The 72,089-nt window shown below is 43.4% G+C and overlaps 2 protein-coding genes, 1 long non-coding RNA gene and 1 pseudogene across 5 annotated transcripts; 3 read left to right on the top strand and 1 right to left on the bottom strand.

Moving 5' to 3' along the window:
• Positions 1–10,121: 10,121 nt before the first annotated feature.
• Positions 10,122–12,357, top strand: LOC114774163 (uncharacterized). The gene is made up of 3 exons (XR_003744745.1): positions 10,122–10,260; positions 10,395–10,452; positions 12,011–12,357. It is a non-coding gene; the product is annotated as an uncharacterized LOC114774163 (long non-coding RNA).
• A 27,448-nt stretch (positions 12,358–39,805) lies between these two features.
• Positions 39,806–42,773, top strand: LOC114774162 (plasminogen activator inhibitor 1-like). The gene is made up of 9 exons (XM_028966067.1): positions 39,806–39,865; positions 40,345–40,583; positions 40,692–40,916; positions 41,005–41,199; positions 41,328–41,526; positions 41,639–41,739; positions 41,855–41,941; positions 42,053–42,136; positions 42,229–42,773. The coding sequence occupies exons 2-9, from the start codon at positions 40,346–40,348 to the stop codon at positions 42,273–42,275; spliced, it is 1,176 nt and encodes a 391-aa protein (XP_028821900.1). The 5' UTR covers positions 39,806–39,865; position 40,345; the 3' UTR covers positions 42,276–42,773.
• A 394-nt stretch (positions 42,774–43,167) lies between these two features.
• Positions 43,168–50,129, top strand: LOC114774160 (AP-1 complex subunit sigma-1A). Of its 3 annotated transcripts, XM_028966065.1 has the most exons (6): positions 43,168–43,532; positions 44,387–44,418; positions 45,209–45,387; positions 47,939–48,047; positions 48,349–48,486; positions 49,993–50,129. In XM_028966065.1, the coding sequence occupies exons 3-6, from the start codon at positions 45,209–45,211 to the stop codon at positions 50,038–50,040; spliced, it is 474 nt and encodes a 157-aa protein (XP_028821898.1). In that variant the 5' UTR covers positions 43,168–43,532; positions 44,387–44,418; the 3' UTR covers positions 50,041–50,129. The 3 variants fall into 3 exon arrangements, with proteins under 3 accessions (XP_028821898.1, XP_028821896.1, XP_028821899.1); XM_028966063.1 differs by lacking the exon at positions 44,387–44,418 and having other exon boundaries at positions 43,172–43,532; XM_028966066.1 differs by lacking the exons at positions 43,168–43,532; positions 44,387–44,418 and adding an exon at positions 44,835–44,899.
• Positions 50,130–58,821: 8,692 nt separating this feature from the next.
• LOC114774161 (neurosecretory protein VGF-like) lies at positions 58,822–64,672 on the bottom strand (annotated as a pseudogene).
• Positions 64,673–72,089: the final 7,417 nt, after the last annotated feature.

The raw sequence follows: 72,089 nt of genomic DNA, 5'->3' as shown, positions 1-72,089 counted from the left end.
TCTTCCCTCTTCATCCTTTTATCCTATCGTCTTTTAACCTTTCACTGCTTTCCAAGCCAAAATTGAGTTATAATTAGTTTAAATTGGCTGCTAAATTTAGTCAAACTTCTGGTTGTTCTGTGAACCAGTATGAATTGGCAAAACCAAAAACCTGGTGGTGTATTGGGTAACACATTCACCTTCATGGTGGAAAACCGGGTTCGAATCCTGGCCTGGGTTGAATAATTGGTTTGCCCTAAACATTGTTGTTTGTCATTTTTATCTATCTGTTTGTCTGTTCTTATTTTATAATAAATCATATAATATGACATAAAATATCTTACTGTAATAATATGATACATGTATATAAAATGCTCTTCATTATAAAAATTAATTTGTGATTTGTCTTTTACAGAGCAAACACTGGATAATTTATGACCCCCCATTGTGACGTACCGGGGCCATGGGGCGTCACAGCTGTTTATGGAGTCCTGATCCATCCCATCTGACAAAAATTGGTCTTAATGTATCGGGACTCCATAAACCTGTGAAGCAGCATGCAGACATCGTCGCAATGTGGACATTGGTTACTTTGTTTGTGTATGTCCTGGCCTAGTGCCTCATGCCTGTGTGTTCATTTCCATTGGTATCCTGTTTTCTTGTTTTGGCTCTCCTGGAAGTGGTACGATCTGCAGGTGAGTTGACAGAGCGACGAGGAGGCCAATGACGTGGCGAGGAAGCGGTGTGGGCATGGAGGACGGGCCCCCATATGAGAGATGTCAGACAAGGACCGCTGCTGTGAAGCCTCCCCGTTGATGCGGATGACACAGACAGCGACGAGAGTGAAGACATGGCGAGCTGGTGTCTGGACAGTTCAGGGTCTGTACCTCCCACAGTGCCCTTCCTGGATCCTCGCCAGTGTGTGTGGGCCCACATGACTTCCTGGTGCACGAAGATGACAAGAGCAAGGAGAGTTTTTGCGGTCCAGTGGAGTGCTGGACAAAGCATGCGATGGATGTTGCCAGCCAGGTTCTGCTTTGAGGTCTACTGCGTTAATCATAAACTCATTCTCCTTCTGCCTGATCCCCTGCAGGCAACAGTGCTGTATCAGCACTCCAGCCCACAGCAGACAACATCACCCCTCCTGGCAACCACCCGTCCATGCTCCCTGCTCACGCCTACCACCACCACTCGAGAGGAGTCCATAGGGGTCACCTACTGCACGCCCACGCCACCGTCAGCAGCGCTGCATTCTGCCCTCTGCCTGGTCACTGCAGTCGTGCCTTGCCATCTGCACATCCTATGCCTGCTCCCTGTACTGCAACCACTCTAAGCAGGTTGGTAGAGCTGTTTCCGGGTGTCCACCACACTCACGCCACAGCCTGCAGTGACTGATCAGCCAGTACCCTGCAGGAGAACTCAGACTCACCAGACAGATGTCAGCACAGTCCAGCACTAAGAAAGCCGCCCACCGGCGAAGCCATTGAGAGGGGTGACAGCGCTGGATGGGTGTGTGTAGATGTCCCTGGGTGGCACTTCAGTTCCCACCTCTGGAGAAGGTCAGAGAGAGACTAGATGGAGTGCCAGAAGACCAGATTTCTGTCTGGTCTCTCTGTGTTTGTGTGTGTATGTGTGTGTGATATCCGTATGTCGCATCTGTCAACCCTCGTCTCATCCCCAAGTGGCATTGCCAATCAGAACCCAAGGAGGAGGTCCCTGACTTGCAGACGCCAGGGCATGGTGGCGTGGCACTGCAGGTTGGAGTCTCCTCCTCAGGGGGGATGGGCAAGGAAGCAATGGGCCTGCAACCTCAGGTAGCCGGTGAGGGAGGCGGGGTCCCGCTCAAGGGGGGCTCGGCCATTAAGAGTACCCAGGTAGGCAAGAGGTTTCAGCTGGGACGAAGGAGGGGCTGAGCCAGGAGGGGTCTGACAAACCTGATGACGCTGAATAAACGAAAGCAGAAATATGAGAAGGTAGGATGGATGTAATGGACACTAGTTGTGGTCAGTAGGACATTTCACAAACCGAAATACACTTTATTTTATTTTTAGATATTATATATTTAGATTTTTTTATTTTTAATTACTTTAAGGTAAAACAAACTTCCAATTAAGAGAAAGCAATTTATTTATATATTTTGCGTTGACTTTCTTGTTGACCAGTTGGTCATTTTGTTAAGTCCAAAATGAAAAACATTTTGATCATTCATAGTAGTAGTTTAAGCACGCTTGTATATAATACTGGCACAAGGAGGTTATTCAAAAATGGCAAATAGCAATTATGTTAAAGTAGTGTCCTGGAACATTAATGGTTGTGGCAGCCCTACGAAAAGGAAAGAGGTGCTTTTTTATCTTAAACACAGGCAGGCTGACATTGCATTCATTCAAGAAACACACCTAAAGGATGCAGAGGCACAAAAATCAAAAGAGACTGAGTAGGGCAAGTCTTTCATAGCTCCTTGTCCAGTAGAATAATGGTGTTCTCATTTTGGTACGTAAAAAACAGAATTGTCAGTGATAAAGGAAACCAAAGGTACTAGATGGCATACTTGATAAAAATAGACACACTGGAGGTTGGATGAAACACCCAAAGGTAGGTTCGCCATTAATATGATTATGTAAGGACAATGGTTTGATCGACGTATGGCGACTGTTCAACCCACAGAAAAGAGAATATACATTTTACTCTCACTGCCACAAATCATACTTACAAACAGACTTCATTTTGATTTCTCAAAATCTGATTAATGCAGTTGTGGACAGCAGTATAAATCCAATGGTCTTGTGAGACACTCAGAAAGATCTAGGAGAGGAAGATGGAGGATGAATGCTAAAAGACAAAATATTTAAAAATGAATTGGCACAGAATCTATCATCATACTTTGAGATTAATTTGTAGCACAGATAATCTGGAGTGGTCTGGGAGGAATCAAAGTCATAGATTAGAGCCAAAATGATTGCACATTCTTCGAGAAAGAAAAGAGAACAAGCCCATGTATAAGAAAATTGAAAGCAGAACTTAAACAAAATGCAAATAGAGCTGGCTAAATATTATTCTGATGACTTATTCAATAATATTTGCAATTGTAAAAATTAGAGAAATCTGAATATGCTCTGTTTAGAACTTAAAAACATCATTTTATGAGTCAGGGGGAGAAAACACTAGACTCTTGGCCAGGCAGTTAAAAGAATAATGTTTGCTCATGTAATTCCTGCAATAAGAACAGGAAGCTCATTGGAAACATCCTGCGAGGGAATAATGATGCCTTCAAAGATTCTTATGAGAATTTGTACAGATCAATGGTGTGTAACAAACAAATATTTAATACAGAACTTCTTTATGAATATAACTTTTCCAACTTTATCACCTGAACAGATAGCAAATGTTGATAGGTCAGTGTCTCAAGAAGAGGTGAGAAAGGCCATACAATCTATGAAACAGGAAATCGCCTGGAACAGATGGGTTTCCTGCTGGATATTATGACGATTACGTAGACATAATTACTCCAATTTTAACCAATGTATATTTTAACCAATGTAACATATTAAGTATATGCATATTAATGTATATTAAGAGCTTTTCAGACCGGTTGCAATGCCAACCTCAATGAATGAGGCACTTATTTAATTGATAACTAAAAAAGGCAGGGACCTCACAGATACTGCTAATTTCAGACCAATTATCTTAATTCATGTAGATTCTGGCCAAAGTGTTATCAAGACTTGAAACTGTCTTGCCACACATCATTCATACAGATCAAGTCGCTTTATAAAGGGCAGATCCTCTTCAGATAATTTACGTAGGCTTGCACATTTAATGTGGCTACACTCCTCTAGTATAGAACCGGTAGCTGCGGTATCCTTGATGTGGAGAAGGCATTTGACAGGGTCCAGTGGACTTTTTTTACACTCGGCTCTGTTGAGGTCTGGTGTTGGTGATGGATTTAGAAAGTGGATTGAAATAATATAGCAATCTTAGAGCAGCGGTCATGACAAACGGGGTTACTTCCAGCTTTTTTGATCTTTCGAGAGGGACGAGGCAAGGGTGCCCCCGCTCACCACTCCTATTCACAATTGGAGTGAAACCTTTGCGGTTACTATAAGAACGAACCCTCTTGTGAGAGGGGTCATTGGTGGTGATAGTGAGCATAAATTAATGCTATTGCAGACGATATTCTCTTTCTGACTATTGACCCTGAAAAATCCTTGCCTGTCTTCATGAATATTATATGTGAAATCTCAGCCTATGAAGTCAACTGGACCAAATCTGAAATGATTGCCCATATCAAAACACTGTTACCCACACATGATAACAGTACAATTTTAAATGGATCCCAAAAGGCGGATTTACTTAGGCATCCATATGTAAGTGAAGCATGAAAGCATGACAGCATTGAATTTCGATCCACTCCTTCACAAAATTAAAACAAACCTAGGAAAGTGGGGGAAGTTGAATCTGTCTCTCTGGGCACGATGTTGTCAAAGTGGTGGTGGCCTCACAATTTAATTATATATCCATGATTCTACCACTCGCATAAATATTTTCAAACAATATGACATTCTCATTAAGAACTTTCTTTGTGCTGTGAATCATGAATCATCTGTTAATCAATAAAAAAACTTAATTCTAAAAAAAAAGCAGAGGACACATTGTTGTGTCACAGTGTGCTCTGCTGTATTTCACAATGACAATAACCTGCCACCACCTTGCTTCACTCTAGGGATGGTATTGGTCTGGTGATGAGCGGTTGCCTGGTCTCCTCCAAATGATGACTGACATTCATAACAGAGAGCAGAATATTTTGTCTTTCATGGTCTGAGAGTCTTTCAGGTGCCTTTTGGCAAACTCCAGGCAGGCTGTCACATGCCTTTTACTGCAAAGATGGTTGTCCTAGAAGATTCTCCTCTGACAGAGTGACCATTGGGCTTTTGGTCACCTCCATGACTAAGGACCTTCTTCCCTGATTGCTCAGTTTAGGTGGCGGGCCAGTTCTAGTAGAGACCTGGTGGTTTAAACTTCATCCACTTAAAATGTAGAAAATTTTCTGCAACCTTTCCCAGATTTGTGCCTTCAGACAATTCCTTTGACTTTATGCTTGTTTGTTCTCTGATGTCACGACCGCGAGCTGACGGGGAGGGAAGTGCAGAGGGGGACATGCTGGGAAAAGGGTTTTATTATAAAAAAACACAAATAAACATCAGCACGATGGCTGTAAACAGGGGAGAGGGTAGTAAAACACAACTCAAAACACAAAACAGAAACTCAAGTTCGTGCACAGAGTCCACGAAAATGTCGTCGCTCCCGAAGGGGCGGAATCCCTGGCTTTTAAACGCTGTCCGGATTGGGCACAGGCAATGAGTCCAGGTGCCGTCAATCCTGACATCTGACATGAACTGTAACTTTGGGACCTTATATAGACAAGTGTGTGCCTTTAAAATCATGTCCAATCAGAGATTTCTCCTCAGGTGGACTCCAACTATGCTCAGGTGCCTCCAGGAGGCATCGGAGCTCAATTTTGAGCTTCATGGCAAAGGCTGTGAATACTTGTGTACATGTGTTCTCTTTTTTTTCTTTTAATAAATTTCCAAAACCTCAAGTAAGATTTTTTCACATTTTCATTAGGGTGTGTTGTGTGTGTAGAAATGTAAGGAAAAAATTCATTTAATACATTTGGAATAAGATTGCAAATAACAAAAAAAAGATGCAATGTGCTTTTCGACTGTGCATTCCTAATGCAGTTTTAATAATGCATAATGTAGTTTCACACATCCTAAACGTTTTTACCTTTTGCACACGGTGTCATCTTATGAAAAATAGTCCGTTTTCAATGATTAATACTATCAAAAAAATGCTTTATTGCCTTACAAGGAGCAATCCAAAAACTTGTATCGAGACAACAACTAGACCAGCAGTAAGTGTGCTGACAGGATCTAGTAAAAGTCGTTAATAAAATAAACTTGAACCACACTAGTGACCTGACATGGAGGGATAAAAATTGTGGGTTGGGTAAAATATCTTTCCTTTCGTGCCTGCGAGCCACCTGTAAGAATTTAGGGAGATCTTGCCATCTACTCCCCACATGTATCCTCTGAATCAGATTATTAATCGGATATCTAAGAATGAACACAGCATGTTTAGGTATGTGGCCAATAAAAGACACATTGTGTGCAATGAGAAAAAGAAAAAAATGCAAGTTCCACCATGACCTAGGTTTCCAACGAGCGGGGTGTTGGAGTAAATAATTAAGTAAGCGTGCTCTCACAATCTCACAAACTGGTCCACAGCCCATGCTGACTGCATCTCCCTGGACTGGTCAACATCAATGTCGTCCCACGCAGGTCTTGCAGACCCTCATGATGGCTGCAAGGCCGAAGGGTCAAAGGGGACACCTCTGAATAGACGAATCTTGATATCCACTGCAAATGCAGATACAAACACACACACCATTATGAATCTTGAAATATCTGTACACCTAAAACCTCACAGATAAAGTGTCTATTATTAAATATCAGCACTATTGCAGTGGTATTAAATATATGAAACCTGTTGGGTCATATGAGTGCGTGAGTGACCTGTAAGTCTCCTTTGCCTTTACGTGTTCCACTAAGATGTGCATTATGATAATATCAGAGATATGAAACGGGGATTTAATGGCAGAGAAAGCCCCCAGTCCACAAAGATCTTCCAGGCAAACATTACCAACCTGTTTCCCAGCAGGATACCGAACTCAATATGCAGGATTCAAACACGGACATCGTGTCTGTTCGGGCGCTGGAGAAACAGACGGTTCCCAACCGACCACAGCGCCCATGTGCGCCACCTGTGGCCGGAGCGTGTATTGCAAGTTCTCAGGACCAGCCTGCAGAAAGACCACATCCTGCAGGCCTACTGCTCCTGCAGCATCTGCTGGCGACCCGTACACCAACAATACGTTTGTATCGGATATGACTCGGATATGATTAAAAGATCTTCTTAATTTAGGAGGTACTGTCCAGGCCTTAGAGGAGAGAATGGAACGCTATGAACAAACATTCATGTATTCCAATTTTACAGCTTCAGCTTATGACAGCATCTCACCATGTTCCTTCAGCATCAATTTCTCATCACTTCTGTCAGAGTTCTCAAAGGAGGTCACACACACCATTTAATGGGCAAATGCTGGACCTCTCCGGATGAAATTGGTCGATCTCCAAGGAGATGTGGCCCTGAAAGAGCAGTTTGTAAGAACTGACCCTTCCACTTTCTTGCTTTAAATGGTTATTGTGAAACTTTCCCTGGTCTGAGCAAAGTAGCCTTGCACATATTGACCATGATTGGCTCCATACATCACTGCAATACAGCTTTTCTCCACAATTAAAATAAATAAAATAAACATTAAAATAAATAATAAAAAAAAATCCTCCCTTATTGTTTTGAAGTCGGAACTTATTTAAAATGCACAATTATATATATTATTTATTTTATTTATTTATTTTTAAATGCAGCCCTTACTCTTATTTAGTAAATTTAAAAACATGCATTTAGCAGTCATACATGTAGTTCCGTTCTGTGTAATGTGACAATAAATATTGTCACATGATTGACAATCAGGTAATTACATCTAATGACATAACATAAACAGATATAATTATATAGTCTTGTTTCAAGAAAAATCTCTTTAAATTGAGTTGAATACCCCTGATATAGAGCTTATTTTTTACTATTTATCGAGCTGAATTATGTCCCCTACAGGCATAAAACGTGTATTGCAGCAAGTGAGGTGGAACGGACGATTCGAATAATAAGAAAACTTCAGGGCGCTCAGTTTGCTGAGGCGCTCAGCAACGTGCGCACGGCATTCGGGATCTGTAGTTTGTGAAAATCAGCGTTTCATATTGCCGAGCTCTAATAATAGATCTATACAAAGTAATCCCTGGGATGTGACCCACGGGCCGCGAGTTTGAACACTGTACCTTAAGGGTTATTTTAAAGTGCGCTAATGAAATGTTTTTATTAGGCTATTTGTAAAAAAGGATCAGTGTGTGAGAGGTTTGCGTTGCTGCTATTACAAAGTTTACGACAAGGATCAAATTTTCTCTCTAAATGGGCTCGTCTTTTGGCGCTTTACGGCAGTTCTGTAAAATAGAGTCGGAAAACTCGGCAGATTCTGGCACTGATGCGGCTGAGACGTCAGGATGATGGCGACGGTGTCCGTGGTGTTCTAGACAGTTTTAACTCAGCATGTTAAAAAATGACAGTACAAGCAGTTTGTCGCCTGGCGAAACCAGACGGAGAGAAACAAAGAGCCAGAAGGGAAAGAGGTGAGTCTTTACACCAAGCTGCGCGTCGTCACCCAGACTTTGCACCTCTGAGTGAGTGATGTTGTCCCCTTCAATAATATTTCTTATAGGTAGAATTTGGGGGAGTTATTGCATGTTGAAGGTAGCGAATGCTGTTACACAGTAAAGATACATACAATGAAAAAATAGTTTTATGTGAATTACACCGTTTAAAATAAATCTAAAGTGGAGTTTACATTCTGAATGTAAATTATACAGGGGGGTCACAGATGGTCCCGTTTCGTTCCGGTGTTGCGCAAAACCACCAGTCTTTGGAAATGCATCTGATTTTTAAAAAAGAAATTGGGAGATGCTTCCATCCTCGCTGCCTGATGAGTTTATTTTAATCTGCCAGGATTTATTTATGAACTGAACAATAACTAAATTTCACCCATCATTTCCCATTTTAGGTTTTAATCTGTAAACAAGTTATGTTTTAACACCCTTGTAATTATCACATTAGTTCCCATCCCAAAACTGAGATGAACAAGTACTGAAACAGAGATGTGAGACTGTGGGGAGTTTTTACTTTTGCAAATTATTCAGTGTCAGATTACACTGTCGGCTTTTAACTGTGGAAAAGAAAAATGATGCATAGATGCAGATGGAGTTAGAACTGAGTTTGAACCATCATGTTGCTGCGATCTCCAGATCCTGCAGGTTCACTCTCTACAACATTCGCAAGATTCTGTCTTTTCTCTCACTACAGGCTACGCAGCTCCTCGTCCAGGCAATGGTCATCTCCAAACTCGACTATTGTAACTCTCTCCTGGCTGGAGCCTCTGCAGTCACCATAAAACCACTCCAGATGGTCCAAAATATGGCATCCCGTCTCATCTTCAATCAGCCAAAATACACCCATGTTACGCCACTTCTCACCTCTCTCCACTGGCTCCCGGTAGCTGCTCGCATTGAGTTCAAATCCTTGATGGTTGCCTACAGGGCTGTAAATGGAACTGCACCCTCCTACATCAATACAATACCTGGCTACACTCCGGCATGCCCTCTCATATCTGCAAATGAAATGAGACTGAAAATTCCCTCTTCACGGGGTCTCCGATTCCAATTACTCTGTTCTCCTTTGTTGTCCCTGGCTGGTGGAAAACCTGCCCTCCTCCTTCGACTAGCCGAGACTACCACCACCTTTAAGAAGCAGGTGAAAACCCGCTTATTCAAAAGTACACATGCACAAAATGCGTACACATTGCACAAATAATACAAAAAAATATATATATTGTAATTTTTTCTTCGTCTAGCACTTAACAATCTGTGCATGCTCTTTGCTGACAAGTTAGGCCTTATCAGGGCTCTTAGTTTTGTAAACCCAAATTCTATAGAAATCGAACGAGAATTGCTGGTGTCTTCCTCTTGTAAGTCGCTTTGGATAAAAGCGTTCTGCTAAATAAAGTAAAGTAAAGTAAAATTAAAGTTAACCTTCATCTTCAGTGGGGTTTAATGTAGTATTCATGTCAATAAAATGAGCTTTAATTCCACCCCCCCATCCAATAGCATGTCCTCCTGTGGCCTGGAGTGTTGAGGACGAGCGACTTGCAGCTTTTTGCCTCGTCTTACCAGCGCACCGGCCTGGCACCCCACCGCGGACGACTCAACATACAGGTAAATGTGTTCTGTTTTTTACACTACAGTTCAAACTTTGTGGGACAGACAAAGTATATTATAAATGACTGGGAGGTTATTAAATAGTTATTGACAAGTTTGAAATAATGATGTAGTCAAACCCACATCTGTTGTGTGATGAAGGCCAATTTAATTGCTTCTTCATTCAGTGCTGTACTAAGATTAATAAAAAGGATATAATCTTCAGTGAAATGAAAAGCATTTGTTTTTTGTCATTGTCGCCGTCACCGTGTGCTGTTCTAGAGTGTTTCAGAATGACCATCACTTTCACTGGTGGGTTCAGTTTCTTGTCAGCAGCCATCAGTGCCATGGACCTCCTTCTCAGGTACCACCTCACTTCACCTTTTCATGTCCGGATAGCCATTAGTATTCTGCCTGTTTCAGATTGCGCTCTGCTACACTCTGTACAGCCCCCAGTGTATGTTACAGCGATTATCCAATCCCACCCATGACCACCAGGTGGAGTAGAAGCACTAGAAGCACAGTAATGGAGGCTCCCACGCAGGCCCGTAATCAGGTAACTGAGTTTTATGTTGCCAGCATTTAGATCTTTCTTCGGTTTATGCCCAGTCGCCCCAAGAACATACTGGCGAAGTATAGAAGCGGTGTTGAGTAGAGCCTTGGGTCTGGGTAGGGCTCCTAAATGAATGAACATCTGGAAGACAGGTGTTATACAAAATACAGAATAAAACTGCAAATTGAGAAGTGATTTTATTGTCTTGGTCGTTACAAAAGTCAGACATGTATTACGAATAAATTGACAGAGAACGTTTGAACATACAAGTAGGCTATCTCCAAAGGTATTTTCCTTCACGATTTCCTTCTTACGATTTTTCTTGCCATTATAAGTGATCTCAAACTCTGAACCATGCGAGCAGACCCTCAGTAACTTTGAAGGCCAGCACTGTATGGACAGTAGATCATTAAATCATCTGCACAACGTCAGGTTATTGAATAGTTCCACCGACTACACATCCATGTACACATTAAAAAGAGATGACAGAACACTTCCTTTACTAACCACATTACAAACATTAAAAGGACAGAGACACAGTTACTCCATTTAACATACGTAGACTAATGAGTGAATCAAAAGGATAGAATCCTAATTAAGGAGTTGGGGACCCCACTGTATTGTAACGTATAAATAAAGTCTCATGAGTCACACAATCGAACTCTTTCCAGAACCTTCGGTACAGAGTCTGAATCCCAAAGGAATTTAAAACTAATGGAGAGAAAAATATAAAAATAACCATTCAGATGACAACAAGAACAATAAGTATCATAATCCACAGTAAAAAACCTACAACATATGCATTAATTTTGATGTGATCTTTGTAGAAAATCATACAGATTCTGAAATGTCCCAAAAATGAATCTACTTTGCTGACTGCAAAGAAAATGGCAAATATCTAAATGATAAGCTCTTCACGATTCTCTTTATTATTAATTTCCATTTAATTTGATCAAATTGGTCTTTATTAGTTCCTTCATTTTAATATATTAGGATTCTTTAAGGCAGGGGTGTCAAACTCGTGGCCCGCATCCTGTGAGATCACTTTATATATATTCATTATTATGGCCCAGCGATACGAAGCGCTAATAACACACAAACTTCAGATCCTCAGCAAGTGTGCACTGCATTTTGGGTTCTGTAGTTTGTACGTCATTAGCGCTTCAGAATTCAGCACTTCAGTGTCACCAGAATTTCTTTGAACTGAAAAAACAACCATTCACTACATCTGATGAGTGTTTAGTTGAACCTGCTAAAAATCTTACCTGCTTGAGCATATGTTGAATTCAAGTTAAAAGTATGGCATTTTTGGAAGACACCACTTCCACACTGTCAAGAGGGTAACTCACCATACACCATCATGGGCTAGTAAAATTCAGCTTCCAGATTTTCAACAAATGTACAGTCTGAAGTTCACCCAAAAATTACCAGAAGGTATCTACCCTCACTCAAGTCAAAATACAGATTTTTAATATCAAATTAGATATTAAATATCAAGCTGTTTTTCTTCTGATGCCTTTGTTGCAATTTTACTGACTCGAACTTTATATTTTTGAAACAGATATCAGTGATAATGAAGATGAATATGAAGATGACATAAGACGTTCCTCTCAGACACCAGGGAACACGTCACTCAGATGGCTCTCTACTGCATCCTGCATGGCTATACATCCCTCCACCAGATTGTGAAATTCAAAATGCCAGGAAGAAAGTATGAACCGGTGGTGGGATTTCTCAACAATTACAGGAGACAAGGAGGAAACAAGGGCCCACGGCTCCCATTCCAAACCAAGATGTCCACATGACCAATACTTCACACTGGCCAATAATGTAATAATAAAAAAGGGAAGGTGCAGGGTTCCTGGATTCACAGAAATACCCAAAGTTATGTGCAAAATGCAACGTACACCTTTTATTACACAGCAGAGCATAACTGTTTTTCAAGTTTCACACGAAGTAAAATCTGTTCATAACATATTATGCACTACAAGTATAATCTTGTAACAAATGGAACTGTTACATATGTTGTTTGTTCCTTTTTTACTTATTCATGATTTCAAAAAAGTATATATTTACTGATTGTACATAAAATTTGAATAATCTCATGATCTTTGAGTTGAAAATTCTCAGTGGTTTGGAAAAAAAACAAAAAAGCCTGTTGTGGTTCGTTCATACTATCAAGGCCGATCCAGGGGGCGCATTCGCTGACATTGGGCTGGAGCTGGAAGCAGACTGTGAATGTACGTGCAGCAGAGCTTCATGAAAAAAAACAGGGCAGGCGCAGAGCTGATCTGGAACACGTCTGTTTGCCATGTTGATGGTCATGCAGCACGGCAGGTATGTGAAAGAGTTCAGTAGCAGGCGGCGCCACGCAGCGGCAACAGGTGGGAAGGAGTAGCAAGCATCTGGTCACCGTGGTGATGTGCACGCTGCAGCAAGGAGACAGGGTTAAGGAGACTGGTTGTGGGGGTTCCAGAGGCATTCATCCTCCATTCATATTTAATATTACTCAAGCAATAAAACAGACACAACACAATGTTTATGTCTTATTTCATAACATGAAAAATTAACAATAGCATTGTTTAGATATGTGCAATTATGACTGGAACATCACAGGTTAATATCCATAAACCAGCAAGGTGTCCCTGCGCTCAGCTCACATTACACGTTCAGGTGACCCTCCTGCAGGGGAAGGGGGTCACATTTTGTGACAGCAGCCATCATATATTGTGACCCCCACATATAATAAGAATGAAAAAGAAACTGGGGGTCCAAAACATTTTTAGATGACCAGTCATGACTAGAAATAATAATCATGTGCAGAATGACTAACTGGAGTGTTCTGCTCCTGCTGAAGGGGGGTCACATTTTCTGACAGCAGCCATTGTTTCTCGTGACTCCACAAAAGCCGGATCCAGAGGTACTTGTAACCAGTAGTTACAGGGACAGTCCCCCTGGAGACACTAAGTGGGATATGAACCTGGCTCTTCTGGTTTATAGGCAAGCGTGTTTCCCACTTGGCTAGTACCACCCACGCCATGAAAAGGTGAAGAGAAGAGCGTCACGTAAAAAGCGCACAATGACACAGCGCCACTAGAGTCACACGTCACGGTGTAATGTCCCAAAATACACTTCTTGTCGCGGGGTTCAGCGCGACAAGTGGGCGTGGTTAACGCTGTCACTTCAGACGCGCAAACCGGAGAAAACAGCGGCTTTCAGAGCACAGCACAATGCAGGAATAAGTGAAGAGGGGGAATAAATAAGGGTTAAACACTTAGAGAGGCATGAGCAGGTAAAATAGTTCCATCGGTGAGCTTCCCTGTACAGACGGAAGTGATTGAGGTGGCCTCACATTTTTCCTGATCAAAATAAATGGCATTATGAAGGAAACACTGCGTGCACGAGTCGAAATAGCTCCTTTCTTGTCTAGCAATTACTGGGCGACCGAGTTCTTCTAACAGTAGGAAAAATGGACAAAAAAAAAGTTTATTTATTTATTACTGGTTTTAGTATTTATCTGCATGTATTACTGCTTATTACTCATTTAATGCAGTTTCATCAAATTACCAACATAAAATCCCCATTTACTTTATTTAAAATCGCCGTCGCATTTTATAAACGCCTCCGTGTTTAATGTTAGATTCGCGCGGCGCCGCACGTCGCGTCGGACGAGAACGTCGTTGTCATGGAAACGGAGTTTGTTGATCCTCAGAGCTGTAAAGCGACCGAGAGGAGCGACATCGTTTTTGGTGAGTAGCGAGTAGATTGTTATTTTTGCGGGGACCGGCTGGTTTAAGACCTCTAACTCTTCGGCGCGGGACTGGCGCCATGTTTTACTAATTAAAATAGTCTCCGTTTATCCAGCCGACATCGGTTTAGCTGCGCTTTCCACAGCAAATAGGTTCATACTCGCAGGAACAGACTCTCAGACGACTATTCACGCAGATATCCTCATTTATTTATGTATTTCTGCAAATTCGCGGTTCATTTGCATATTTGACAGCTTCACCTTCACAATTTTGAAAAACTGGGAGAAGCTACTTGGTGTAGTGAGTCACGGAATAAAATCATTTCATAGTCTAGTTGTTTGGCTGTCGTTTGCTGTGTTTGCCCGTGTACTTTTACTGCTCAGGAAGGTGAATTCAGTGTTTCTAGATGTAATCTCACTACAAATCACGTGGTGGCTAAAGAACTTTAAAAAAGCGACGCGCTCCGGTCAGTGACGTCATCGCGTTTGTGCTTTAATTTAAACAGAAATAGGAGCCGATAAAAGTTTGCAAATTGCGATATTCATCAAGATGAAGACCATGAGAGAGCAGCGAGGAGGACCAGGACATCCAGGATCTGACTGCAGCAGGACGACGGCAGTCGGCCCAGACCCAGTTCAGCGGTGCGCGGCTGCGTACCTACTGGGCGCTCGGGCCTGGACTAAACCGACTGAGGGTAAAACTTAGCATGTTTTTTTGTGTTTTCTTGATTAATGATAAAACCACTCATCCCTTAATTTAAAAAATATACATTTCTGGATGTTTTGTGATCTTCACATGACTGAGGGAGACATTTTATTCTTTACATCCCAACATGAATCATAATTAATGTGAAGATTTCAGAATCAGCACAGTTTTAAAGTAAATGACCATTTCAACAAGCAAATAATTCCCAGTTATCTGGTTAACTAAGTCTTACATGTTACTGTTGTAGAGTTTACACTAATGGTAAATCTTGTTATTGCCTCTGTTGAAGGTTTAGCCATTCTGATTGAGCCAATGCCTCAACCAGCAAAAAGGCAGAAGAAGGTGCAGCAATATCCTGCAGCCAGGAAGCCCCAGCGACACCCCAAGGCCGGTCCATCACAGGTCAACACGCTGACCAAGCTGCCCCTGATGGGTACCGTATCCAAGCCGCCTCTCCCCTACACTGCAGCCAAGAGGACCAGACCAGACACCTTGGCCGGGAGGAACCAGATGAGCTGTCCATACAGAAGACCTCAGCCTAGAACACCCACCGTGCTGCCTCTGCCTGTCACCGCTGTGACCAGTTCACCAGAGGCAGGCATGAAGGCCACCGGGACGCAGCCAGACCCGACCACCCCATGGACCAAGCTGCCCCGGGACAAGCTGGTCCATCTCTTCAGCGCTCAGATGGAAAAGCCGAATGCATCCTGTGCTGTGTGCTTTCCATCTGGGAGGAAACTGCCTTCTCGCCTCATGTCGTCCAGCACGATATCAGAGAGAGAAGACATGAAGAGAGCGGCTCAGCAGCAGCAAGACGAGGCGGCCAGGATCACGAGGGAGCAGCGAGGAGGACCGGGACATCCAGGAACCAACAGCAGCAAGAGGACAGCGGTCGGCCTAGACCCAGTTCAGCGTCCCGCTGCTGCGTATCTACTGGGTGCTCGGACCTGGACGAAACCAACTGAGGGTAAAATTTCACATTTTTTGTGGTGTTTTCTTGAACAAAACATAAAACAGCGAGCTTACAGGAGCCTGTGTGATCTTAAAGCCTGCACTAGAGCTGAATGTTTGAAAATGGGTCCTCGGGAATGTAGTTGACTTTGTAGTTGCCTGATTTTATTGCTTTTTATAAATATCTGATGGTGGTGATGATAATGTGGGTTTGAGGAGTTTGTTATCTCCTATACAAAGCCAATTGATTTTGTCGGCAGTGGCCAGCATATAATCATTTAAATTATTAAAAAATTTTGAGTAAGCCTAGAAAAGAATCCTTTCAAATGTGCAAAAAACACCCTGATTATAACCTTGAGAATTTTAATCATGAAAATGTTTTTAATTTCTAATAGAATGAGCACTTTTCTTAGTGGGACATGTTTTTGCTAAAGTTTCAAGAATCAGGGTTTTACATCCCAACATGCACTATAATTAACGTAAAGATTTCAGAATCAGCACAGTTTTAAAGTAAAAGACAATTTTAACAAGCGCATAATTTCCAGTTATCTTGTTAAGTCTTACATGTTACTGTTGAAGATTTTACACTCATGGTTAATGTTGTTACTGCCTCTACCGGTCCAGGCACCTTGTCCAGGAGGAATGAGACAAGCTGTCCGTACAGAAGACCGCAGCCTGGAACATCCACCGTGCTGCCTCTGCCTGTCACCACTGTGACCAGTTCACCAGAGGCAGGCATGAAGGCCACCGGGACGCAGCCAGGCCCAATTACCCCCTGGACCCAGCTGCCCCGGGACAAGCTTGTCCGTCTCTTCAGCACACAGATGGAAAAGACAAATCCATCCACTGCTGTGTGCTGTCCATCTGGGAGGAAACCGTCTTCTCGCCTCATGTCATCCATCATGATATCAGAGCGAGAAGACATGAAGAGAGCGGCTCAGCGGCAGCGAGAAGAGGCGGCCAGGATCACACGTAATGGGATGGACTGCAGCGTACTGGCTGACCGCTGGCACTACCCTTACGTTTGGCCAAATTAATGGGGAAGTAAGTGAGAGGTAAGTTAGGAAATGTGTAGTAAGTTAGGCCACAATAGTTATTAAGCTATATGTTGTACGTTAGATAATAATAGTAAGTAGTATGTAGTAAGTTAGGAAGTAATAGTTAGTTAGTTATATGTAGTAAGTTAGGTTACAATAGTTATTAAGTTACCCCCTGGTCTGTCTCTTCAGCACTCAGATGGAAAAGCTGATTCCGCTCAGTCCTGTGGGCTTTCCATTTGGGAGGAAACTGCCTTCTTGGCTCACATCGTCCAGCATCATAGCAGAGCGAGAAGACATGAAGAGAGAGGCTCAGCAGCGAGAAGAGGCGGCCAGGATCATGAGGGAGCAGCGAGGAGGACCAGGACATCCAGGAACCAACAGCAGCAAGAGAACCAACAGCGTTCGGCCTAGACCCAGTTCAGCGTCCTGCTGCTGCATGTCTACTGGGCGCTCGGACCTGGACGAAACCGACTGAGGGTAAAACTTCACATGTTTTTTGTGGTGTTTTCTTGAACAAATTAATGAAAAAAATCATTTGTCATTAAGCCTGATCCTGATCTGGGAGAGTTAATGGTGACCTGCGACTTTTCTTACATTATCTAGATACCTGTTGTCTACATTTCCAAGCTTTTCTCTGACTTATCTTTCGCTTTTCATTCAAGTCATTGATATTTTTTGTCTTACCTTCTTCCACTCTTTTTTTTCCATCTTGGAGGTGTTCCTCCTTTTACTCTGCCTCACTGTGTATTTTCTCTCGCCGCTTCCTTTTATATGTTTTGTTTCTTGTCTTTTTCTCCTTTACTGATTGCTGCTGCCCAGACAGAACTTCCTTCAGGGAGAAGGATGTTAGTTAGTTATATGTAGTAAGTTAGGTTACAATAGTTATTAAGTTACCCCCTGGTCTGTCTCTTCAGCACTCAGATGGAAAAGCTGATTCCACCCAGTCCTGTGTGCTTTCCATTTGGGAGGAATGATATCAGAGCAAGAAGAAATGAAGAGAGGCTCAGCAGCAGCGAGAAGAGGCGTCCAGGATCTGCAGCGTACTGGCTGACCGCTGGAACTACCCTTACATTTGGCCTAAGTAATGGGTAAGTAAGTGAGAGGTAAGTTAGGTAATATGTTGTAAGTTAGGTTTGTAATAGTTATTTATTAATATGTAGCAAGTTAGGTAATAATAGGTAGTAAGTAGTATGTAGTAAGTAAGGTTATAATAGTTATTAAGTTATATGTAGTAAATTAGGTAGTAAAAGTTAGTAAGTAGTATGTATTAAGTTAGGTAGTAATACTTATTTAGTTATATATATAGTAAATTAGGTAATAATAGTATGTGATAATACGTAATATGTAAGTTAGCCAATTAGTATAGACAGGACTTGATATTGATGTAATTGATATGATGTCTGTGTGTTTACGTGTGCTGTTCTAGTGACACGGTAGTACAGTGCTTGGAGCTGCTGCCTTATAGAAAGAAACTTGGTTCTAGTCCTGGCCCGGGTTCTTTCTGTGTGGAGTTGGCGCGCACTGCCCGTGTTCACGTGGGTTTTTCTCCGGGTACTCCGGTTTCCCACACCCAAAACATTCAAAACATTGTTTTGTTTAATATCTAATAATTATTTTGGCTTGGAAAATCAAAATCTTCTTTTTCTATTTCTTCTTCTTCTTGATATTATTATTCCAACTGCATCTAGTCCTACAGTTTTAATCGCACACGTTTATCCGGCCCATAGTGCAGAAGTTTGCTGCTACTTTTTTAAGCAATCCGTGACTCCACCTGCGTGCCACACCCATTGCTCAGAACCACATTTTTTATTGTAGACACCCAAAATTCAACATGCCACATCTCCATGAACCCCTCTTTGCCAAATAGCTAAGCCTGCACTCCTTCGCTTACATGCATTTTACAGAGCAACAATAACACTTTCAGCCTTTCAACCACCAATTCAGCAGCAGCAACTTCTCTTTTATTCTTTCCATCTCTCCCATTTATCCTCTGTAACATGCTCCAAACGTCATCATATTTTATGTGACGCATTGTGGCCAGACCCAGTTAGCATTTTTTATTTTAGCATGCTAGCATTAGCATTCCACTCTTCCTGATCTTTCCTCTACTCTTAATTTTTTGCTATTTTATCCATTCCCCAAATTAACAAATTTAACAATGATTCCACTCTTCCCTCTTCATCCTTTTATCCTATCGTCTTTTAACCTTTCACTGCTTTCCAAGCCAAAATTGAGTTATAATTAGTTTAAATTGGCTGCTAAATTTAGTCAAACTTCTGGTTGTTCTGTGAACCAGTATGAATTGGCAAACCAAACCAAAAACCCTGGTGGTGTATTGGTAACACATTCACCTTCATGGTGGAAATACCGGGTTCGAATCCTGGCCTGGGTTGAATAATTGGTTTGCCCTAAACATTGTTGTTTTTCATTTTTATCTATCTGTTTGTCTGTTCTTTATTTTATAATAACATCATATAATATGACATAAAATATCTTACTGTAAATAATATGATACATGTAATATAAAAATGCTCTTCATTATAAAAATTAATTTGTGATTTGTCTTTTACAGAGCAAACACTGGATAATTTATGACCCCCCCATTGTGACGTACCGGGGCCATGGGGCCGTCACAGCTGTTTATGGAGTCCTGATCCATCCCATCTGACAAAAATTGGTCTTAATATATCGGGACTCCATAAAACCTGTGAAGCAGCATGCAGACATCATCGCAATGTGGACATTGTGTTACTTTTGTTTGTGTATGTCCCTGGCCTAGTGTCTCATGCCTGTGTGTTCATTTCCATTTGTATCCTGTTTTCTTTGTTTTGGCTCTCCTGGAAGTGGTACGATCTGCAGGTGAGTTGGCAGAGCGACGAGGAGGCCAATGACTGTGGCGAGGAAGCGGTGTGGGCATGGAGGACGCGGCCCCCACCACGTTCGAGATGTCAGACAAGGACCGCTGCTGTGAAGCCTCCCTGTTGATGCGGATGACACAGACAGTGACGAGAGTGAAGACATGGCGAGCTGGTGTCTGGACAGTTCAGGGTCTGTACCTCCCACAGTGCCCTTCCTGGATCCTCGCCAGTGTGGTGTGGGCCCACATGACTTCCTGGTGCATGAAGATGACAAGAGCAAGGAGAGTTTTGCGGTCCAGTGGAGTGCTGGACAAAGCATGCGATGGATGTTGCCAGCCAGGTTCTGCTTTGAGGTAAACCCGCCTCTACTGCGTTAATCATAAACTCATTCTCCTTCTGCACTGATGTTCCCCTGCAGGCAACAGCACTGTATCAGCACTCCAGCCCGCAGCAGACAACATCACCCCCTCCTGGCAACCACCCGTCCCTGCTCCCTGCTCACGCCTACCACCACCACTCGAGAGGAGTCCATAGGGGTCACCTACCATTGCACGCCCACCACCGTCAGCAGCGCTGCATTCTGCCCTCTGCCTGGTCACTGCAGTAATGCCTTGCCATCTGCAACATGCTATGCCTGCTCCCTGTACTGCAACCACTCTAAGCAGGTTGGTAGAGCTGTTTCCGGGTGTCCACCACACTCACGCCACAGCCTGCAGTGACTGATCAGCCAGTACTCTGCAGGAGAACTCAGACACACCAGACAGATGTCAGCACCCAGTTCCAGCACTAAGAAGCCACCCACCGGCGAAGCCATTGAGAGGGGTGACAGCGCTGGGTGGCTGTGTAGATGTCCCTGGGTTGGCACTTCAGTTCCCACCTCTGGAAAAGGTCACAGAGAGACTAGACGGAGTGCCAGACGACCCGCAGTTCTGTCTGTCTCTCTCTGTGTTTGTGTGTGTATATGTGTGTGATATCCGTATGTCGCACCTGTCAACCCTCGTCTCATCCCCCAAGTGGCATTGCCAATCAGAACCCCAAGGAGGAGGTCCCTGACTTGCAGACACCAGGGCATGGTGGCACTGCGGGTTGGAGTCTCCTCCTCAGGGGGGATGGGCAAGGAAGCAATGGGCCTGCAACCTCAGGTAGCCGGTGAGGAGGGCAGGCCGGGGTCCCCCTCAAGAGTACCCAGGTAGGCAAGAGGTTTCAGCTGGGACGAAGGAGGGGCTGAGCCAGGAGGGGTCTGACAAACCTGATGACGCTGAATAAACGAAAGCAGAATATGAGAAAGGTATGGATGTAACGGACACTAGTTGTGGTCAGTAGGACATTTCACAAACCGAAATACACTTTATTTTATTTTTAGATATTTATATATTTAGATTTTTTTATTTTTAATTACTTTAAGGTAAACAAACTTCCAATTAAGAGAAAGCAATTTATTTATATATTTTGCGTTGACTTTCTTGTTGACCAGTTTGGTCAGTTTTGTTAAGTCCAAAATGAAAAACATTTTGATAATTCATAGTAGTAGTTTAAGCACGCTTGTATATAATACTGGCACAAGGAGGTTATTCAAAAATGGCAAATAGCAATTATGTTAAAGTAGTGTCCTGGAACATTAATGGTTGTGGCAGCCCTACGAAAAGAAAAGAGGTGCTTTTTTATCTTAAACACAGGCAGGCTGACATTGCATTCATTCAAGAAACACACCTAAAGGATGCAGAGGCACAAAAATTCAAAAGAGACTGGGTAGGGCAAGTCTTTCATAGCTCCTTGTCCAGTAAGAATAATGGTGTTCTCATTTTGGTACGCAAAAAACAGAACTTGTCAGTGATAAAGGAAACCAAAGGTACTAGATGGCATACTTGATAAAAATAGACACACTGGAGGTTGGATGATAACACCCAAAGGTAGGTTCGCCATTAATATGATTATGGAAGACAATGGTTTGATCGACGTATGGCGACCGTTCAACCCACAGAAAAGAGAATATATATTTTACTCTCACTGCCACAAATCATACAGGGAGTGCAGAATTATTAGGCAAGTTGTTTTTTAGAGGAATAATTTTATTATTGAACAACAACCATGTTCTCAATGAACCCAAAAAACTCATTAATATCAAAGCTGAATGTTGTTTTATTTTTAGCTATTTTAGGGGGATATCTGTGTGTGCAGGTGACTATTACTGTGCATAATTATTAGGCAACTTAACAAAAAACAAATATATACCCATTTCAATTATTTATTTTTACCAGTGAAACCAATATAACATCTCCACATTCACAAATATACATTTCTGACATTCAAAAACAAAACAAAAACAAATCAGCGACCAATATAGACACCTTTCTTTGCAAGGACACTCAAAAGCCTGCCATCCATGGATTCTGTCAGTGTTTTGATCTGTTCACCATCAACATTGCGTGCAGCAGCAACCACAGCCTCCCAGACACTGTTCAGAGAGGGGTACTGTTTTCCCTCCTTGTAAATCTCACATTTGATGATGGACCACAGGTTCTCAATGGGGTTCAGATCAGGTGAACAAGGAGGCCATGTCATTAGTTTTTCTTCTTTTATACCCTTTCTTGCCAGCCACGCTGTGGAGTACTTGGAGCATTGTCCTGCATGAAAATCATGTTTTTCTTGAAGGATGCAGACTTCTTCCTGTACCACTGCTTGAAGAAGGTGTCTTCCAGAAACTGGCAGTTGAGCTTGACTCCATCCTCAACCCGAAAAGGCCCCACAAGCTCATCTTTGATGGTACCAGCCCAAACCAGTACTCCACCTCCACCTTTCTGTCGTCTGAGTCGGACTGGAGCTCTCTGTCCTTTACCAATCCAGCCACGGGCCCATCCATCTGGCCCATCAAGACTCACTCTCATTTCATCAGTCCATAAAACCTTAGAAAAATCAGTCTTGAGATATTTCTTGGCCCAGTCTTGATGTTTCAGCTTGTGTGTCTTGTTCAGTGGTGGTCGTCTTTCAGCCTTTCTTACCTTGGCCATGTCTCTGAGTATTGCACATCTTGTGCTTTTGGGCACGCCAGTGATGTTGCAGCTCTGAAATATGGCCAAACTGGTGGCAAGTGGCATCTTGGCAGCTGCACGCTTGACTTTTCTCAGTTCATGGGCAGTTATTTGGCGCCTTGGTTTTTTCACACACTTCTTGCGACCCTGTTGACTATTTTGAATGAAACGCTTCATTGTTCGATGATCACGCTTCAGAAGCTTTGCAGTTTTAAGAGTGCTGCATCCCTCTGCAAGATATCTCACTATTTTTGACTTTTCAGAGCCTGTCAAGTCCTTCTTTTGACCCATTTTGCCAAAGGAAAGGAAGTTGCCTAATAATTAGGCGATGTCATTAGACCACACCCCTTCTCATTACAGAGATGCACATCACCTAATATGCTTAATTGGTAGTAGGCTTTCGAGCCTATACAGCTTGGAGTAAGACAACATGCATGAAGAGGATGATGTGGACAAAATACTCATTTGCCTAATAATTCTGCACTCCCTGTACTTACAAACAGACTTCATTTTGATTTCTCAAAATCTGATTAATGCAGTTGTGGACAGCAGTATAAATCCAATGGTCTTGTGAGACACTCAGAAAGATCTAGGAGAGGAAGATGGAGGATGAATGCTTCTCTATTAAAAGACAAAATATTTAAAAATGAATTTGCACAGAATCTATCATCATACTTTGAGATTATTATTTGTAGCACAGATAATCTGGGAGTGGTCTGGGAGGAATCAAAGTCATAGATTAGAGCCAAAATGATTGCACATTCTTCGAGAAAGAAAAGAGAACAAGCCCATGTTATAAGAAAATTGAAAGCAGAACTAAACAAAATGCAAATAGAGCTGGCTAAATATTATTCTGATGACTTATTCAATAATATTTGCAATTGTAAAATTAAAATACATGAAATATTTAATAAGAAATCTGAATATGCTCTGTTTAGACTTAAAACATCATTTTATGAGTCAGGGGGAGAAAACACTAGACTCTTGGCCAGGCAGTTAAAAGAACAATGTTCTGCTCATGTAATTCCTGCAATAAGAACAGGAAGCTCATTGGAAACATCCTGCGAGGGAATTAATGATGCCTTCAAAGATTCTTATGAGAATTTGTACAGATCAATGGGTGTAACAAACAAATATTTAATACAGAACGTCTTTATGAATATAACTTTTCCAACTTTATCACCTGAACAGATAGCAAATGTTGATAGGTCAGTGTCTCAAGAAGAGGTGAGAAAGGCCATACAATCTTTGAACACAGGAAAATCGCCTGGAACAGACGGGTTTCCTGCTGGATATTACGACGATTACGTAGACATAATTACTCCAATTTTAACCAATGTATATATTAAGTATATGCATATTAATGTATATTAAGAGGCTTTTCAGACCGGTGCAATGCCAACCTCAATGAATGAGGCACTTATTTAATTGATAACTAAAAAAGGCAGGGACCTCACAGATACTGCTAATTTCAGACCAATTAGCTTAATTCATGTAGATTCTGGCCAAAGTGTTATCAAGACTTGAAACTGTCTTGCCACACATCATTCATACAGATCAAGTCGCTTTTATAAAGGGCAGATCCTCTTCAGATAATTTACGTAGGCTTGCACATTTAATGTGGCTACACTCCTCTAGTATAGAACCGGTAGCTGCGGTATCCTTGGATGTGGAGAAGGCATTTGACAGGGTCCAGTGGACTTTTTTTTACACTCGGCTCTGTTGAGGTCTGGTGTTGGTGATGGATTTAGAAAGTGGATTGAAATAATATATAGCAATCTTAGAGCAGCGGTCATGACAAACGGGGTTACTTCCAGCTTTTTTTATCTTTCGAGAGGGACGAGGCAAGGATGCCCCCGCTCACCACTCCTATTCACAATTGGAGTGAAACCTCTTGCGGTTACTATAAGAACAAACCCTCTTGTGAGAGGGGTCATTGGTGGTGATAGTGAGCATAAATTAATGCTATATGCAGACGATATTCTCTTTCTGACTATTGACCCTGAAAAATCCTTGCCTGTCTTAATGAATATTATATGTGAAATCTCAGCCTATGAAGTCAACTGGACCAAATCTGAAATGATGCCCATATCAAAACACTGTTACCCACACATGATAACACATTACAATTTTAAATGGATCCCAAAAGGCATGATTTATTTAGGCATTAAGTTAAGTCCATATGTAAGTGAAGCATTGAAAGCATGACAGCATTGAATTTCGATCCACTCCTTCACAAAATTAAAACAAACCTAGGAAAGTGGGGGAAGTTGAATCTGTCTCTCTGGGGCAAGATAAATGTTGTCAAAGTGGTGGTGGCCTCACAATTTAATTATATATCCATGATGCTACCACTCAGCATAACTATATTGCTGTGAATCATGAATCATCTGCTAATCAATAAAAAAACGTTAATTATAACAAAAAAAAAGCAGAGGACACATTTTGTTGTGTCACCGTGTGCTCTGCTGTATTTCACAATGACAATAACTTCACATTCACTTCCAGAAGCTGAAAAACATCCCCACAGCATGATGCTGCCACCACCTTGCTTCACTGTAGGGATGGTATTGGCCTGGTGATGAGCGGTGCCTGGTTTCCTCCAAACGTGACGCCTGACATTCATAACAGAGAGCAGAATATTTGGTTTCTCATGGTCTGAGAGTCCTTCAGGTGCCTTTTGGCAAACTCCAGGCAGGCTGTCACATGCCTTTTACTAAGGCGTGGCTTCCGTCTGGCCACTCTACCATACAGGTCAGATTGGTGGATTGCTGCAGAGATGGTTGTCCTAGAAGGTTCTCCTCTGACAGAGTGACCATTGGGCTTTTGGTCACCTCCCTGACTAAGGACCTTCTTCCCTGATTGCTCAGTTTAGGTGGTGGGCCAGTTCTAGTAGAGGCCTGGTGGTTTGAACTGCATCCACTTCCCAATCCTGACATCTGACATGAACTGTCAACTTTGGGACCTTATATAGACAAGTGTGTGCCTTTAAATTTATGTCCAATCATGAAATTTCTCCAGGAGGCATAGCAGCTCAATTTTGAGCTTCATGGCAAAGGCTGTGAATACTTGTATACATGTGCTTTCTCTTTTTTTTTTCTTTTTAATACATTTTCCAAAACCTCAAGTAAGCTTTTTTCACATTTTCATTAGGGTGTGTTGTGTGTGTAGAAATGTAAGGAAAGATTGCAACATAACAAAAAAAAGATGCACTGTATATGCTTTTCGACTGTGAATTCCATAATGCAGTTTTAATAAAGCATAATGTAGTTTAACTACATCCTAAACTTATTTACTTTTGCACATGGTGTCATCTTATGAAAAATAGTCAGTTTTTCAATGATTAATACTATCAATTAAAAAAAATGCTCTATTGCCTTACATAGAGCAATCCAAAAACTTTTATTGAGAACAGCTAGACCAGCAGTAAGTTGAACCACACTAGTGACCTGACATGGAGGGATAATAAATTGTGGGTTGGGTTAAATTATCTTTCCTTCTCGTGCCTGCGAGCCACCTGTAAGAATTTAGGGAGATCTCGCCATCTACACCCAACATGTATGTGGCCATTAAAAGACAGATTGTGTGCAATGAGAAAAAGAAAAAAAATGCAACTTCCACCCTGACCTAGGTTTCCAAGGAGTGGGTGTGAGTAAATAATTAAGTAAGTGTGCTCTCACAATCTCCAGCCATAAACTGGCCCACAGCCGATAGTTTCCCGCTGGAGCTCTACGAAGAAGTGACCTCGGAGACGACGATGTTGTCCTCAAGGAACGATCCACAGCCCATGCTGACTGCATCTCCCCTGGACTGGTCAACATCAGTGTTGGTCCCACCGCAGGTCTTGCAGACCCTCATGATGGTCAAAGGGGACACCTCTGAATAGACGAATCTGGATTATCCACTGCAAATGCAGATACAAACACACACACCATTATGAATCTTGAAATATCTGTACACCCTAAAACCTCACAGATAAAGTGTCTATTATTAAATATCAGCACTATTGCAGTGGTATTAAATATATGTTGGGTCATATGAGTGCGTGAGTGACCTGTAAGTCTCCTTTGCCTTTACGTGTTCCACTAAGATGTGACATTACGATAATATCAGAGATATGTAAACGGCGGATTTAATGGCAGAGAAAGCCCCCAGTCCACAAAGATCTTCCAGGCAACATTACCAACCTGTTTCCCAGCAGGATTACCGAACTCAATATGCAGGATTCAGGAGACTCGCGTGTCTGTTCGGGCGCTGGAGAAACAGACGGCGCCCGACCGACCACAGCGCCCCATGTGCGCCACCCTGTGGCCGGAGCGTGTATTGCAAGTTCTCAGGACCAGCCTGCAGAAAGACCACATCCTGCAGGCCTACCTGCTCCTGCAGCATCTGCCGGCGACCCGTACACCAACAATACGTTTGTATCGGATATGACTCGGAAATGATTAAAAGATCTTTAAATGGCCTTAGAGGAGAGAATGGAACGCTATGAACAATCATTCATGTATTCCATTTTTACAGCTTCAGCTTACGACAGCATCTCACCATGTTCCTTCAGAATCAATTTCTCATCACTTCTGTCAGAGGGTTCTCAAAGGAAGTCACACAACACTTTTAATGGGCAAATGCTCTCCGGATGGAATTGGTCGATCTCCAAGGAGATGTGGCCCTGAAAGAGCAGTTTGTAAGAACTGACCCTTCCACTTTCTGGCTTTAAATGGTTATTGTGACAACTTTCCCTGGTCTGAGCAAAGTAGCCTTGTACATATTGACCATGATTGGCTACACACATCACTGCAATACAGCTTTCTCCACAATGAACATAATTAAAACTAAATATCGTTCCAGGCTCACGAACGAGCACCTCCACATGTGTATGAGAATGGCCCTGACTCCATTCAATCCCAGGTTTAAAATCCTGGCAGGACAAGCTAGAGCTCAATTCTCTCACTGAACATAAAAGCATAATAACAGGTGAAGAAAGTGAGCGTCTAAAACTGTTCAACTGTTAAAATTTGTTGGTTGATTTTCTATAAAAGTGGTTGAGACTGTTGAGTGAAAATGTGACACAGAAAAGGGGAAATTCCTGCGGGCCCAAGCTTGAAACATGTGCCTTAAGGGCTCATTTTAAAGTGCGCCTAGTGAAATTTACTGTTACAACAATTGAAAAAAAAAGTTTTATGTGAATTACACCGTTTAAAATCAATTCTAAAGTGGAGTTTGAGACCACTGCTCTATGGTAATTTGGTCATTTTAATTCGGAATGTTGGGGAAGTTTAGTAAATCAGTACATTAGTTCTGTTGGTATTACATGAACTATAGAATGTTGGCAGTTGTAATAATTGTTTATTATCTGCGTGTAGAATCATTCTGGATGTTAATTTATACAGGGGGTCACAGATGGTCCCGTTTCCTTCCAGTTTTGCTTTGGAAAGGAATCGAATTTTTAAATAGGAAATTGGGAGATGCTTCCATCCTTGCTGACTGATGAGTTTATTTTGATCTGACAGGATTTATGAACTGAACAATAACTTGGTGTGCAGGAACACACACACACACACACATACACTCAGTTCCCATTTTAGGTTTAAATCTGTTGAACTAGTTCTATTTGAACACCCTTGTAATTATCACATTAGTTCCCATCCCGAAACTGAGATAAACAAGTACTCAGACAGAAATGTGAGACTGTGGGGATTTTTTACTCCTGCAAATATTTCAGTGTCAGATTCAGTGTCAGGCTTTTAACTGTGGAAAAGAAAAATGAAAATGAGATGCTTTGGAGCATAGATGCAGATGGAGTTAACCTTCATCTTCAGTGGGGTTTAATGTAGTATTCATGTGAATAAAATGAGCTTTAATTACCCCCTTCCAATAGCATGTCCTCCTGTGGGCCTGGAGTCTTTGAGGGTGAACGACTCGCAGCTTTCTGCATGTTATCCAATCCCATCCATGACCACCAGGTGGAGCTCCAACTAGAAGCACAGTAATGGAGACTCCCACTCAGGCCCGTTATCAGGTACATGATACTTTTATGTTCCCAGCATGTAGATCTTCCTTCGATTCGTGCCAAGTTCCCAGTCTCCCCAAGAACATACTGGCCTTTTCCTATGGTAATTTTTTTTTTATGATCCTTTAGAGTTTGCTATGTTGAAAATGGCTCTGCATAACTTCGTCATGAATCTGAGCATTATCAATATCACATCCTACTTGATCACCTTATAACAGTAAGCAACAGTAGATGTAAACACTAGATGTTGTGATTAATAGAGCCGCCATTTGGGGACTGGATAGAGTATGGAATATTTTTAGCACAAAAATTCAAATGGCAATTCATTTGGCAATGCAATATTCAATCAGAGCATGTAATTTGATTTGACATTTTCCAAAGAATTTTGAATAAAAATTGAATTGAATTCTTTTTCCATGGGTTTTCTTTACATTTATTCAAATAGCAATTACTTTGCAAACAAAATTATTCAATGTCCAAATGCAATTCAATAAATCAGGGGTCGTGAGTTTGAACTTCGATGAAGCGTTATTTAGTTATTGTCACTTTAGATTTTGAAACCTAAGTTATGAAAACAATATCTTGAATGGGTTTAGTTTTCCAAACAAAGCTGATGGCTTTATAGCTCAGTTGCCAGAACAGTGGCCTTGAAAACCAGAGGTTGTGAGTTTGCTCCTCACTTCAGCTTTTGAAACCTCCTTGCATAATGTTCAGCTCTTGTTTTTTTTTTTTTTTTCTTTAGTTAGCAAATTGCAAATATTTGCATGGACACTGTCACAGTGGAGAAACGTATTTGGGTCTGCCCTAACCAGAAACCTGGGATGAGTAGGGAGGTCAAGCAGCTGCTAAAGGTTGCAAAGGCCCGGCGATAAGGCCATATATAATATGGCACGAAACAACCTGACGAGAAGCATCACGAAGGCCAAGAGGGCATAAAGGATTGAGCAGTACCGGGACAGCAACAACAGCAGGCAGGTTTGGCAGGGTGTCCAGCACATCACCAACTACACGACCAGTCATGGAGCTGCTGAAGGTGATGCCTCAATGGCAGAGGAGCTGAACCTCTTCTGTGCCCGCTTTGAGGTGGCGCAACAGCAGCAGCTCACATCAACTTCACCCCCACTCTTAAGGTGGAGAACCAGGAAGTGTGACACTTGCTCCTGGCTGTCAACCCCAGGAAGGAGGCAGGTCCCGACGGTGTCCCTGGACGTGTGAGGAACTGTGCAGAGCAACTGGCCGGGGTCTTCACAAAGATCTTCAGCCTGTCCCAGGCCTCTGTCCCACTCTGCCTCCATATCCTCCACCATAGTCCCCTTACCAAAAAAAATCATCCATAACCTGGCTGAATGATTATCGGCCAGCAAAGGCCAAGGAGATTGTTGTGGATTTCAGGAAAAGGAAAACGGACATCAAACCACTTTACATCAGTGGGGACTGAGAGGGTGTCGGACTTCCACTTACTGGGTGTGAACTCAACAGAGCTGGTGAAGAAGGCTCAGCAGAGACTGGACGCTCTGGACGAACTGCACGGCTCTCGCTGCCTCAAGATAGCACAAAAGGACTCCTCACATCCCGATCATGACCATGCTGCCACCAGACAAGAGATACAGAAGCATTAAAACAAGGGAGAACAGACTAAACAGCCCATCAGAGAACTTAATGATGTTTAATTTATTTTTCCACCTTCAACTATTTTCATTTCCTTTTCATGCGCAATATGGTTTCTACCTCACCCTTTAATTTTGAATTTTGTATTATATTTGCATTATATTTTGTATTACATCAGTACACATGCTAGTTGTCTTCTTTTAAGCTTGTTCTTACACACAGTATTTAAGATAGCCCTGGCTTGGGGACTGCACATAATTTCGTTGGACTTGTTACAATGACAATAAAGATATTCTGATTCCATTAATAATGTTGGTTTTGTAACATGTTACACATACAAAGCATTTCACTGCATATCATACCGAGTATGGCTATGTATGTGACAAATAAATTTTTTTATTTGAATTTACATAGTAAATTATTGTAAATTATGCGTCATTTATTTAGTCTTAGGACAAAGTTATTGTCTTTATTGCCTTTATATCATTTGAGTGCTCTATTGGTGAGAGTACTATCAATAGCATTAAGTGTAGTAGTAGTTCTAGTGATCACATTTTGATGCAAAGCTAACATTGCTGCAGTTACTGCTGCAGTGTTGTTTCTCATGCACTAGATTATTGTATGACTTTTATTACCACAAGATGGCAGGACGATCTTAGAACTCTTTAGAACCACTAGCATTTTTATTCTGATGCAGTACAGTGACAGTTTAATTTTTAAAAATGTATTAGGTTCTGTAAGGTTACGCTGCTGTTTTCATTTTGGAAAATGTAATTAAATATCAAGAAAGTTTTGATTCTTTGGTTTATCTTTGAAAAATGCTGTTCTATAGATTTTTGCTAATCTTTACAAGAATTCCCAATAACTGAAGATGTAGAAATCAGTCATAAAAAATATTTTTATTTGTCATTTTGAACCAGGCTAGCCTTTACCAGAGCATCAAATTAAATTAGTTATCTTGTGTCTTACACAATCACTCTGGAAATTTACGTCATTTCTTTCAATTGTCCTTTCATTAAACGGTATTAAAGCTGTGGAATTGAATAATGTCCTTCTGTATTCATTTATACACATCCTATTCAAAAGTTTAATTCATTTTTATCTGATTCTATGTGGTTTTTATTCTGCAGGTGCTTTTGCATCCAAGGTTGGTGTTGCATATTGTGCATGTGTATATACAGTACAGGCCAAACGTTTGGACACACCTTCTCATTCAACTTTATTTTCATGACCATTTACATGTTGGACCCTTTGCCTTCACTCTGCGGTCCAGCTCACCCCAAACCATCTCGATTGGGTTCAGGTCCGGTGACTATATATTTTTTATAGATATTTAGTCTGCTTTTTATTAATTCATTTCTTAAAATGCCCTTGACTACCCTTGACCCTGAAAAGAGTATTTTATATTTAAGACATGCATTTTAAAACAGTTCTTTCTTATTAGCAATATAATGTAATATTATAGTATATTAATAGTACATTATAATGCAATTAGTCTGTCACTATGAGTGAATAACATTGGTATTTTCCATTGGGGAATGGAAAATACGTTTTCTGGGAAACATCTGAAGGTACATGTTTCCAGATGTCTATATGTTTGTGAATGTACCACCAAGACATGTGGCTCCAATCGGTCCCCTTCAACTGAGTGTGGATGGTCCATGGTTATATCACTTCCTGTGAGCTCACGCTGCACTGCTGTTGCCAGATATCATGCCATTTTTTTGGAGCAATGTATTGTAGTTCAGGTCTCCTGCTATGTTTAGTCCCAGTGACTCAGGAAATGGTGTGCTAATCTTTATTCCAGCAGTGAACGTGAGGGATTGAGGGATGTTAGTGACTAATATTTTTCCACTCTACCCTGATCACCCTCTGTACTGTAACTCTTTCTATTTTACATTTTTCCTGATTTGTCCTCAACATTATTCCTCAATATTATTTTTCGCAAACTTCCTCTTCAAGACTTCACCATGTGCACTTTCAAATGCTCTTTTCAAAATGGCACATGAATCACGTGGTCACAGCTGTAGCTGCTGCTTTATCGGGTCATTTATTTTGGGTCATAACTGTTCTGTGTTGTTGGGAAACACACACAAGCAAAAGTAAAGATTTTGTTACTGTTTGGTGTTTTTAGGCAGAGTACGTAAAAACTGAAATATAATACCTTAGTGCTCTTCAGGTGTGTGGTCCGGGGGAAAAAAAGCATGACAGATTAGCGTCCACAATGCAACATTTTTCCATTTACACCTAGGTTTGGCACTGTTACAATGCCCTCAGGCCAGCCACAATGCAGCATTGACTAGCTCTGGTGCCATTGGAGTTTTGAGCAGCAGGAGTGAATGAAATACAATCAATTTCTATAGTGTATAACAGCCGAGCAAGAGAAAAAGAGAACAAATTTAGTATGTAATTATGACCAGTGAGTCACTGCGGGTGTCTTAAAACGCCGTCACCTTCCTGTATAATTTAGAGCAAAATGCACAGTCACAGAGGATCTGCATGGCCTTTTTCAATGTTCATTTTTAGCTCTTTTAGCATTTGCCAGGAAGCCGTGGGGCCAGTTATTACATTTATTTATTTATCTATTTATTTATTTAGGGGGGTGCTTGGAAATGGTGGTGTAATGCTTTTGAAAAGCACAGTAAGGTGGCTCAATTGGCTATAATTGAAATACATAATAATTGAAAAACAACTTGGACGCAATGGTTTTGAACAGAAATGAATATATGTGTAACAGACAAGCAAGGTTGTTGAATGAACATTAAACTTGACTGATTTAATGGCCAAGGGCAGCAATGACAGGGGACGTTCAGTGTCTCCAACGAATACATGAGATGTGGTTGGAGCAGGGGAGGTATAATGGGGGGGTTGAAATGAATAAAGGATAACACTAAATTGAATAACTGTTTAATTTATGATCACAGGCCAAATCCCCTTGATTTCCCATACCTGACGTCTTTCTTATTTCCTGCATCAGAGCTCCAGGTTCCGATATTGCACCAAGAACCAAGTGAAAGGAGACCCCATTTGCGCTCAGGCATTAACTTTTTTACATTTCTTTTTAGTTTTTGGTCTTGGTCATGGACTTGGTCATCTTGTATGTGTGTGTTCATGGTGTTGACGTTTTGTGTTTGTTTTGTGGGTGGTGTGCGTGCGTGTAGAGTCCCTGTGTGAGGGTGAACCTACCGTTTTCCCGTTGCCACTTATACTGTCCCAAAGTGCAGCCCTTTGTGTCCGTTCGTCCAGTTTAAATTTCAAGAAAAGTGCTCCATTTCACAAGGAAATAGTTCTCCCTGCTCCTGCGCAATGTCCTTCAACCAGAACGTAAACAGTGTATTAAGGTGCTGTTTTTGTGAGGGGCGTGATGGCCCCTCCAGAGGTTCCAGAACTACTAAACGGGACTCACCAGGGATAGGGCCAACACGGTTTCAGAGCTGCCAGGCCTAAAGCGACAAGGGGAGCTGCCTGAGTGTCCAAGCCCTCCCGCGATCCGCCTGACTCGATTAAACCACGCAATTATTATATATAGTAACACATCTCACGCTACAATAAAAATTTTCACAGCATCAACAAAATGAAAAAGAATAGGCTCTCTGTACATCTCCGGTATGTTACAAACTCAATAGGAACACACACAAGTTGAATTCAGATTTAAATGTTATTGGCCCTTTTTGGATAGTGTACACTGAAAAGGTACACTGTGTTCTCAATGCTCACTGAGGAAGCGGTTGAAGAGGGAAGGTAAATTCTTCTGTATTCCCCACCCAGGTCAGTCCAAGTGAGTCAGAGCTTTTTTACCACAGCCGCTGCAAGGAGAATGGAAAACTGACACACCAGTGCAAAGTCAAGTGCCGTAAGTGCCGAATAGGCCTCAGTTTCAACACAGACGTTTATTTCATGCCGGCCAGTGAACTGCTTTTCCGCAGCTTTGCCATCAGATCATTTTAGGGACGTGTTTATGTGTGAATTGTATATATGAGTGTTAAAAGGCACTACCTTCAACAAGCATTTACGAGCAATGGGTCTGTAGTGATTTTGATGGTATGACTCTTTGAATTGGCCACCTACTAGATGATCCTTGGCATGCAGCTCTATTGAATTAGGATATTATTATTTATAAAAGCAGCACCTCCAGCCACTATTACTGACTGCTGACAATCATATGAGACACACACACACACACACACACACACACACACACACAGAAGAACTTGTTCAGACTTATTCTCTGCCAATACTGGCTCCTGTGGGCTATACCAGACAGTTGCTGATTTACACCCTTGCATGAAAAGGTGGATCTCAGTGAATCTCATGGCTAGAAATATTACTTTTTTTTATTACTTTATTCAGTTTATTAAAAACCCCAGAAAAGAATTGTCCTGTTTGATTATTGGTTGTCATATCATGAGATTGTCTGTAGGTTTTTGTCACTGTAAAATTCTATTTGGAGTTCAAACACAATCTGTAAAAATCCAGTTGCTGGTTCACATGGCTGAACTAATCAGACTTTCAGCAAAGCCTGTGGTGCTGTTTAAAAACCTAACAAGGAAACATTATAAATTGTAACTTTCCAAAGACTCAAAGAATGGAAAACAATATTTTCTAAAATTATAATTTTGAGTCCTTAGTAGCAGAACTGAAACCGTTGAATATTTTTAGCACGTGCACAGAGCATGATAAGAATATTAACAAATACAGTATGGGCCAAAGTTTGGACACCTTCTCATTCAATGTGTTTTCTTTATTTTCATGACCATTTACATTGGTAGAATCTCACTGAAGGCATCAAAACTAGGAATGAACACATGTGGAGTTATGTACTTAACAAAAAAAGGTGAAATAACTGAAAACTAGTTTCTTCAGAATAGCCACTGCTTTGCACACTCTTGGCATTCTCTCGATGAGCTTCAAGAGGTCGTCACCTGAAGTGGTTCTCCAACAGTCTTGAAGGAGTTCCCAGAGGTGTTTAGCACTTGTTGGACCCTTTTGCCTTCACTCTGCGGTCCAGCTCACCCCAAACCATCTCGATTGGGTTCAGGTCCGGTGACTGTGGAGGCCGGGTCTCCACTTTTTGTTAAGTACATAACTCGAAATGTGTGCATTCATAGTTTTTAATGCCTTCAGTGAGAATAAAGAAAACACATTGAATGAGAAGGTGCGTCCAAACTTTTGGCCTGTACTGTTTATTTCAGGGTACAAAACATACAAGATGGCATCTAAACCATACTTTGTTCCTTTTTTTCCTTTTTTTTGTGTGTCTCGGCAGTGATGTGTCCATTAACTCTTGTGTTATTAATATTATTTACATAGATTTTAGTTTACAAAACCACAATGGAAACACTTTTTTTGCATGTACACGTCATGTAAATACATTTTTTTTGTGTAGCATTGATGGATAGAAACCCAATGTTTTCTTTTAATCAGCATTTTCAACAAATTGAAAATTGACTAATTCTGTTTTGCAGACCTTTGTAATAGAGAGACAGCTCTTGGTGAATTTACAGTAGGTCAGAAAAGAAAAAAACCAGACGGGTTGTATAACAGTCTGGGTGTGTGCGTTCATTTGCCTTGGCTTTTGTACGCAGATGTCTGCATGATACAGGCCACTGTTTGAACACTTAGATTAATGAGTCTCAGTCTGCGTTGCACTCACTGTTTCACACATGCACACAGTGGCCGTCCTCCCGTAATTAAAACTCGAATCACGTGTGGGCCTGGATGCTGGTGTCAGGCTAAGCTCTTTCCCTGCCAGCCTCGGTTTCGTGAGACGGAAAGAGTGGCGGGCCGAAGGCGGGACTTTTATCTTCTGGGGTTTGTGGTTGTGCCGAGCTGCCACACACTCACTGTTTGGTCATGTTGTGACTTCATACTGTGCACGCTGCTCTTGTGTAATCTTCAGTGGCCGGCCTGCTTTTACTGGTAGTCGACCATGTGGACCATTTAACTGTTGCGGCCTGCTCGTTTTATTTTGATGCCTTTTTACATTTGCACGTGGATTTCAGTCGTCTCAGATGAGATTATCTGCTGCTGAAGCCATTCGTTTATGTCTGAGTGAATACGGTTACACATCGTCACCATAACATTTTCGACAGATGAGTGGAAAGACGGCAAGGCTGGATGTTTTTGCCCTGAGGTCAATTGTCTTGACACTACAGTGTTCCCAAGAAAGTGACTGGACTTGGCCCGGTCCCTCTTTCTCTTAGTCCTTGCCGGCATCTCCCTGCTTCAGCCTGGAATGCAGACAGTAGACAATATCACATGATGCCAGGGGAGAAGCATGCACAATATCAGTAGGACTCTAATTCTTGTCTGCCTGGGACTTTGGTCACCCTTCAGGATATGTGGGGGCTTTACAAATGTGTGATGGCTTTTTTTTTTCTTAACCTTAGCAAATGTCAGCGTTCACTTCCTGTGCCGTAATCTGGTTGCAACGGAGCTGAAAGAACATGAACTTTGCATTTTCCATTTCCATTTACTTGGGTCAAGATTACAAAATCAGTGAACTCGACCAGCTGTTTTAACTTTAATGTGGCAACATATCTTTAGTCAGTACCCTGAAGGCATTCTTAAACAGAACCATTTCATGAAACATCTACATTTCATTACTAATGCACAGTACTAAGTATTGCCAGGAAAGAGACAAGTGCTCATTACACTCAGAGAGCTATTGTGCATACAGTAAATATCTGTTGATTGTATTATAGTGTATTATAAATCAGTATTTTTGCAAACCACCATGCTTTAATGGTTTTTATTCTGGAAATAAAAAGCACGGTCACAAAAAGTGTAGCGCATGAAGTGATCAGAGAGGGGGCAACAAAGGGTGAAGCTTCCTCTGTGCCAATGGCAAGTATTACCTCACCGAACCAAACCGGGGAAAGTGTGCATTCATCAGAAGTGTAAATGATGGCTAATGTTTATCGCAAGGAGCAAGGTCAGGGGTTAGCACATCTGTAAAGAGGGAAACCCTTACAAACAGCAACTCCTACACTTCCCGTTTTCATCAGTCTCACAGACCTTTTCACCTTTGCTCCGTCCTCTTCACCATGTCACAGGGAAATCCCTTACGACATGCGTGCTTTTTCCACACACGGTCTCTCACTGTCACACATACATGCCCACACACTCACAGTAGACATGAACAGTACACACATACAGACTGTAAAGCAATTTTCTATTCAATACAAGAGTTAATACATTTTAGCAATATTGATGTGTTATGTTTAATATTCAGTCTACAGTGGAAAAGTGGAACCCCCCCCCCCCCCACACACACACACACACACACTTCCATTTCTCCAAATTTGCTGTGATTATCTATGACCGAAACAAGCCTCTGTTTCTTGACAACAAAACAAACCAAGGACAAAAATAGGAATAGGAGTTCGATAGGCATTTTCATAAACTGTTTCCAGCGCACAAGTGGTCTTTTGGGGAAAATAGGTTTTCTGTTAGTCATCCACAAATAGCTGCCACTTGTTCGGAGGAACAGTGTGACATCTGCAAGCACAAGGATTCTGCAATAGACCATTTACTGTAGGCCTTGGCTTTTATTTGCTGTTGACTGGAACATTCTTTTTGTCAGCACACATGTACCCAGTTCCACTGTGATGAATGCTTGACGCGTAATCAGGCCTCAACAAGCCGGTGGACATCTTAACTTGCATCGGGTGATACATCCATCCACCTTTGGCCACTTGCACTGGAGCAACACCTTATGCATGCAGGAGTGGAAACCACAGCCTAGCTTTTGTCATGTGTCATGCCATAGCATGTTGTGTCAAATAGATATTTTACATTAAAGGCATTTGGACTCAATGGCTGTAGGTTGGGTTTGAACCTGTGACTTTGTGGTCATCTGGTTCATAGGTGAATGTGTTACCCACAAAGCTACTACCACAGCGTGGTAGCACATCCTATGTCACGTCCTACAGAACAGTTTTTTTCAATAACATATAAATTCGCACACACATATAGGTGTGTCATGTCATCATAATGTGAAGCATTTTTTAAAAAGTGTTTTTAAGGCAAACCTGTGGGAGGTTTTAGAATGTCCCACAAAAGCAACATTGTCTCAGATCTAAAATATGTTTTTGGTTCATGGAAATTCTTGAGAGAATCTGCTTGGTTTGCTCACCACCACCAAGACTCAGCAACTGACTTAATATCAGTTCCCAAGCACATTCCCACAGGAAGTGAAGGGGATGTTCATGTCAGGTTTTCCATATTACAACTCGCTGCCTAAATAAGGAATGTTGGCCTGTGTTTTTTCATGTGTGAGATCTGTGAGAGAGTTTACGTGTACTTGCGGCTCAACTGTAAATTTTAATAGTCCCGAAGGAGTGGGAAATAGGAGTGTGAAATGGTCACAAAGGACGTGAAATGTGTATCAAAAGTAGAAGCGTTTAACACATTTCACTCCACGCCATAAGCCAAACACTGGGTTTAATGAAAAACAACCATTACATTTACAAGCTTATGACATCAAGCGTCCTGTCTTTTAATGGAACTTTCTTCGTTCTTCTCCCGTTGCCATGGAGACAGCCGAGGGTTCTGACTCAAGCAACGCTTTGAGTTGGCTGTAAATATCCCTGGACAAGCATGTCTGAACAGGTTTTAACAATGTTTTAATGAACCTAAAGGGCTTTCTACCTTCATCACTCAAACTTAATCGAATGGATATGTGAGGTATTTTATTGTTTTCAGTTGGTTTCTTTTTTTGTCCAATTACTAATACAAGCAAAAATGTTCGGTCAGATATATTCATTCCAGGAATACCACCCCTTTCCCTTTCCTCTCTTTTTTTCTTCCTTTCTCTGATTTCCTTGCCCCAGAACATGTCGAAGCCCCATGAGTACAAAACCCAGGAATGTTGACCCCCAAATGGAACCATATTTGGTCTTTTAGTGTGTCATAGACAGAAGCACTTATCATGTCATCCCTATTGGGACAACGTTTTTTTTTTTTGTTTTGTTATTTATTTATTTTTATTTTTTCATAATTTCCCCATTCAGGGCAACAATCCTATCACAAATTTCAAAGGCATATGGTATTGATTCATAGATATATGTAGAAAAATGTTGGTGTGAGACAGGGAGATCTGTGGTCAGTTGAAATATTATTTCTCAAGTTGCTGCCAAGTTTGTCTGGCAGAGGAAACTCCCTTCAAAGAGCTACACTTTTCCTTCAAAAGGAAAGCGAGTGAAAAAGGAGCGGCCGCACGTATACGTCTTTGTATGTCTGTGTGAATGGGGGGACATGGTGGGGGGGCAGACAGACATAGGGATGACCTCATTCTCACGAATGACTCCCGCTGGTGTGTATGAGTCTGGGTGGGTGGGGCTTCAGGGAGAGCACACTCTTTAAATAGCTGCCGCAGTTAGTGGCCGTACGATTCAGGGAGACGACTCACTCACGCTTACTTCACTCTCACTTTGACCATCCGGGTCTGCAGTTCCGCTTTAAGGTAACTTTAGTTCTGTATTTTGTCATGTTGGTTTTAGATTAAGGTTGCAGTTAGCAACGCATTACCTATGTTAATGTTAAACTCAAGATTAAAATTCTGCTGCTGTAAATATAAACTTATAAACTGGTTTTTAAGAAGTGATGATTTCTATATTGCTTTTTATAACATATTGAAAATGGTATAGAATAATTTTATATAGTTTAAAGGTAAATAGAAGTGTGATGATGGACACCTGGTATGTTGAAAATTAAATTCCAGTCACTATGTGAGAATAATTGTATTATGTATATCATAAGTGAGCAACTGGCAATATTTTTATTTTAACAAATATGAAACCATAATGTGTTTTGCCAAGGTTGCCAAGGTCTTTTGGCGTCTTCATGCTCATTCTGAGAGTGTTTGTAACCAAAAAGAGATTTTGCTTTGATACAATGTAATAATGAGATTATGGGAATACGTCTACTCCTTTCCCTCCCCAGAATGCATAGCGTGTGCCTGGCGTTGACCCTTGCCATGTGTGGCACTGGCCTGTGTAACCTCCTGGAAAAGCAGGCCGATTTTGGACTGCGCGTCTTCTCTGAGGAGGCACGTTCGTCTCCTGGCAAGAATCTGGTCCTCTCACCCTACGGAATCACGTCAGTGCTGGGTATGGCCCAGATTGGGGCCTATGGGACGACCCTGGAGACACTCACCTCCCGCATGGGGTACTCTTTACAGAGTAAGGCATCAATCTGCTGCAAAACTGAAGGCATGAACATCAATGAATTGTAATAAAGCACCCATAAAGCTTCATGACTGTACTAATGATTGACTTTCTTCTTGTCAGAACGTGGGATGCCCCGTCAGCAGAGGATGCTCCATAGGGATCTCTCCAGTGAGGAGGGTGTAGAACTGGCCAGTGGGGTGATGGTGGACAGGAAACTTCTTTTGGAGAAGAGCTTCCGCCGTGGCCTAGCCAAAGCCTTCCAGGCCATGCCCCACCAGTTAGACTTCAAGCAGTCTGATGTTGCAAGGAGGGTCATCAACTCCTGGGTCTCTGATCACACTGCTGGTAAACATCAGTGTTTATGTGTCTTTACGATTCTGCCCTTTGTAACCTGCAACCTGTTGATGCTGATAAATTTTCTCCTCCTCTGCAGGCACCATCCACCAGTTCCTCCCAGACGGGGTGATCACTGAACGAACTCGACTGGTGCTGCTCAGTGCTATGCACTTCCACGGCATGTGGAAGAAGCCCTTTGACCTCAAGCTGACACAGGAGAGGCTGTTCCATGGAGCCAATGGCACCACAGTGCCTGTTCCGATGATGACGATTACACAGCAATTTAACTACGGTATGTACAACAATACAAATGAATAAATTACAATTAATATGATTTACAAAAATACATATTTCATGTATTGTATGTTCCGTGTATAAAATGCTGTTTAAAAAACACTTAGCATCCTTCTCGTTCAACAGGAGAGTTTGTGACAGCAGACGGTGTGGACTATGATGTCATCGAGGTGCCCTATGAAGGAGATTCCCTAAGCATGCTCATAGTGTCTCCATTTGAGAAGGACATGCCCCTGTCTGCTCTGACTGTTGAGCTGACTAGCCGCAAGGTCCATGAGTGGAGGCAGGAAATGAGGAAAATTAACAAGCAGCTGTCCCTGCCCAGGTAAGATGACCGGACAGCAAGTTGAATGGAGGCCAGGGCCCCTTCTCGGTTATCCAGAAAAATGCATGCGCTTTAACCGGAACAGGACTAAACTCTGTCCATTGCCTTTCAGATTTTCCATTGACTCAGAGCTGGACCTGAAGTCTGTCCTGGGCAAGCTGGGCTTGGGAGACATCTTTAGCCAAAGCAAAGCAGATTTCTCTCGAATCACCAGTATGTCACTGAACCTCCAAATCTGCTTCTAATAACCAAGTGGCTATTTATCCCATGCACCTAAGCGAACTTTCTGTATCTCACTCTCTCGTTTTTTTTATTTTTTTACATTTAGCTGAGGAGCCATTATGCGTGTCCAAATTCCTGCAAAGAGTGAAAATTGAAGTGAATGAGGAAGGGACCAAAGGATCTGCTGCCACAGGTAGATGCATTGTGCCAAGTGATAACAAAGTAAAATGCAGAGCTAACCATAAATGTACCAAGCTATTTGTGAAGACAACATGTGGGAGACTTGTCGCTTTCCTCTTTTCAGCTGCCATCATTTATTCACGGATGGCCATAGAGGAGCTCACACTTGATCATCCATTCTTCTTCCTCATCCAGCATAAGACAACTGGTGAGTCTGTGTCACTGAATTTTCCATCCACTTTACTTAACATTTTTCTATGATAGATTTTCAAAAGCTAATACAATTTGTGTATTCCTTAGGTGCTGTACTATTTGTAGGTCAAATCAACCAACCACAAGAGCACTAGGTGGCCTCATTTTTACAAGACAAGGACCAAGCATAAAGAATCTGGGACCACAGAGGCCTCTGTCAAACAACGTACTACTGATTCTATGCATGAAACTGTTCAAATTTGTTTCGAGTGTAAGGGGTACTAAACTTTACAGAAGCTAGATTACTGTCAGTATTTTTATATACAAATTTTGACCAATGAGAGAAATAAAAAGTCAGTCATGCTGTTAGGAAGGGATATTGTGAATGTTGATGCTCAGTATCAACATGCCTGATATGAATCAATATGATCACGTTGTCCACCCTGATGGAACTGAGAAATTATATTTTTACATATTGCTGCCGAAAAGGAAATCTGTTTTAAGATGTATGTATTTTCTTGTATATTTGCTTTACTTAAAACACTTGTGGAATACTGTATTTTGTACATTATTTATATACATATTTATTTTTAAGAATTGCTATATTAAGATGCTCTTTTGTTATAAATAAACGTTACTGCAAAACAATGACACCTTTGCTTTCAAGTAGTTTTCTTTTATTTGCATATGTCGACCCCTGCTGTCCAAAATTGAACTTTGTAAATGACCACATCAAACATAATTAAGTGAAATTTACGTTGCACGTTGCTAAATCGATAGTGATATTAATTATTGTTTTGAATATGAAAGAGAAGCATAGAAGACACATTTTACAAACTGGCTCAACACAAACAGTACATGGTTGATTAAAAACTACACTATGCTAGGATAATAATTATTTAGTTTGACCCAGCTGACATTTTTCCTCCATCCACAAATTTCGGATCTTCGATCGCAGAGCCGTTTCCATGGAAACCGAGTCACCCTTCAGTTTGTCATGGCAACAGCATCCGAACGTTTTGACCACGCAACGTTACCTAAAGAACGGACAAATGACACCGACTTTCGATCGACCTGACCCTCTTGTTCTTCTCACCTCAGAAACGTATAATAAGTAATCGGATGGGCTACCGTACAAAACTGCACAGCAACTGAGAAGAGTGTGAGACGAGAGTCCGGGTATTTAAGGGCGTTTATCCTTTTATTCCTGTTAAATTCGCCGCGGCTTTAAGGCACAGCGCGCATGATCGCGGATGACGCGGACAAACCCCGATTCCTGCCTCCGCTGTCCAATCCCACTACACCACATAAATTAAATTGGACATGACACTTTAACGGGTTAAGTTTAAAACAAAAAGAAGGCTCATTAAACACTTAGCGCGGGTGGACATCCATTAGCGGCTGTCGATATGGTAAGTACCGGGAGCGGGCGGCTTTGGTCGCGCGGCGTTTCATGGCAACGTAGCCCTTAGCTTGGATGCTAGCCGGTTAGCATCGTGACAACTACTTGTTCGCCACAAAAAAACATCTTTCTTTCGCTCAACTCCATTGTTAAGCGTTTCCACTGCGCGTATGTCAGCGAGTAAGTGATAGTCGGTGGGCTGCAGTGGGCGAATTCCGCGCTTAAGAGGACATCGTTCAGTGCCTAGCTTGCTAAATTAGCCTAGCACGGAGCCGGGCTAGCAGGGCTAGCGCAGCGGCAACTAACAGCGGCTTCGCGGCGTTGCTGTGGCGGCCCAGGTCGCTCGCAGTCGCAAAGTCCTGTACGTGATAAAAAATCAGGAAAAAAAAAAAAAAGTATAAGCCGCGGGTTTATGTTCGCACCGCACGACTACACCCCGGAAGCGCTGCTCGTCTATTGCAGCTGACAGCATATACAGTAACTTTTATACAGAACTATATACATAAAAACTATGTTTATATGTGCCTCGCGAACTGGCCCCCTATCACTTTTTTTTAATTTTTTTTTTTTATACTTATTCTGAGCTGGACAGCGAATTGGACCCCTAACTTCCTGCACTGCTGTGTAAGCAGCAGGGCAAAGTAGTTTTGAAACACAATTACAGTTCTTTCCTTTCTTCTGTATTTCTTCTAATCTTCTGATTAGATTACACAACCTCTGTGCATCTCTTTCTCTGTCTGATCATATAATCTCAAACCATTCAGCCTAAAATGTGCCAGAAAAGTGATCTTTATCCTTTTTCCACTTTTTTTTTTTTTGCATGTCTCCGTCTTCTAATGCTCTGTTCTTTCTCCCTCTCGTCAGAGTAAACGGGAAAGCCAAGCGCTTTGGCTGCTGTAAGTAAAGCCAACAAGCTTAGCTGGTTGTGTTTTTTTGTGTGGTTTATTTTTTTTTTTAACCTAACCGTAGGACCCCCGTAGTACTAGGACAACGTCACAGCTTTGCATTGTTTGTGCAGACTAACTGCGTGTTAATTTGATTTTTTTTTTTGTTTTTTTCGGCGCCCTGTGCTGTGTGGTTTTTGTGCCCAACTAACTTAGGACAGAATTGCGCCCCCTCGGTTCCCCTGATCACAGTGGCTGTGACTGTGCTTGTGACGACTTGTTTGAGAGCCTGTGAAGCAGGGCGCTATAAATGCGACCCTTCTTGGTCTGACACAGATACGCGTGTGCCGGTACCTGCATCCCGCAGGAAGGGATCCGTCCTTGCTTGGCCTGATTTAGATGATCTGTGTGTTTGGACTTCCCTCCAGATGTCCGCTTACCCCCGGTCTGTCGATATGCTGTGGTGCTAGTGACAAGTCAGTGAAGTCACCTGGTTAGTTTTTTTTTTTTTTTTTTTTTTTGTTAAATATAAGTGATGGTGGCATGTAACATTTGCAGCCTGAATGGAGTGAGCGTGAAGTAGGCCAAGTCCTCGAGGAGCAATACAGTGCAGTGCATTTCATACCTTAAATATTTTAAGAGCACTGCAATGGATACGGGTTACGCGGGCACTCTCTCTCTCTCTTTCCCTAGCACTCCGGACGTTTCAATCCGCCAGGCATCAGTTTTGAAACTGATGGTGCAGGTGCCGTTTTTTTTTTTTTTGACCCCTTTTCTTCTCTCTCCCTGTGTGGCCCCGCAGATGCGGTTCATGCTGCTCTTCAGCCGGCAGGGGAAGCTGCGTCTGCAGAAGTGGTACACGGCCACCGCCGAGCGCGACAAGAAAAAAATGGTACGAGAGCTCATGCAGGTGGTGCTGGCCCGGAAACCCAAGATGTGCAGCTTCCTGGAGTGGAGGGACCTAAAGATAGTTTATAAGAGGTCAGGCACCCCACACAACAAGGGCTCGCTGTGGAATGTAACCACAATATCTAAACATAATGACAGAGAACAGAGGAAAGTAGGTGCTTTCTCTGCGTGTGAATATTTCAACATTGCATAGTCCAGTTGCATTGCATAGTCCATGCAACTGTTCTTAAGAAAGTTGTTCCTGTTCATGTTGCGCTATTTTTTAATTTTCTGTGAAATTGTAAGACAGTGATAGTTGCAAATTTTTTTTTTCTTTTTCTTTTTTCTTCAGTTTCACCCTTTTTGTTGTGACCATGTCTGCTGATGTTCATTTCTTATATTGAATTGCTGCTGTGATTTGCACTACACTGAATGGACAGTATTTGGGAAAATTCACATACAGAATGGGGTTTGGTTGGATTTGTGTAATTTGCTCACGGCATGGCGTAAGCCTGCCGGGACTGTTCATAGTACAGAAGAGCTCCATTTAATATATTAACGAGTGACGGTCACTCTTTTTATGAAAACACATCCTGCATAAAATGTTTTTAAAAAAAAAAGTCCAATATGTTATTATGATTGTCTTTTTTTTTTTTTTTTTTTTTTTAACCTCTTGTCTTTGGAGGGCTTTTTTCTCCCCCCTCCCGAGTTCATGCTCTTTACACGAAGATGGCAAATATCAAAGTAACAGCCCACACTCCTGTCTCCAGATCGAACCTGACTACACATGATTAGATTGCCAAGTTAGTTCGCTAGAGCGAGCAGTAATTAGCCAGAGTAGCGCTCTAATCAAGCGGAGAGAGGGGCCATGGGTCTCTTCCCAGTGTTTACTTAGCGACTCTTCAGCACATGAAAAGCGTAAAATGTCAGAAAATGCATTATCAGATGGCCATTAATGGTGAGTCACCGCGTGAGTCAGTGTTGTGGGGTGGGGGGGGTAATCACCACTCGCTTCGCTCGCAAAAACACAAGCGCGCATACGCACTCGCCCGCCTACGCGACGCCTCTATAGGAGCGGGACTAACGCCGGGCCGCCCTGTTCGGCTCTCAGCGCTGGACTTTACCGAGGATGGACGGGCAGGAGGTCAGAGGTCGTTGCCTTGAGGCAGTCAGTTCAGGTAGCCCCTCTCCTCTCCCCACCATACATGATCTGCAAGCTGTGTTAGTGACAGTGGGCTTGTATCTATATGTTATTAAGGTGCAAATGTCACACAACGATAGGAAAACATGACATTTTATAAAAGTCAGGAAATTTTAATTGATTTGCACGTGGTGGGACTGGGAAAGGGTTAGTTCTACACCCAAGTCCTGTTACACGTAGGTATGGTACTTATTATCTTAGGTCCTCAAAAAGACACACGATCCATTGGCCATGTTAAGTGTGTTCCTCTCAGTTTGTGTTGGACCACTAGAGGGCTCTCTTAGTTTCTTTTCCCCCACTTTTCATCCGTGTCCCTTTTTGTCTTTGAGGCCACGAATACCCAAGTCCTGGAGGTCCATCAACTCAGGAGAAACCCCCCGAACCCCAACCTGAATGAATGTTATTAATTCAACTTTCTGTGCTTTCAACCAGCCACAAACATAATTTACCTTTTAACAATCACTTAATTGAGCAGCGGTTTGAACAAAAACTGGACCTGGAACCTTAGTAAAACAGCATGCGCAGTCGTGAAAAGAGGGTGTGGCTTAAGGAGAACTCGAAATCCTTTCGGTAGGACCAAACTTGCGCACCTTGTCTCCATTCCCATAGTGACTGGGTAATAATATTGTATCGGCTCCACTGTACTGTGCCCACAAATCACCCTCATGAATACATACAAAATTTAACTGCTTTTTAAAATATAAATGTAATTTTATTATTTTATTTAAAAAATGGTGCACCCCTTTTGTACTTGTTTCCATACAAAAAAAATGTACGTTGCACACTGCATTTTCTTTTCTTCTGCTCTTATTAATGAACTCGCGCACCCCTCCCCTCTGGCAAGCGAGTGACCTGTAATATTAACCCTCTTGTGTTTTACATGGGCGGAGAGTGATCCTCATTATGGAGATTTCTTTTTTTTAATCTTCCCTCATACATACGTGGCTTAGGGCTTTATAGCCAATGACTTTTTATTAAGGTTGTCTACTTCCAGTCTTATTAAATGTCTGTGTCCTTAGACATTCACACTTTGAATCGCAATTGTTCTGAGGTGTGTGTGTGTGTGTGTGTGTGTGGTGTGTGTGTGTGTGTGTGTGTGTGTTAAAAACACAGAAATATAATACATCTTACATTTAAAAAAACAAAAACGTGCATTCATTTTTTTTACTGGCTATTAAGGTTCTTCATTGTGAATTGGTGTGTGTTTTGTGACACATTTATGACAACTGATCCCAGAAAAAGTGGAACACAAATATTTGTTTAGCTGGGGCATGTTTAGGCTTTCAGTTGGGCCAGATTTTGTTCTGTTTGGTTGCTCACTGTGTGCTAATCCCTTTTTTGTGGTTTTATGTGTGCACCCATCTGGGTGTTTTTTTTTTTTTTTTTTTTTAAATGACACAACCTGTGTGCTAAACGGTTTTTGTCTCTGTGTGTACATTTCAGGTATGCCAGCCTGTATTTCTGCTGTGCGGTGGAGGAGCAGGACAATGAGCTCATTACCCTGGAGGTCATCCATCGCTTTGTGGAGCTGCTGGATAAGTACTTTGGCAGCGTGAGTCACTTCTCCATTTTTCCTGGTCTTGCTCCTCTCTCTTGCTCGCTTTTTCCTTCATTCTCCTTGTCTTTTTCTGAGCAATTTTCCCCACTGTCCTCCTTTTTTTTTTTTATACCTGAGACTATATTAGTAGCTCTGCTTCATTCCTGTTTTTGTGTCAGTCAGTATCCTACTCCCTAATACTTCTCTTTGCTGTGGTTTTACTTCAGCTTCCCTGAAAGAGTAGTTACTTCATGTCTTTTCTGTCTGATAGGCATCTAAAGCTTTTTTTTTTTTTTTTTTTTTTTTTGCATCCTAGGTGTGTGAGTTGGACATCATTTTTAATTTCGAGAAGGCCTATTTTATCCTGGATGAATTTCTGATGGGGGGAGAAATACAGGACACCTCGAAGAAGAGCGTTCTCAAAGCCATTGAGCAGGCCGACCTTTTGCAGGAGGTGTGTGATGTCGTCTGTTAGGCCTTAGAAGATAAAAAGAGAAATACACCTTTTTTAAAAGAAATTTATATTGCATGAAAACGGTACATTTCATTTAAATATCTGGTTTAGATATGACTATTTTTGATGATAGTTTTGCAAACAATTTAAATTACCCCACACTCCCACACAAGCATGATTTAAAAAAATCTATTATGCATTCCTGAAACTGGGATAAAGATATTATAATGCATTATTAATGGCCTGCAAAATTGTTGATTCATGATTGCATGCAAAACATTGAGACAGCAGGATACCCATGGTAATTAAGGTAATTAAAACGGCTTATAATAGCTGTTATTGTGTGCAGTGTAGTACTTGAGCGCAATGCTTTTGATTGATATGAAAATAAATTTGTTTTATTTACCCCACTGCTTATTCCCACTCAATATACATGCTTATGTATCAACTGTTTTTTTTTTTTTTTTTTTTCTTCCAGCTATTTTATTCCCCATTTCATGTCACCTTAAATGTATAGTCATGCATTTGAACTCTGAGCATCTTGGATTATTATGAATTCAGATTTTCCTGCTGAACGGTGCTAAGCATTTATTCATTCTTGCTGTATGTGACGTAGTGAGATGGCTGTTGATTTCCTGCTGTCATTTGCCTTTTTTTCCCAGTCCGTGTCTCATGCAATTAATAGATAACACTTCCTCAATCATCTGTGCTAAATATGTCGGTTGACACTAATTAGGCGCAGGCGTAATTGCTAAGGGCTCAGTGTTGTAGTGTTGTGATTTATTGCAGCTTTTCCCTGGGCCGAGTGTTATTTCATCACCAGCTATGCCATTTACAGCTGGGTAGTGTAGGGACCGGCTGCACAGAACAAGATGGCAAACCACATGTAAATGTTGTTATAATGATGCAGTAGAGGTTTCCATTTAGAAAATGTCTTGTGCATATATGAGGGGGGAAAGAAGCATCCTTCCTTGACAGCATGAGATAAAAATGACTTTTGACTCAAGTCTTTGGTGGCTCGCGAGCAAGTGAACATCTGGCTCATTTATTCAGGTTTTGACAGAGAATGGTTTCATTCAGAATGCCTGATTGTGAAAGTCAAACATCTGGAGTTAAAATGAAGTATTGAAATGGTTCCAAGCCAGTTTTCTTTCTCTCAAATGTATGGTGCAGAACGTTTGAACAAATTGTCATTTGTGTTAAAATGTAATTACAAATAAAAATGTGTTCCAAAACTATTTCACTGGTTTAGCAGACTGCCTAAATGGCAAAATACACATGTGCGTGTTGAAAATGAGATATATATATATATATATATATGTGTATGTATGTATATGACACACACACGTCTAGAATTGTCCGTTTATTTTCAGGTATAATCTGTATCTTGGATAATATTGGAACTGCAGTACCTTGGAAAATTTTGTTCATGTTTGACCTGTGTGTGTGTGTGGGTTGCTTCTCAGCTGAATTTAAAGCCACTTTTGTCTCTCTCTCTCTCCCCAGGAGGACGAGTCTCCAAGGAGCGTTCTGGAAGAGATGGGCCTGGCGTAGTCCCTTTTAAGCGCTGTTGAGTTGTGATGAAGGACTTTTAGGTACTACTGATACACACAGAAGAGGATTTGGATTTGGATTTGCGTGCTGTAACCGGAAAAAGGGGACCTTGACTTCGGCAAGAACGAGTACTTAACGTACTAGAACAAGGAATAAAAAGGGAGGGGATATTAGGGCAGGGTATGTCTGAGGGTAAACCGGCTAATTTCTTTTGAATGCTACTGAGTTCAGCATGTGATTGTATTTTTTGCCCCTCTTGTCGTCTTTCTTTTTTGCCTTCTACGCGATGTCATGCCATCTGCGAGTCGGTGTTACAGGGTTACACCGGTCAAATACCATCTCCGATAAGCTCTGATCATAACCTTGAACAATCTGCTATTATTTTTCTTTGCATTCTTTTCTCTGCCCCTATTGAGGGCAAGATAACTGATAATTTGTCATGTTTTAAAAGTGTAATACACTGAATGTAGTTGACAGTCTACCTTTTATGTTTAATGTCCATAACACATCAGAGCTCATTTTGAAACTTGAGATCAATTTTTAACAGCTTCTCAGGTACAGAAAGGTGACTTCAAATCAATGGGAGGAAACCCGCATGCTTATAAATTTGATTAAAACAAAAGCAGTAATGGACTGAACGGCGAGGCTTTAAAATTGCGGCATTTAAGGTTCAAGCAGCAGGAAGCTTGTGTTTGCCAGCTGTCTTCACGCATGGTTTTATGCTTTTGCCAGGGATCACATGCCATTGATCTCATTTGCTGCTCTTTTCAAACATTCAAAAGTTTTTTGCATAAAAGGTCCTTCCATTTAAAATGGAACATGGGACTTGTTTCTTTGCTCGTGAATTTATGGACTCCTTGTGGTGACTCTCTTCTCAACCTGACCCCTTCATTTTATTTCACCCCACATTTTACCAAAGTGTTTTAAAAGGAAATGGGACAGAGGAGGGAATGGGTTCGATATTGTGTGTTGTCTATCCTTTAAAATATCAGTCATAGGAATATAAAAAATAAAAACCTTTTTTAAAAGATCTGTGTGCAACTGAGGGAATATTTTGATATTTTCAGGTTTTTTTTTTTTCTCTCTCTCTTTCCTCCCCCCTCCCCCAAGACAAAAACACTCATCATGGGGACGTGTACCTGCGGCTGTTTCAGTTAGGAAATTCTAGAGACTTGAATGTGTGAACGTGTGAATGTAATTTTATAATGAAATAATAAATAAATAAAACATAGTTTCAGCTAATGTCTTCATTGAAAATGTGGCTGCGTGCAAAGTTTTTTTTTTTTTTTTTTTGGTATATTGTTGGGCTCCGCTGAGAGCGGACTATGACTGATGTATTGTTGGAAAGTGTCTGCTGCGCTCGGGCAGAGTGGCGATAGGGAGGGGGAGAGAGAGAGCACAAGAGCAGGAGAGTTGGGGAGGTTGGGAGAGCGATGGATGGAGAGAGAGAGAGAGAGAGGGATGTAGAATGTAAGTGGATGAGTCACCACTGGTCCTTTGTGACAGTGGCGCAGTCAAGCCGACTGCACTGCATCCACAGGAATAAAGCTGAAGATAAATGAGATGGCACATCTCATGGGCAGGGACACAGGCTGTCCACAAGTAATGACAACATTAGGGGCTGTTTGGAGCACAAATGAAACGACGGGCAAGCGGGCCACAGATCAGAGTGGGATTGCTGAGCAGGTCCTGCGCAGATCATTAGAGATCATTACAGCGTGCAAATCTCGGCGACATCAGGGCTTTTTCTGTTACGCTGCATGTCAGTCAACAGCCCCTCAGTGGGGTGGGCTTGGTTATTCAGCACCCAGGAGCTGTTCTTTGGATTCAATCTGTTGTGTTCAGTGATAACACGGGCACAGCGGGCAAATATGTAGAGAGGATGGTCGCTCGTCCTTTTGTCACTCATCAGTGGCTCTAAAATTCTGTGACCCGTGGAGTACTTCAAAGTGCCCTCAACAGGCAGGTAGTTGCTGTCGTCTAAAAATAAGATGAGCTGGAGGTCTTACAACCCACTTATCAGCCCCTCCGTGTCCCCTTCGATCCGCCGTCTGGCTTCCCGTCATCACTCATCTGTAAATCCGCGTATCTCCGATCTATTTGTCCACTCCCACGCCACATACGTCAGAAGGGTAACAAAGACTTGAGGTTACATTAACTCCTTCCACTCTCGCTTTGCACCTGTCCTTCAGTAACACCCATGTGTCACGGCGCATTTAGTCTGGACTTAGTCACAGTCCAGTCCATTAGCCGTGCGTCATACACTGTGCTCCGCGGGGCTGTTTCTCTGGGTGTTTCCTTAATCTGGGAGAAGCTAATTTAGCTGCAAAGCAATGACATTAATATTATTTGCATCATCAAATTAAGTTTTGCTATTAAATATTACAATCACTGTTTTTTTTTGTTTTTTTTTTACTGATATGACAGTGCACTATAAATGTGAATTAATAGGATGTATAATTGTGATTTTTCTATTGCAGACAATACACACACACGACAAGCAGCAATATATATTCTAACTGTGATTGTTCATGCACAATATAATTACAATAACTGTCATTATAATTAACAATATTTTAACTGTCACCTGCTCAAAAATTATTTTTAAAAACAGTTATGCTTATCATATTCAGAAATTAGGTGATTGCCATCTGTGCTTTGTGGTCTCTACAGATGCATTTTTAAAAATTGCTTTCCTGACGTGAGCTCTGATGACTGTCCCTTAGCAGGACCAGCCTCTTGTGCTGTCTGGTGTCTGCAAGTTTGACCTTAAAAGGCAGGAAGTCTGTATGCTGCGTAGTCCAAACTCAGACTTGAACCCAGTCCAGGAAGTTGGCCTGCTGAGCTGTGGGCGGTATGTTTCACCTCTCCTTTGGTGCCAAGTTGGATGACTTCGACTCAGCCTGGAGTGTCCTTGAAGCGGCATTGAAATGGCTGCATGTGACATCTGTGGAACTCATTGAGAGTTCTTGATTGCCTGACATTGGCGTGCACGAGTGTTCTACTGTGATTAACTGCATGGTTTACATTTTTATTCATTTCATAGACTTCTCCAGACCAGCCTGTCTGGACAGGACCCTTGGAGCTATTTTTGTCAGGCTGTATTGGTCAGCAAGTGAAGTCGTGCCTATGAGTGAATTGAATGATTGATGTCTGAAATTGTTCACTTGCTTACACCTAAGGCAAGCACGGATGCTATATCTCAACTGGCTTCCGGTTTTGAAACGAAGCCAACATACCGCTGCAATGTTGTCAAATTTGGAACCAGGGTCTGCAGAGTACAGACATGATTCAGTGCCAGGTGAACCTACTCATTTATTAGCCTCACCCTTACTGCAGCCAGTCTCATCCAAAAAAAAAAGAATTAAGATGCACTATGTAAAAAAAAGTTTAGGTGAAAAAGTGGGGGAAAATACTCTACAGGGTCGGCCATTTATATGGATACACCTTAATAAATATTATATATATATTAATGTCCTGTTTGTGGCAAATTAGTATATGTGAGGGGGCAAACTTTTCAAGATGGGTGGTGACCATTTTGAAGTCGGCCATTGGATCCAACTTTAGTTTTTTCAATAGGAAGAGGGTCATGTGACACATCAAATTTATTGGTAATTTCACAAGAAAAACAATGGTGTTGGTTTTTTAACGTAACTTTATTTACAAGTTTCTGACCACTTATAAAATGTGTTCAATGTCACCAGCCATTCACATTTTATTAAGGTGCATCCATATAAATGACCCACCCTGTACATTGAAACACATGGGAAGTGGGTGCACAGCAGGGGCGCTACTTTTCAATGACAATGTCCCAATTCTAACTTTATATCCAACTGTTTTCCAATGTACAGCTCAAATGTGCTGGGATCAGACCGTACACTGCCCTGCAATAACTATATATTATAATAAAATACTCCACACCAGCAGGGGGTGCACCCGGATGCAAGTGAAGAAGACAGTCTCCACTATAAACACTTGATCTTTCTACAGCTTCCTCACCTGCTCTTCACTAGTAAACCGCATGTCAACCATTGCTGCGTTCCTGACTACTATGGATTGCCCTTGTCTGTTATTGTTAAACCTCGATAACTTGCCTGTGCCCTCCCTGCTCCCAGTCTGACTTATGCCCTCCTGTTGCCAACTTTGGACCAAAGACGATTCTCAAGCAAGCTCTGCTCCCGTTACCAGCAGCTACTGTAAAGCCTTCCCCTTCTCCCCTGCTGGGTCTGCAAATGCACCCCCCAGCCATCCCCATGACAGCAAAAGCAAGCCAGCACCGGGTGCAGTGGGGCGCATGCCCTCCCTGACGCCATCAACCAGTCGCTCGCCACACTGTGGCAGCAGCAGCAGACCCAGCTGCAACAATAGCAAGCTCAGAGATTTCCACCCGGTTCCATTTGCTACTGCCGCTGCATCGCTGACCCCCGCACGACCCCTCAGCCTCGCCAGCTTAGCCCTGCCCCCGCTCTATGGCCGCATCGTGGTGTGGTGCCGGGGTTTTCTTACACATTGCAGACTGCTCCTCTTGCTCTAGACTGCGCAGGGCTCTCGCAGGTCCTTTAATGCATAGCGTAATCACATTCGCCACCTCTGTTGAGATGGAGTGATGACAGCACCACCCCCCACCTCATCCGTCTCCAACCCACGGCCCTGAACACCACCCCTCGGCAGCGGAGGAGCCCATGCAGCTTGGATGAGCTCGGGGAGGGAGGAAGAGGGGCTCTGCTTCGACTGTGGGGGTGAGAATCATTTCAGCACCGACTGCCCAGCAGCTCCACAACAGCCAGAAGACACTTCCACTCACAAGCTCCCCTGGTGAGCCCTGAACCCCCTTTCAGTTCTCTCTGGGGGAACTGTCCCTCATGTGAACACCAGGAGCTTGCCCTTCTTGATTTGGTGGCCGCATAAACCTCATGGACTAAGATATGGCTGCGTCTGCCTCCCTGTCCTGCGCTGTAACCTGCCTCGAGCCATCATGGGGTTGGACAAGCACCCCCTGGGGTCTGGGCACATATATTGTTGCACAGCTCGTTAGCCTATCCCATGAAGAGGCTATCTTTCTTTCTCATGGTCACCTCACATGACCCCCTGCTGCTGGGTTATCCATGGCTCACTCTCCACAAACCTCACATCCTCTTGGAGCATCGGAACCATTCTGAAATGGGGAGAAGATTGTCATGAACATCAGCCCATGCCCCCAGTGCTACCTGACATTAGTCCTCCCATCACAGAGATTGGTGCAGTCTGTCTAGGCCTCATGCCATGGTCTATGCCCAGTCACACAAAGCCAAGCCCCTGTCACCCTGGAACCAACCTGGCTGGAGTTCCAGCCTGCTACCACGACCTGGAAACAGTCTTCAACAAGGACCAAGCTGCCGATTTACCCCCTTACCTGTACGATAGAAATGGAAATTGATCTCCTCATCAGTGCAGTGCTCCCCCACGGCTGACCCCCCTGTCTCAACCAGATCACCAGGGGATGGAATTGTATCTAGATGCATTAATACACATAGTTCTCAGCCTGCTGCACCTGCGATACTCACTATGACAAATACACTGCCCAGAACCCGACTGATAAGGCGGCTCTGGTCCGTGTTCCATATTTTCTATGGGGTCTCCCTAACTTCCTGATTGTGTGCATTTGTGTTCATGTATATAAATGTATGCCTGCTGTATCAATTTCACAATGAAATGTTGTGTTTAATGATGGACAAGTCACTGTGTAAAGTGTTTACCGGCACATTCCAAAAGAATGATTCCATGAATCCTGGTATTGTCATCTTAACACATTTATGCATCATCAGGAAAGAAAGAATCTGTTTATTCGTGATTATTCACTCTATTCTGCAAACATTTTTTTAACCACGTAATGCATTTTTTAACCATGTAATGTTGCTGAAGTCAGACCTGAGCAACTGAAGCAACCCCAGATCATGACACTGCCCCCACAGTCTTGTATGGTTGGGATTACGCATGATGCTTGACACTCTTTCCTTCTTACCCTGATTTGCCCATTTTTTATTGGTCATGCAACTGTTCTTGTTGCACAGTGTGTGTGAAAATGCATTTACCCTTCATATTAAGCAGAGCTGTGTGTGCTCCTGCCAATTGTGTCTGATCACGGTTGTTTTCCAGACGCTGGGATGATTGTTCTCCATCAACCTTCCAACCTGACACGATTTTAGTCATTTCAGTGATCTGGTTGAGGTGAGGCAGGTCAATAATTTAAACCTTCTGAGACGCAGTGACATCACTCATAACTATGGGTGCTTCAAAAATTATAAGGCATTCACTGCATCAATTAAAATGAACTAATGCTCAACAAGCTGAAACATATAAATCAATGCATTGATTTACTAATTAATTGAACCATGGTGGTGACCGTTTTTTGGCAGGGCAGTCCATCTTCTTGTCCTCATCCATCTATGTATGAGTGTTTTCTCTGGTCCTCCGCCATAAGTTGGCCATTCAGCAAACCACCAACGGAGGTCTGAAGTGCTGCCAAGCTCCTCTGCGTATTTCTCGCTCACATGGGTCGACCTTTTCCTCCAAACTCTTGTCATGCATTTTTAATGACATTTTTTTTTCACAGCCTGCGAACGCTTTATCTTTATGGACTGCCGCCTCTGCATGCATTCTGACTGTGAAGTTGGCGTGCGTGCATCTCTCCCTCTCTCTCTCTCTCTCTCTCTCTCCATCTCACTCGCTCACTTTCTTGCTCTTAATATCCCTCTCGCTTGCTACCTACTCCCTGCTGCACCATTACAGGGCATAAATAATTAGCTTTTGGCCATACTGTAGATGTTCTCTTGGCTGACATCATGCAATCTGACTCAGTGTGTGTGGGCTTTCTGTGGGCTCCCTCATTAAGCTTTCCATATAGGGCGCTGGGCTTTGAGTCAGGCACTGTATTGTTGGACCGGATCGATTTGATATGGAGCACAAAAGCGCCCTTTGATTGTATTCCGGAGTTTTGCTCTGATTGTGTTTGGCAACGTCGCCTCCATTATTTATTGAAAGGGGGAGCTCGTGTTTGACGACACCGGGGCTCTCGCTGGCTCGTGTGTGTGGATCAGATGGTGTGTATTAGTTGGCATGTAACAGGTACTGTGAGAGCTGTGTTTGCCACCATGTCAGCGCGGCTACTGTGTCCTGTGTGCATTCGTACATTCCAGTTGGGTACTTGGCGAGTGAATTTGACAGGTACTCTGTACAGCAACAGTTCCTGCATTAGTGGATGTGAAAGTGTGTGTGTGTTGTGTGGTGTGGGGGGGGGGTTCTGCCGTAGAGATGACTCACACCTCAGCCATGTGACTCATGATTCACCGCACCGTGGGCTGTGCTCCTCTCATCAACCCCCTCTCCTTTCTCTTATCTGCTCTCACTCTCCCGCTCTCTCTCTCACACACATCAACCTGGGCTTTTATCTGCCCTTATCTACTCCCTGTCTGTCTTTCTTCCCCAATTTGTACCTCCTCCCTCTGCCTTTTTTTTTCTCTCTCTGTCATTCTTTTTTCCCGGGGCTTTCTTTCTTCTAAGGTCTTTCCCCTTTTCCCCTCTGACTCCCCTCGCTTTCTTCTCAGCGCCTTCCTGCTCGCCTGCTTGCGAGGTGACTTTGTGTTGCTCGCTCCGATGGCGTGAACCCATTTTTCCCGGTGACTCACCGCACGCCGGTTTGCCTGGAAGGCCATTTTCCATCTTCGGCGAGATCAAGCGAAGACCTTTTGTTTTGTCGGTGTGAAGGAGCGCACTGTACAAAAAATATGCACCAAACACAGCATTTACTCACTTAAAGAAGCAGCCAGCATGCACATTGGTAGGAGGCGGCTCCCAGAAGTAACTGACCGTTCACGTCACCCTTGATGTTTGTCGCTAACTTTGAAAAAAATACTTGATTCTAAAGCTTTAAAAAAAAATTTATACAGCTGAACATTGTTGGCAAGTAATAACCATGCTTCAATGTATACAGCTATATCTCGCTGTATATTCACAGCTAAAACTGGAGGTTGCTGCCACAGAGCACCATGGAAACGATCTGTAAGGTAAAAGGGCGCTTTTTTTTACACCACTTTATATGTTGTGTGTGAGGCGGGACCTGACAGCCCTTTTCCTTGATATCAGTGATTGATTCGACCGCTGCGGTTCTCGCGGCTTCTGCATATGAACACCCCCCCCCCCCCCCCCCATAAAGTTGTGCTCCCCTCTGTCAGTGTTCAGCTTTTCTTCTGATCTTCACTTTAACCTCTGATTGTCTCCCTCGCTGTGATACATGCCTTTCCTGGTGTGTGTGGTGTGTGTGTGTGGTAAGGGATATCAAAGCAACTAACGAGGGAGAAGAAAGCCCACAATGGTGTGCAATTAGTGAACTGGCATTGATTTGCTCGTGTTTGCGGGGTCTAACAGCTCCATTGTAAGAGGATGGCAGGAGGTTCTTTAGCTGAGCAGAACCGCTCCGGAACCCACTTCCTCTCAAACGACCGTCCTTCAAGGGCCCTTCATGTGGCCTGACACCTGTTGGAATTGCAGCGAGCGTCAAGCAATCGACTGAACGGGGGCCAACGATTGCTCTTCAAAAAGCAAGTAAAAATGACGCAAGGGTGTGTTTACATTTATATTGATCAGCGAGCTGTTGTTCAAGCTTGTGCGATTTTACGCACTTGCAGATCTATACCTTCGAAGGCCGAGTGCTGCACTCTACCTCGCTTTAGCCTCTTAGTGAGTATGATGCGATGGAAAGAAAACAAGCACGTGTTTCCCAGGAAGCAATTAAAAAAAGCAATCTTAATAAAAAATAGTTAATTTTATTCATTGTTCTCTGTGTAGCAAAACTAGTCATCAACATGCGATTATTTACATCCAGCAAACGCATGTTTATTACGGTACGTACATGGTACATCTAGAAATGACATAAACAACATGAGATTCTTCATACAAGACTCGACAGGTTTTTACTTAGGTACGCTATTAATTGTCTTCTAGTTGTTGTTTTTTTTTTTTTATACTTTTTCTCAATGCTCACAATGTCTTCAAAGAAGCAACACAATTTTAGATGCAAATACACAGAAACGTGCAGACACTTCCCTCTTTCCTGCTTCAGTCCATCCCCTCTTTGTCCCTCGTTCGCTCTCACCCTCTCAGTCTCCCGTCCTTCTCTTTAGAATCCAAAAAATCTCTTAAAATAATTAGAACACACTACACTTTTTCACCACGTCTTTTTTTTTTTCTTTTTCTCTTTTTTTTCAGTACCACTCTGTTTCCAGACAGATAAGAAATCACACACTTCGGGCACTTGAGAGTTGAGTTAGATGGGGTGGTGACCTTTGAACTGCACTCTACTGACTGAACCTAAATTCTTTTTTTTTTTTCTTTTTTTTTTTTTTACACCAGATGCAGTGAGACCAGTGAGTTGAGTCGAGTCGACTGAACAAAATGGAGCATGTCGAGTTCCGTCTGCTCTGCGGGTTTCAGGCTTATACATTAACAGCATGGACACGGTCACTGATTTCACTTGGAAGATTGTCAAAGCTGGATCTTGATCGGATGCTTGGTGTATGAGGACTACCGGTTAGGCTGATTACTGACACGAGGCATACGTGACAGATTACGTGTAGATGTGCCTTTCTGAATCTAACAAACAGATTTTAATCCGCTTATGAGCAAAACATCAAGACAACCTTATCTTCATTATTGACGAGCCTCAATAACTGTCAAAGTGGAACCTTGGATTTAGCCTCAATCAAATTTGGGTCCAGATCGAAACATTTTGGCATCTCTGGAAGTGAAAACCGCGAAAGATTTTAGAGTTTCGGGTTTTGTTGGCTGTTTTGGTACCGGCTGGAATTTGCGCATGCAGACAGATTTGGGACATTCTGAGTCTGACCCTGCTGAAAGTGAGGCGGATCTTCATAAAAAGGGGGAGAAGTGTCATGGTAAGGCAATAAGCTTGTGTCCACTAGTTTAAAGAGCTTCTGTGAAATTGTTCAATTTCTTTACAAACATTTTGGAATGTATGAATGTCATTTTATATTACTTTTTTTTTTCGATATTTAGAAAAACATAACAGTAAGTTGATATTAAAATATGAAATCAATAATGTGTTCTAAAATAAAAAAGAGACTTTCTATGTACAAAACAGAGTGCTAGTCCGACACTCAAATAGTAAACATGAGAGCAGTATTCTCAGGGCCTCAGGAGTAGCTGGAGCAAAAAATACATCGTGGTGTGTGTGGAAACGACGAATCTTTTCCACGGTATGGCACCTTTCTCTTCATTTTCTTCTCTTTTTTTTTTTATGTTAATGTTGCACTTACATGAACGGCGTCTATGGCTTGTGAACCACTTCTGTAAGCGTTACCTTTTTACCCCACTGACTTGATTTTTACGTGTATTAAAAATATATATAATCAAATGATGACCACACAAGAAGATGATAAAAAAAAAAAAAAAAAAAACTACTGACAGATAAGGCTTACTGTTCTGGGGATTTGCTTGGTGGTTGATGGCTAGTCTTTAAACACCATGCAGAACATGTCTGGACTCCATCTTGGAGGACTGCAGTTGCTGAAGACCGATGGCTGGCAAGCTGAAGGATGCAAAATGGGTGTCGCTCTTTTCTTACAGTGTCTCACGGTCATGGCAAGAGCAGGGACGCGATGACAAATTTTCGTACTTTTTTTTTTGCGGGTACCCTTTCGTGCAGCTCTCATCCATCTGACCAAAGAGTTCTCCATCTTCCTCGTCCTTCTTCCTGGAGAGGGAGAGGGATTTGGGTTCAGTGAGATGAACATGTACTCCGGTGAGGGTGAATTAGGAGTAAACGATCGTTCGATTGACAGTTCTACTCACCACACAGATTGTGTCCCGTCTGTTTCAAAATGTTCAAGTCAACAAACAGGGTGGGGTTGGGGGGTGGGGCTAAAAGAAACTCTGGAATTTCCTCAAACAAATCAAATTGTAGGGGGGGAAACAGTCGTCAATTTCTTCATCTGCCCTTCTCTTCAAGTTTCTTCTCTCTCCCCTCTCCTCCTCCTCATCCTTCTCTCTCTCTCTCTCTCTCTCAGTGAAGGCGGTCCGCCTTCACTGAAACATCCTGGGACGTTTCAGGAAGACCTTCTCGATGAAGTTCTCCAGCTCTTCATCGCTGCCCTGCGGGGACGGACGCATGGGGCCGTAGTAGTCTGGCCCCTGCGGGACTACAGGCGCTGGGGGCGGATAGTAGAAGGCCGGCCGGCGACGCGGAGGCGAGCGCGGCTTGGGCATGGGCACGGTGGTGAACGTCCGGGGCTGAGGGACCACGTAGTTGGGGAAGTAGAGGTTCCTCCGCAGGGCGGGGGGGGTGCGCAGACGGGGCTGGGCCCAGGCACGGTACCTGCGCTTGGGCGGGAAGTCGAAGTCGTAGTCCAGCGAGTTGCCCAGCAGCTGGTTGAGGGAGTAGGAGGGTTTGGCGTAGAAGCGCGGTTTGGGATTGGGCGGGGGGAAGTAAATGGGGTAGTAGCCCCTGTAGGGTTTTTGATAAAACGGGTAGGAGGGGTAGGGCCGAAAGGGCTGCCGCTGTGGTTTCAACCAGAATTCCTGCTTGCTGGGCTTCACAGCGCCTTTGTCTTTGAACCAGGATTTGAACGGGCTGGACATCGGTGGGGACTTGATCGGAGGGGGGTTACGGGACACCGGCGTCACGGGTGCTGGGGCCACAGGCGGGACAAGGGGCAGTTGCCACGAAAATGTCTCGGGGGCGTCTTTCTTCTTCTTTTTCTCAACATCACTGATGATATCTACCACGTCATCGGCCGGGAGATGCAGCTTGCTGGAAATTTCGATCAGCTTGTCGATGGTTTGTGGGTCAATGTCGTCGTCGTCAGCGTCCTCCTCCTCGTCGGAGCGCTTGTCCTCCGCCGCGTTCATTCCCAGCGAGTTCTTCTTGCTATTTTTATTGTCCTGCTTCCCCATGTACTGCAGAAGCATGTCTGACGCAATGTCCGCCAGTTTCTCCTCCTCCGCTTTGGCTCTCTGGGCCTCCGCCGCCTGTCTCCTCACCTCCTCCTGCTCTGCCTTGGCCCGTGCCTCCTCCTCCTCTGGACTCTGAGCCTCCTCCTGCTCCTCCTCGTCATCGTCATCTTGCTCTTCTTCATTCTCGGGCTGGTCTGTGAGATTGTCATTAAAATCGTCCATGAAGTTGCCACCCCGGTACAATGGCCGGCTCTTCTCCTTCTCTGCTCCTTCTGCCATTTCATCTTTTTCTTGGACAGCGCCAGGTTGTAGCCCCTGAACGTAGGCTTGATCTCGTTGTCCAAGTAGTCGTCGCTCTCTTCGAGGAAACCCCGACTTTCCCTCGGGCCCGTGGAGTCCGCTCTCTCTCTCTTGGTGGCAGTGCTGAGGCTTTGCAGTTGCTCCAGCATGGTCTGTAGGTTCTTCACCTCGTCTGGACTCAGCTCCTCCTCCCCTTCTTCCTCTCTTGTCTCTGGTTCCGCCTCCTGTTTGGCATCCTTTTGCTCCTCGACCACTGGTTGCTCTTTCACCGGCACCGTCTGACTGGTGGTGCGACTCGTCACTTTCTCCGTCAGGCGTCCTCCTCCTCTCGCTCCTCCCTCCCTTTGGCTGCGGCCGCAGCCATCATCAGCTCCAGCTCCTCCCTCCGCTCTCTGTCACTGTCAGCACCCTTACCCTCCACCCCGTCCTCTCCACCTCCTGCGCTCTTCTTTACACCTTGTGGCTTATTGAGAGCGTCCAGCAGGATGGCCGCTAGGGTTTTGGGATCCACGTCTTTAAAGAGTTCATCTCCTCCTCCTCCTGTTTTTTGTTCTGCAGCCCCTGCTGAGCCTCCTCCGTGACTGTGGGGAGTGGCCGTGAAAGCTCGGGGGAGGAAAGCCCATTGTGATCGCCGACTGTCTGTCTCTCTGGGCTGACGGGGACGCTTGACGTGGACTCAACTGAGAGGCTGAAAAGGATGAGCAGGAACGTAGTGGGGGCACTTGTGGCGAGTTGGCACCGGATCATGACCGTGCGGGTCAAGTAGAATCGCGGAGAAAGTGGTGTGCCTGCCAGAGAGAGTGAGTGGGGGGTGGGTGGGACAAAAGAGAATACGCCAGTTCAGAACGAGACAAAAACTATATTTTTAAGAAGAATGCCTAAATGGAAGATATATGTGTGTGCAGAAAAAAAACAAGACATTTAGGGGACAAGTGTCATACAAGGGCAGCGCAAGCCAGCCGGTCACAGTGAATCATTCGCTTAAAACAAATTACAGGACGGGACACTGCATAATACATTTGTTGCAAAAATGGACTAGTGTAATCATTTGAATGAAGGGTTACATTACGATTTACACATCTACAGCATCTCCAGGTCTCATGGGGTGTGGTCCAGTAACCATGAACATAGAAGCAGAAGCACCTTGTTCCTCCAACGCAAGTACCTACACTGGACATGTGAGCGTCAGGGAATAATTCGATTTTCTTCTTCTTAATCTTGTGGACAGTATGATCATATTGATATGATACTGGCTTGCCTTTGCACCCCCCTGATCTCAGTTCAGCCGAGCTCCTGAGACATGTCCCCTTCAGAAGTCCATGTCTCACGCGGACCCGTGCAATATTACGCAGGGTTTTCTTTTTTTTTATGTTGTTAATGTTTAATATTTTTGCCCCCCCTCTCGTGTACCGGAAAGCTGAAACCTTGTGCTGAATTATCGTTGACGCTGTCGCGCATGCGCCTCCAAGCGACTTGACTAATGGGCGCTTAATTGGCTCGCGAGCTCGCAACTTTAAGCCCTTTTCTTGCACGTGACGGTGCGCACACGCGGAGAGATGCGCGAAGGTGGCGTTGCCACCAGACAGCGTGGGCGTGGGCAACAACAACAGCAAAAAAAAACTTACTCAAAGGACCAAACCAAAACCGCTGGTCGGTCTTTAAGGAGAATTGAATGAAATACGATGACATTTTGGTTTTTTCTACAAACGTTTGAGTTCTAGATTAGCTCTTGGCTGCATTAGAGCAACACGCAGTCTGTAAAGACCCAACTCCCAAGTACATTAAATTTGGTAATCCTCTTTTCACAAGTAATCTCCTCCCGACACTGATCTCAGGCAATACCCATTAAAACCAGGAGAACGTGCCTCGCGGCGCATCGTGTCGAGACCCTTATAAAATCATAATAATCAGACATATGTTACTTCACAAAAGTCATTTCCGATATTTCCAGCGTCACGGACGACGTGGTGACAAGCGGGGACAATGATGAAGGTACGGGGGCGGAGTGATGATGTGACGATGATGAGGCTTATTAGCAAAGGTCATCAAGAGCATCAACGCAACTTATTTCCTGACTATGGAAGCATGCATAATATCCAGTATACATTTAAAACCACTGACCATGAATCATATTCATAATGAGCCCCAAAAAATAAAAATAAAATAAAAACAATTTCAAGTGCAAAAGACAGAAGAAACTGTTTAATCTAGCAAGACGTTCAACTCGTTAAAACATATTTTTGTTCCTTTTATTTAGTTCCATTGTCTGACTGACCGGGGAGACGCTGCTTACCGGGGGCTCGGGGAGCGCCGTGTTCCGCAACTTTACGCGCGGTTTCTCGCTCGCTGCTGCCGCCGCTGCCGCGCGCTGCTGCCGGGAAGCCCGCTCGGCGCTCCGGAGATATTTTCAGCACCTCGGCCGGCGCCGCCCGCTTTATATCGGCCCTCCTCTGGCCACGTGACCCGCGCGTCAGCGCCGCCCATTGACGTAAGCCGCTCTCCATTGATAAGAATTCGCTGGTCGATCGAGGCCCGGGCGCTCGCCACGCTGCAGTGCTCAGATGAATGAACGGAAGCAGGATGAATGAAATAGTAGTTTTTTTTGCCCCTTCCTTTCCTCTCTCTCTCTCTCTCTCTCTCTCTACAGAGACGGGGAGGGGGGGGGGGGAGCCATCACGGAGCGCACCGCAGCAGTCGGGGGTGGGGGGGCATAAAGGGACGAGGTGTCACAAGACGGGGACGACAATGTCACCTCGATGTCTCGCTCGACGTTCTTGCGTGGCTCCGTGTCCGAAACGCTGGCCACTTTATTAGAGACGCGTCCCCTATTCTCTCGCGTGGAGGGTCCGCGCTCCTGCGTCACGTCCTAGAGAAGACGCGACCTGGTGCTCTTCAGCCACGGCTGTCCTCTGACCACAGAATTGTATCTGTGACCCCACGCAACACCGACGTTACCACTGCGGCGAAATAAACCGGCTGCTGACTAGCGTGACGCGTGAAAGCGGGAATTTGCATCTTTTCAGTGGAGTGCAGTGGAATTTGTGCACCCCCACCCCCCCTTTCATTATTTTAATATTTGACGCATCACCAATGGTGAATGCATCCAGTGAAAAACACTTTGCAGCATGAGGCCCGCACCGTAATACGAGCGTTGGCCCGTAAAATGTCACCGTGTCTTTTAACGTCAATAGACATTAACTTGTCAAATATGTTCCATTCATAGACCTTTCATTTATTTATTTACGGCGTCGATCTTGTAAAGGTTCTGCGTTTTTTTGTTGTTGCTCCGTCTCATTTCCATAACGCATTACCCCAGTAAATGTCAAAGCTCACGTTTTAGCTGCGGGTAGACGAATAAAAAAAAAAAAAAATACACACCCGCAATCCAATAAATAGATTCAATTAATTAAAAAATAAGGAAATGTGGCGCACGGTAGCGTCTGCATCGTGTGTGTCGCTGCGTGCGCGCATGGAGAGCTGGAGAGCCAGGAGTCCCTTTATATGCTTTTATAATTTCTCTAACGACGATAGTCACTTTTTTTTTTTAATCGTATTATTACTGTTTAGCTTGCCGTGGGTGCTTTGTTAAGCCTTGATGCGGGAGCTCGCGTGGAATTGCCTCTCGGTCGCGCCCCGCGGGCTCCAGTAAAGCGCAGCGCGGAGCAGGCGACACGCGTGACGGGGCCCGGCCGCGGTTCATTCATAAAAAGAAGCAGCGGCGCGGCGGTCCTCCGCGACGGAGGAGGGGTGGGGGCCGCGGGGCAACTCTGCGCCGCCATCCGCTCGACTCCGTATTCATTTACTCGGCGTCATTAGTTTCGACGCTAATGCGTTTTTGAGGAATCGTCTGTTTCCGCAGCTGATGTCTCCGGGAGGAAGAGGCGTCTTCTCGCGGTTCTCGCTTTAATGGCCGAGGCGGCTGTTGTTGGCTGCCTTCATCGGCCCCGAGTTTTCAACAAAAGACGAACGTCCAACCAACCAACCAGCGAATCGGAATCGTTTTGGGTCGATTAGTGACCGAGTTGTTTTTTTTAAATAGATATTCGTTCATCATGAACCTTCAGACGCCAATTCATACTCGGCTGCTAATTAACCTCGTTATTAAACCCCACGTGGTCGCTTCACTTAACCCGCCATCATACGTCACTTCCGGACAAGCTCAGTTGGCGCAGGGAAAGTAACTTAGCCTCCTTAGTCGCCAAATATCACGACGTTGCTGCAAAAGGTTGTCAACCATAGTTTTAAACGTGTGTAGTATAGTACATTGCGTTGTACTGGATGGTAATAGCCTAGTGGGTAACACACTCGCATATGAACCAGAAGACCCAGGTTCGAATCCCACTTACTACCATTGTGTCCCTGAGGGAGACACTTAAGTTGCTCCGGGGGGGGGGGGCTGTCCCTGTGACTACTGATGGTAAGTCGCTCTGGATAAGGGCGTCTGATAAATGCTGTAAAAAAAAACCTTGTTTTCAGACTCGCAGTATTAAGCAGCGTGTAGGTATGGAATTTCAGTCAATTTAATCGGCTATAGATAGGAAAATACCGACACACTGGAGCGTCGTTATACACGAGGAATTGTGCATTTACATTTACATTTTTACATTGACGGCATTTATTAGACGCCCTTATACAGAGCGACTTACAATCAGTAGTTACAGGGACAGTCCCCCCCTGTCTTGCTCAGGGACACGTTGGTAGTAAGCGGGATTTGAACCTGGGTCTTCTGGTTCATAGGCGAGTATGTTACCCACTAGGCTACTACCACTCCCATATTTAGCATATTTACTCAAACCTACATGCAGCATTGTGAGAACCTGGGACTACACGTAACTCGCCGCTTGCTCCGTTGAGGTATTTCACACATTAAAACACCGCAAGAACCTCGCCAGTGAAACGCAGCCACAGTCGGCGGACCTGGCAACCCCGGACACAGAGGGGTTAATGAGGAGGGATTCCCTGCGATCGATCCCACGCCTTCGCAGGGGCGCCGTGGGAGCCGTGGGAGCCTCTGAAGTTTGAGCTGGAAGGACTTTTTTTTTTTTTTTTTTTTTGGTTTTGTTGCAGGGATCCCCTTCACTGTGGAAATGTACTGCGGGCAACACCACGCCTCCCCAAAAAGCGCAGCGCGGAGATTTCCTCTGTGCGTGGGAGGGCACGAAGCAGAAAAGTGTCAGGAGTGCGACCCCCCACCCCCCCATCCTCATCCCTCCACAACAAAACCGATTACCGTGCAAACTATTAATCCAGCAGCAGCTACGCCACGGGCTCAGCAGGCTGGTTCTCATTTCATTCTCATTTCAGGAGGAGGAAAGAAAGGGGGGGCGGGGGGAGCACATCTGCAGTTTACAGTTCATCACAGGCACGGGCGCGTGGGCTTTAACCTTAACACTCACTTTTTACTGGTGGGTGGTGGGAAATCTAGGCTTTTACACATGGTGCTCCCGGCTGGAATAGTTAGCAGTTATCTGCTGAGGACCAGCAGATAGGGGAGTAATTTAAGGTCAGTTTAACTATTTGATTTGCCAGGATGACTCATAATAACCGTCCGTTCAATTGCTTTAATCCCGAAGGTGTGTGAGTGTGTGTGTGTGTGTGTGTGTGCGTGTGCACTTCTGGAAGGGCCTGGACAAACACAGAGCACTTGCTTCCTTGCCCTTATTCCGTTCTAATTCAGGGCGCAATTAACACTGCATTACTGTTGGAAGCGAATCCCGTGGTTATGTCAGTGCGCGGCAGCATTTAAATGGAGATGCATTCGCTGCGACGCACAAGTAAAGTAAGTCATTAAGAGACGCTTAGGAAAATAGGAACTAGTGAGGGGAGTAATGACCTTTCACCTTTTTTGGTGAAAAAAAAAAACAGCCAGATGCTCGGCTGAGCCAACCTGCTGTTCTTCATCGATCATTTGTGTATGTTGAGGAGACTCCTCCTTCCTATTAGTGGAATAAGAATGCGTGGCAGGAAGATCCTTTAGGCATGGCCACTGCCCGCAGCGGCGTGGACCTTCGCTGGTCTCACGATTCGATTACGATTAGCAATGCCTGGATTGCCGATGCATCCCGGACGCTTTCAAACACAAGAGGAAAAGTCTCCTTCATCTGTGTGGACGCTTTGATTTGCTGCAGCGAGCAGAAAAACTGTCGCGCCATACGGTGCGAAACTCCTACCTAGAGTGACGCAGTACTCACATCAGGCCGCCACAGTCACTCCCAGCACTTACGCAGCCTCCAGAAAATCGTCAAAAACGTCATTATGATATAATCGATTATGTTCTGCACCGAATCGATGCACTGCATCGCAATACAGATCGATTTTAAGATTCCCTGGCTGGATTGAACAGTCTCAACTGCACTCAGCTAAACCGTACCAGGTTATAATTCACACCTCCAAGGTTGTGGGTTCGAATCCCGACTTGGACCTTGTTTGCATGCGCTCCATGTTGGCATGGGATTCTTCTGTCCAAATCATGTAAATGAGGTGAATTGGTGACTCTGAACTGTCCGTAGATGTGACTGTGTTCTGTGTATGTGTGTGCCGGTGCTCCAGTCGACTTACAATTGAAAGAAGGAAAAACAAAAAAAACATGAATAGGTCCTCATTCCTCCACCATTTGACCCCCGGAAACCTGCCTGTAGGCTAACCTTGTGGTGGCTTTCAGGCTAAGTGGAGTTTCCCGTCTATATTGTGTCTGATGCGTCCAATGCGTCACTGCAGACTGGGATCGAGTGCACTCCTTCGCTAGTCTCACCCCGCCATCCCAGTTCTGGTGGTGACAAGAAGAAAACTGATTTATGGCATTTAGCAGACGCCCTTATCCAGAGCGACTTGCAATCAGTAGTTGCCAAGCTGACAACACAATAGCTTTAACCCCCGGAGGCCAAGATATGATACAATGGTGTCGCAGTATTTTATTGATTTGATGTTGAAGAGATTTTATTCATTGGTCCTCACAGCAGTTGGGGGCTGGGAGCTGAACCCGAATACTGTAATCAGCTAGTGTGGGTTTTTTTTTTTTTTTTTCGTCCACAGTTGCATTAAAATGCACACCGCATGTTCAAAAGTACTTGCTGACCATATTAAAACAGAAAGGGGTGCTTCCTTAACTATTCTTGACAAGCAATTTGCCAGAACTGTTTACTTGCAAACAGGCAAATTTGCCCAATTTGTCAACAGTATTTACACAACAAAATGGCTTGTTCAATATGTATATTAATCTATTTTAAAAGATCTGTGTAGTCTGAAGAACATGGTATTATGTTAAAATGGTACACATAAAAACAACATGATTGTTACAAATGTATACTTTCATATGAGGACAATACAAATTTGTACAAACTTCTATTCCCACTGAATTTCAGATCAATCAAAAAAAGCAAAGTTGTCCAAAAGAAAACTTAAAGTGCTTTGTGAATTTTTTTTTACATTTAAAAAAAAATAATTATCCAATAGACATATCTGCTGCAAGATCAGTGACTTTTAGCGGACCGTGCACGTTTTTGCTTGATTGGAAAAGTGATGAATGTAAATGGTGGAAAAAAGTGCAGAGGCTGAAATTGAAAGGAGTATCTGAGAATGTGTGTGTGTGTGTGTGTGTGTGAGATGGTTTGGGGGGACTCTGTGGAGTGTGACGAAAGCACAGTGTGGGTGGGGAGCAGAGCGTAGTGGAAGTGATGAATGAAAAGCGAAGTGTAATTCAGAAAAGAGATAAATACGGCTGGCGGGGGCAAATCCATACAGGCACACACTCACACACCAACACCCACACACACACACGGTACAATGCAGTCATATATCCGTACTTGTGCTACACAAAATGCAACACAACTGACTGAAACTGACAGACATAAATTTTATTTTTGGGATTTTTTGCAAAAAATGAGGAAAAAATTGACACGTACAGTAAATGACACGTACAGCTTTAAATGCTCTCCGCTATTAAAAGTAAATGATTTAATGGGCTTTCTGGCGTGCATTGTGGCTGTAAATGTTCATGCCGCATGCCCCTTTCCTCTTCCTGTGTGGCAGTCGACGAGGGCCGCTTGGATTCCGGTGTTATTGATCCTGACAATTTACCACCTTGTTGGTGCAGCGGAGCTGCCGGACGCTCTCCCACACACTTTCACCCCCCACTGCACTCGCGTGGGCGAGGAGAGGGAAGGAGGGAGCAGGGGAGGGAGAGAGAAACGGCCACCGCGGTGCCAGAAGAGGTCTGCGCCGTTTGTCACTGTCACCTCTAGCTGCCCTGCGCTCGCACACGCGTGTAACCGTGCCATTTCAGATTTCAGGCTCTGTGTGATGTCAACATATCGATGCGAGTGCAATGGGGAGACTCATGTTTTACAGCCCTGCACGTTGCGTCTCTCCATCTGGCGGCCGTGCGCGAATGGAAGTGTGTGGCCGTCACGTTCGATCACCGTCCGTCATCTGCTCTTGCTATGGCACGTGCGTGTCATGCGGGCCCAGCAGCACGTCCTCGATCGCGAGTTGTCTCTGTGGCGGCCACCGGGTGTTGCATGGGGCCGGGGAATATGCTCCTGTGTGGGGTTTCGTGCGGGACTCCAAGCGCCGGTGCCAGGGCCGATGGCATCGCCGGTAGGCATGCATGCTTCTGCGGACATTTTAGCTAATCGGGTTTAAGTAGCAACTCGTTGGCTCAAGTGAGAACGAAATAAAAAAAAATAATTTAAAAAAAGATCGGCACATGATAGATGGGTCACTGCAAAGGGAAGAGAGTGAGCGAATGTCAAAACATGAAATGAAACAGAAAAGTAGAGGGGAAAAAAGGGCCAATTTTGAAATAGAAAAGAAGGCGGCGGCGGGGGGGGGGGGTATAAGGGGCAAAATGAAGAAACATACAGAAAAACAGACAAAGGGTGTGCGAGGTGGAGTGAGAGAGCGAAAGAAAGAAGAGAGGGAGGGAGGGAGGGAGGAAAGGAGGGGTGTGGATCCCTGAGGGCAGTATGACTCACTCTGCGCAGCCAGCTCGTGCGTCACAGGCGCGGTGCTGGAGGAGGAGATAGGGGAGAGGTCTGCATTTAATTACACACACACTCTTACACACACACACACACTCAGATAGACTGATACATGCCTGTCATCAACTCTTACACACACACAGGGACCTGCAGCGCACATGAGTTTTATTGAATCGGTGATCAGATGTATATATGTGTGTGTGTGTGTGGTGTGTGTTTGTACCACACACTTCCACCCCCAAGCACACAAACACACACACATTTTCTGATAAAATGCCAATATGCCTTCAAACAGCACCTATCCAGACGCTATGTGGGTGTGTGCCTGCAGAGGACCGGTGCCACGGCAACAGCTGTGGGGGTGAACAGGCATTCCAGCACACAATGACACACAGCACCGAAACGCGCCCAACTCGACGTGTGTTACGTTTCAGCAAATGGCACAGATGCCACAGAGTAGATGTTCCAAATGAAATTACCCGACTGCAATGCAGGCCTTGACTGATCCCAGTATCAGTGCGACTTGGATGCCAGAAGTCGTTAGCTGTTTCATGCTTTGTTTTGTAAATGTTAATATATTCATCAAATGTTAAGCCATTCACAAATCTGAACCCTACTGTGGAAACCCCACCAAAAAAATAAATGAATAAAAGGATTTCAAATTGCTATAATTCCAAAAGCATTTTTTTATGTAGCTTATTCAAATGACTGAATATAAAATTATCTATGTAATTAATATTATATTAATATTATATATATATCATACAAAATTCTGAACAGATGGGTGTCAGAAGCTTTGGAGTAATTTCAGAGGAAATGATGCTT

This window comes from Denticeps clupeoides, unplaced genomic scaffold, assembly GCF_900700375.1.
Source record: "Denticeps clupeoides unplaced genomic scaffold, fDenClu1.1, whole genome shotgun sequence".
NCBI lineage: Eukaryota > Metazoa > Chordata > Actinopteri > Clupeiformes > Denticipitidae > Denticeps > Denticeps clupeoides.
This window is presented reverse-complemented; position numbering and strand designations above follow the sequence as displayed.

Excerpts from the sequence above, each read along its gene's own strand:
- LOC114774162 (XM_028966067.1), top strand. The coding sequence starts at position 40,346 with ATGCATAGCGTGTGCCTGGCGTTGACCCTTGCCATGTGTGGCACTGGC. Across the intron at positions 41,200-41,327 it reads TACACAGCAATTTAACTACG|GAGAGTTTGTGACAGCAGAC; the intron begins GTATGTACAACA and ends CTCGTTCAACAG. Across the intron at positions 41,942-42,052 it reads CAAAGGATCTGCTGCCACAG|CTGCCATCATTTATTCACGG; the intron begins GTAGATGCATTG and ends TCCTCTTTTCAG.
- LOC114774160 (XM_028966063.1), top strand. Across the intron at positions 45,388-47,938 it reads CTAAAGATAGTTTATAAGAG|GTATGCCAGCCTGTATTTCT; the intron begins GTCAGGCACCCC and ends TGTACATTTCAG. Across the intron at positions 48,487-49,992 it reads AGGCCGACCTTTTGCAGGAG|GAGGACGAGTCTCCAAGGAG; the intron begins GTGTGTGATGTC and ends CTCTCTCCCCAG.